The sequence below is a fragment of the Vigna unguiculata genome, chromosome 8 (assembly GCF_037176805.1).
Source record: "Vigna unguiculata cultivar grain cowpea cultivar isolate G323 ecotype 2 chromosome 8, ASM3717680v1, whole genome shotgun sequence".
NCBI classification, from domain to species: Eukaryota; Viridiplantae; Streptophyta; class Magnoliopsida; order Fabales; family Fabaceae; genus Vigna; species Vigna unguiculata.
The window spans coordinates 3,215,244-3,276,191 of record NC_140799.1 but is presented as its reverse complement, the minus strand read 5'-3'; the positions used below and the strand labels follow the sequence as shown (position 1 = coordinate 3,276,191).

The 60,948-nt window shown below is 29.0% G+C and overlaps 6 protein-coding genes across 7 annotated transcripts in view; 2 read left to right on the top strand and 4 right to left on the bottom strand.

Moving 5' to 3' along the window:
* Window positions 1-5,486: 5,486 nt before the first annotated feature.
* LOC114194766 (squalene monooxygenase SE1-like) lies at window positions 5,487-9,452 on the bottom strand. The gene is made up of 8 exons (XM_028085165.2): window positions 8,969-9,452; window positions 7,986-8,097; window positions 7,730-7,904; window positions 7,307-7,475; window positions 6,859-7,077; window positions 6,462-6,737; window positions 5,938-6,216; window positions 5,487-5,806 (listed from the first exon to the last, which is right to left on the bottom strand). Exons 1-8 carry the CDS (start codon window positions 9,218-9,220, stop codon window positions 5,699-5,701), a joined length of 1,590 nt encoding a protein of 529 aa, XP_027940966.1. The 5' UTR covers window positions 9,221-9,452; the 3' UTR covers window positions 5,487-5,698.
* Window positions 9,453-21,597: 12,145 nt separating this feature from the next.
* Window positions 21,598-23,721, top strand: LOC114193394 (DNA binding protein). Its single transcript, XM_028083168.2, has 4 exons — window positions 21,598-21,893; window positions 21,988-22,183; window positions 22,855-22,941; window positions 23,443-23,721. The coding sequence occupies exons 1-4, from the start codon at window positions 21,664-21,666 to the stop codon at window positions 23,590-23,592; spliced, it is 663 nt and encodes a 220-aa protein (XP_027938969.1). The 5' UTR covers window positions 21,598-21,663; the 3' UTR covers window positions 23,593-23,721.
* A 269-nt stretch (window positions 23,722-23,990) lies between these two features.
* LOC114193395 (uncharacterized) lies at window positions 23,991-27,852 on the top strand. The gene is made up of 3 exons (XM_028083169.2): window positions 23,991-24,942; window positions 25,492-25,584; window positions 27,333-27,852. Exons 1-3 carry the CDS (start codon window positions 24,636-24,638, stop codon window positions 27,368-27,370), a joined length of 438 nt encoding a protein of 145 aa, XP_027938970.1. The 5' UTR covers window positions 23,991-24,635; the 3' UTR covers window positions 27,371-27,852.
* Window positions 27,853-29,392: 1,540 nt separating this feature from the next.
* On the bottom strand, window positions 29,393-31,869 carry LOC114195520 (uncharacterized). Its single transcript, XM_028086018.2, has one exon. The coding sequence runs from the start codon at window positions 31,796-31,798 to the stop codon at window positions 29,774-29,776; it is 2,025 nt and encodes a 674-aa protein (XP_027941819.2). The 5' UTR covers window positions 31,799-31,869; the 3' UTR covers window positions 29,393-29,773.
* A 1,470-nt stretch (window positions 31,870-33,339) lies between these two features.
* On the bottom strand, window positions 33,340-37,741 carry LOC114194107 (basic helix-loop-helix (bHLH) DNA-binding superfamily protein). 2 transcript variants are annotated; one of them, XM_028084170.2, is made up of 9 exons: window positions 37,511-37,741; window positions 35,774-36,399; window positions 35,219-35,452; window positions 35,057-35,122; window positions 34,875-34,943; window positions 34,637-34,708; window positions 34,412-34,552; window positions 34,088-34,169; window positions 33,340-33,994 (listed from the first exon to the last, which is right to left on the bottom strand). In XM_028084170.2, exons 2-9 carry the CDS (start codon window positions 36,377-36,379, stop codon window positions 33,972-33,974), a joined length of 1,293 nt encoding a protein of 430 aa, XP_027939971.1. In that variant the 5' UTR covers window positions 36,380-36,399; window positions 37,511-37,741; the 3' UTR covers window positions 33,340-33,971. The 2 variants fall into 2 exon arrangements, with proteins under 2 accessions (XP_027939971.1, XP_027939970.1); XM_028084169.2 differs by lacking the exon at window positions 37,511-37,741 and adding an exon at window positions 36,718-36,958.
* Window positions 37,742-58,560: 20,819 nt separating this feature from the next.
* LOC114194631 (AP2-like ethylene-responsive transcription factor ANT) overlaps window positions 58,561-60,948 on the bottom strand; it is a 4,565-nt gene continuing 2,177 nt past the window's right edge. Inside the window, exons 4-9 of the mRNA XM_028084979.2 lie at window positions 60,827-60,835; window positions 60,632-60,720; window positions 60,480-60,553; window positions 60,343-60,393; window positions 60,165-60,241; window positions 58,561-59,727 (exon numbers count right to left, since the gene is read on the bottom strand). Coding sequence (XP_027940780.1) covers window positions 59,045-59,727; window positions 60,165-60,241; window positions 60,343-60,393; window positions 60,480-60,553; window positions 60,632-60,720; window positions 60,827-60,835 — 983 coding nt within the window. The 3' untranslated portion in view covers window positions 58,561-59,044. The remainder of the gene's footprint in view (window positions 59,728-60,164; window positions 60,242-60,342; window positions 60,394-60,479; window positions 60,554-60,631; window positions 60,721-60,826; window positions 60,836-60,948) is intronic.

The following is a 60,948-nucleotide window of genomic DNA, read 5'->3' as shown; positions in this document are numbered from 1 at the left end:
ATTCTTAAAAGGCTCTTCAATAACAATGTTACAACTAAATATAATTATTATTTTGTAAGAATGTGACGATGAAAACGTTAAGTTTGTGGAAGATTAAGAACAATGACGATTTTTTTCAGAAAAGACAATTAATTCTGTAAATATAAAAGTAATTGTACATAAAATAACAATATGGAAAAAAAAACTGTTAAAAATAAAATAGGTGTATTAAAATAAATCATTTTATTCATTTTTATGATTTTATTTCAAAAAAAAAATAAAGTTAATTATGTTTAAAAAGGAGAAAAAATAAAAATCTATATAGATAAATAATATAATAAGAAATTGTGTCAATAAATAATGTAACAACAAACATAATTTCCTTTATTATTGGTATACATTATTGGAATGGATATAAGTAGAAAGATATTACTAAAATTTTATATTAAAATTATGAAAGATGTGTGTAACAAATATATATATATATATATATATATAAAATTAATTTTATACATAATAAAATTAATAAAATAAAGTTAATTGAGTTTGGACGAGAAAATGGTAAAAATACAAACAAAAAGTAATTACTAAGTGAAAAAAAATGATAAAAGGTTGCCTACATTAAAAATTATAAACCAGTTAAAAGAAATTCATTTTGCTGTTGACAGTATGAATAAAGATTAAATGAGTTTAATTTAAAAAACTGTTGTAAAATTAAAAGAATTTGTGAATAAAATTATAAGAAATTGAAGGGAGGACTTAAAACCTGGTAGAGAGATAAGAGGGGTGGAAGTAACCATTCTTTGGCAAGTGGACTATTTTCATTTTATGTGGGGTACAAAAAGTAAAAGTTTATATTTGTGTTTTCGAAAATCTCTTACTCTTCTTATCATATATTTCTGAAGGTTTTAGTACCAGACCAGAAAAGAAAAAACAACTTTATTTATATTTTTTTATAATAAAAAACAAAATAAATAAAATATTATCTGTTTATTTTTATTTATTTTTATAATAATAATTATTTTATTATTATGTTTTGTTATAGTAAATAATAATATATATTAAAATTAAGTTAAAAATAAAATAAATATAATTAACATATTATTTTTAAGTTGTTACCGCTAAAAATAACTGATTTGACCTATTCCGGTGGGTAAGATGAACAGAAACCGGAGAAGGAGGAGGATGAAAAGATGGCAATAGCTGCTGAGAGAGAAGAACGGTGATTGGTGATTGGAATTGTTGAATAGATATTGTTGAGTTTGATTCAGAGATGAACAAAGACGAAAACGAAAGCAATTGGAACCAAAAGAAAGCCGAAGATATCAAGCTAATAGGAGTGTTCCTCTTCGGATTACTCGGCGCCGCCGGAGCCACCGCCACTGCCTTCTCCGTTAGTTCCCCGCATTACTTCGCTTGTTTCCTTTTCAAATAGTTCTTCGAATCGTATGCATCTTCCTTTTTTTTTAGAAAAATTTACATGCAGTTCCTTAACTGCTGTTACCACTGTTTTTCAATTACAGTTGAAACTTCACTTCGATGATGTGTAATATATGTTAATTTTCATTCAAACTTTTGTCAAAGATTAGGTGAAACTTTCATTAATATATTTTTATTATTTTTTGATCCACAAAATAATAATCTTAGTGTTACTCTCAAATGTACTTGGTGTCATTCTCACACGAACCTTGTTTTTGGTGAAATTATTATATGTTCCGGTGTACCTCCTGCTTATCATTCTAACCAATAGTTAAGTGGGTGATAAAACTCGATTACGATTACAAAGAAAGTGGAAGGAACTGTGATATTGTGAAATAATTTTCTGTTTCCGTGATTTTGCCTTTGGCATCGTGCGAAGAAGTTGATCCAATGAGTCATTCACCTGAATTTCTTTGATTTTGGGTGGCAGATCTTTTTTAGTAATGTTATTATTCTATGAACATATGTTTTTTGTGTCCGAACTGTAAACTAGAGATACACATGATATTAGTAATCTAAGTATGAATTTAAGTTTAATGAGAAATTAGGATGTTATACAATGATGTTAATAATTTAAGTATGAGTCTAAGTATCATGGAAAATTAGAATGATATATTAAGATGAAAATCCATAAATTCATTATTGGATTGAGAGTGATATCATTACTTTATGATATTAAATTCAGGTCTAATTGGTATTGTATTTCTCCGATTAATCTCCTCTTCTCCTCTTCTGTCGTCCTAATACGTGAATCATAGTGAAACCTATGGTTCATGTTATAGCTCAACTCTTTGTTGCTGTCCAGGTTTGATCGAGACTAATGATTCACAGTTATTTTCGATCATTTGAAAAAGAAGCGCAGAGGAACTATAAACGACTTCCAAAAGAGTACGAGGAGGATGTGAAGAGGGTGGTGAGTTTTCTAGTAGAGTCTAATTTTTATGTATGGTCGCTTTTAAAATGTCATAAATCATGGTTCTGTGATTCTGAAAATAGTAAAAGTCATCAAATTTGGCATAACAGAAATTGTCATTGGATGTGTCTCTGCATACGCTATTTATTTCTCTGGTGGTATCAATTCCTTCCGTTCTTGTTTTGTTCTTGTTTTATAATTATTATAGTTAAATTGCCTTTTAAAATCAGATGGGAGATGTAGAAGAGTCGAAGAGGTACTTCAAACGAACGCGAAAGGAGTACATGGGAGATGTAGAAGAGTCAAACAGCTACTTTAACCGAATGCGAAAGGAATACATGGAGGATGTGAAGAGGGGTGAGTTTTCTAGAAGAGTTTAACTTTTACCCTAGTTTTACACATCTTAACATAATTTCCTTATTCTGTTATATATATTGTGCTCTATTACGTCTTAGTTTCATTTTATAAAATTTATCTTTTCTCTTTCATAAACAGCATTCAGAACCAAGATGATGCAGTAGCATCCGATCAGAACAGCATAATAGAGGTATGCTTTTACTAGTCATTAACAACAGGATCTTGTTAATTCCAACCATGGCATTATTGATTCTTGGATGTGAAAATATGCTAGAGGCTTCTGATGCTAAGTTCAAAGAAGTAATTTGTTCATATGAAACCATACAAAAGGAAATGAAGAACTAGAATCCGTAACTTTCCAACTCTGCAAAACAACTCTTTAAATAGAATTATCATCCAGTTAAATTATGATTCTGCTGGTAAATTTTTGGTAACTATCGCATCATAAATAAATAATGATGGTGTTGATCTGTTTTATTGTAAAATGAATTGAATTTTTTTTTCTGTGAAATTGATTGTCAAGGGACATATTTAATTGATAAGCATTGCAATCAGCTGTCAATGGCCGCTTTAAAATCTTTTAAATTATTTTTTACCCAATCTATTCATTTACTGAACACTGTTGGGACTTCTGGGACAAATTCTGCTGCAAATTTGTTCAAGGCTTCGCAAACATTTTTATTAATATATATATCAAAGAACGTTATAAGATAAAGTATGTATCTTGAAATAAATGTATAAGAGATGTTTTATAAAGGTATGTCTACTACATTATAGGTGATAATAATAAGTTTATTGTGCTTACTTCAAGTCTCTCACAAACGAGACATAAATACTCAACAAACATGTCAGAATATTTAGAAGAAATTAAATATATATATATATATATATATATATATATATATATAATATTTATCTTGGTTCTCTTCCACCTTTATAGCAAATAAGTCCATAGTTATATACGCGGAAGAATGTGTACAACATGACATAATTTAAGTTGGTTGGTCCAAAAACGAATGTAAAGTATTCACAGAGATATTTTCAAAAATTTCATTTTTATTTTGGGTGTAAATCTATATCTGAAATGAAAACAAAAAAACAAATACTGAAAATCATTTTTTCAAATTTAACTTTAACAATTTAAAATAAATAAAGGGAAGTTGCATTTAGATATACAAATTTCAATTTTTTATATGAAAAAAAAAACAAAGAATTAAAAGTTGTATAAAATTTTATGACTTCTGTGGTTCAGAAAAAAAACAAATTTTGCAACATATAAATGTTATATAGTTTTAACCGTAATATTGAATGACTTATCATTCTGTTAAATTATCTATATTAGGTTTTTTATTAAGAGTTCTTTTTCTAATAAGATTTACTTTTCTTGTAATTTTATTTAACAAGATTATATAAAATCATAAATATATTAGCTTAAAAAAAAGTATAGATTTGTTCAGCTGATGGTTAAGCTCAGTTGAACAAACTTTGCTTGCAAATAAGCTTAAGTGTACCGAGCAACATTAAAAGGAACAAATATGTATGCATGTATATTTAAAATTCTAAATCAAAATTATTGTACATTTAACCCAGAAACACTAAGTAGAGATTGTAAGGCGAAAAGTTTGAACCAAATATTATAAATTTAGAGTTTAAGATCCATCAAATTACCGGAAAAAATACAAAAACATTGAAACTACATTGAGAATATAAAATTATGTTTAATGTTTGTTTTGGATTTGGATACAATAGTAGACTCATCAAACCTTGGTTATATAATTTTAACTAAAACACAACATTTAAATCAGAATAAGTAAAAAACTAATAAATTGTCAAAAAAGAATATCTTCCTTTAGTAATACAATATCTTTTTATTTATTTGAATTAATCTACCTTTGTCATTACTTTTTAACTATATATCTATTTTCATTATATTTATCTTTTATTATTTAAATCAACGTTATACATGTATTTTAGGTTCTAAATTCTAGAAATCTCTTGTTGTATTTATATTTATATTAAATAACTATACTACAAGTATCTGAATTTGATTATTTAGGACAAATTAATAAGTTTGCCAATAAGTCATTAAAACACGGATTCCTACGTTTGTTTATAGGCGTGATTACTCTTTTATCTTCGGTAAGATTAGAAGAAAAAATATACACCAATTATATAAATTTAAGCATAACGTGTTTCGCCCTCTAGTTAGACCAATCACAACTCAGCTAAACAGTATGTCACCATCAATACCAACCAAACCAACCAAACAGATTGAAGTTATGCATGGATGATATAAAATTTTTTAGAATTTAATAACACTAAAAATATTTCTTTACTTTGCTGCTCAATTGTTTTATCTGGCTTCTACATTCGTCATTATATTATCATAAGAAAAAAAAAGATAATAAGTTATTATAATAAAAAAATTATATACCAAAAGAAACGTCTAAAAATATTTAAAAATTACTTAAAAATTAACATAATAGAAAAGATAAAATATGAATAAATATTATTTTTGAAAAAATATGTAAAATCTATAAATATTTCAAGCACTAAAAGTTAAGAAAAAGTTTGTCATGTATGAACGATATAAAATTCTTGAAAATGTTAGAGACCAAATACATATTTAAATGTATTTAGATTTAAATGTAAATGATGATATCAGAATGAAGATTATAATTAAAATCATTTTCTTTAAAAAACAGTTTGGATGGTTTTAGTTGAAGATGAATGAAGGATTTAATTTCTAAGTGCCGTGGAAAGGGAAAAAGAGATATCATACATGCACTTAAACAGTGTATGAGTAACAACAGACTACAAAGAATACACACGGAAGAAACCAAAATGCTTAAAGAACTAGGAACGAACTTCAACCTTCCCTCATATTCCGAAAAAATGGAAGATAAAGAAAGCTAACTTGTTCATCTAGAGAGCACCTTGATTTTCTTTGATGCATCAAAAACATATTCTCTATTGTCCAACCGGGGGAGCTCTGTAATAAGCTGGAACAGTCGCAGGGAAAAACATTTGCCGAATCCCTTCAGCCTTAATTATGGGGAAGATGATTCCAGATGCACCCTAACAAAACAAAATTTCAGAAAATTACAAATTCAGTAGTAGAATTCACCCACAATTTTGTAATTTTTTTCTTGAAATTTTAATAGTAGAGAATGCGTTAAAGGGCGTGTAAAGTAGCTTTTAAAACTTACAGAGATTAGTCGGGCCCCAATCCATATTCTCTTAGGTGAAGGAAACGGTAACAATAAACGGCCAACACCATATATTGCAACAGCAAAGAAATGGAGAACCAAACTCAAAGGACGAGGGTTTAATCCAGAAAGTAAAGAAACTGGTCCTTCCGAGAATAGGCCTCCAAGGCTTAGATAATCAAAGCAAGCTTGCCGCATTTCCTTCCTTGCCTGATCAGGGGATGCACAAAAAACTTTGTAAAGCGCACCTGCCAATGTATTTATGGTGGATGCCACAGGCTGCAAATTAAAAAGTAAACATCAGATTTATAAATGGAAATATAAGATTGGCTTAGTGGTAAAGTTAGAAGAAGATAAGTTATGTTTGCTAAGAGTAGAAGAGATTGAGTTTAACTCTCCCGCAATCACTTAATTGTTATAAGGTTAGTTTGAAAAGAAAGATAGGAGAGATAGTGGATTCAATTTTTTGACTAACAAATACTAATGACTAATATTTCGATGAGTTTGGGTAATGCTAAGATTACCTTACGCAAGGTATAAAAGGATTCGAGGTACTTGCAGAGTGTGGGTGCATCATTGAGGTCAGGCAAGGGCCTTAGAAGATTTCTCAGCACAACAATATCAGACAATGCGACAGTCATTCCGCCTCCTGTTAGTGGATGCCGCATGTTGAATGCATCTCCCATCAGAAGGGCTCCAGGTGTAGGAAGAGGATCTGCCGGCATGCTTCTGTTTGGCATTGTCCTTATGTTGCCCTTGTCCACAGCAGCTATGAAGGCATCATAAAGTTCAGGGGGAATCTGCAACAGTTTGTCACTTCATCGTCAAAAACAGACCAGTAAAATTAAAAGTTAACAAGATTCTACACAGTGAAAAGTTAATCACATACATTCAAAGAATAAAACACAATTTAAACAGTACCTGTGGAGCTACTGTTGTCTTCAAATACTTTTCCATTTCACCGTTTGAAATAGAAGGAACCTTCTTACCAGGTACATCGACCAGACACCGAATCTCTGTACTACTTATACGATAGAATAGAATGGGTGAAGGGTCTCCCAGTATAACGTGGCCATGATTTGCGCATGGAAGCTCGCAGTTCTCTAAAAGTAAACCAACAAAACAAGAGGGAACATCCACCTGCAAATACAGCATTATAAAATATTAGTAAGGACAATGGTAGTTTGACATCCTTACACTCATTTGACTTGTTTTTTGTAATGAGAAATAATGTGTCAAATGTAAAAACGTGTCAAAGTATTTTTTTTCCTATTAGTAATTCAGAATTCTGCGTATTTCCCTCTTACTTGGTGAGTTTATAGGAAGCTGATGAATTTGATATTAGAATTAAGGCGAAAGGCATTCACACCTTAGGATTACAGAGAGAACGGCGTAAGTTTGAGAAGCAGCCATCACAAACAATGGTAAGAGGTGCAAATGTTGTCAATTCCTGACCATCTTTGTTCTTATATTGCACACCTTTAATTGTCCCTTTCTCTTCAACTAGGGAAGTCACTGTTCCTTGCTCTAATCGCACGCTGCAGAACATTTAAAAAGAAAAACACCATGTAAATACCTGTACCTCAATTGAATAACAAAAATCACATTTTAGTTCACATATCATTTCTGAGTTCTGTTCTGATATAATTACTGATTCATATAACATGATTAGATAACACTATAGGAACCACAAGATTCTAATCTTTTTTAATATATTAGAAAAAGAAGTATTAAAGGAAGGATATAGAAGCATATGGTATAAAGTATAATCGAGAAAGGAAGAAATGAATACTTGGGAAGGGTGGAAGCCTTTTCCCGCATCCTCTGAATAAAGCGACCATTGTGAAAGCTCCTGCCAGAGACATCTGAGTGAAACTTCTCTAAGGGGTAAGAGAGACGAGTATGTTTCCCATCCTTGAAAAGGGCATAGCCAAATACTTGCTGAGCATCAATTTTGTCTACACAGTCTGCAATTAAACACAGCACAAAAAACCTCAGAAAAATTCTAGAGCAATAAACGGCATGTATAAAATTAATACTTAGATTACCTTCAAGCCCCAGCTCAACCAATTTGAGATAGCCACCTGGTTGTAGCAACTCTCCAACAATACGGTCAGGCTCACTCAGATCTCTTTCAATCACGTGTACTCGACGCCCATCCTATAAAATAATATTTCTGTAGTCAATACCCATATCTATCTGTATGTCCAGAATCTCACTGATAAACAACACAACACACAATACAAATTACCCATACGAAGTTCAAATTTCCAGTGGTCTTGGCATACTGTATACTTAAAAGGTATGAGGATAACAACCAAGCCAGACACGAAAAGGGTGCCCAACAGGATCATCAATAGTAGAAATTCCCTTAAACCGTGATCTGCTGGCCTAACCTCATTTTTATATCCAAAACACATAAAATAACAACAGAAATCATAGATCGGGATCCTCAAAAGTGAGCTAACACAATAACAGAAGAAAATGTATGATCTCATATTTTGAAAAAAAAAAATAATCAAACATGCATAATTAATACACACTCAATGTGAGATTTCAAATTCTAGAAACAGGTCAATAAATTAATTAATATATAAAGATAAATATTTTATATAGAAGTATTGATTTCAAAGTTCTCCAACTATAACTACAACATGGAACTACGCACTATTACGCATAGATATTAACGAGATAAAATTCCACATCAATTTTGAATGTGTCCTCTGATATATTATTTCCAAAAAAAAATAATAAACCACAAAACATCTTATCTGTTCTAAATTAGAAAACGTTATATCTTCGTCCTTCTGATGCTTAGCAAAGAAAAACTCAAAAACTCCCCAACTTGGTGAAACAGGTTCTGTCTTCTCAAATAAATACAAAATTTTAAAAAACACCAAGAAAAACAATAACAAATAATTTGTCCAGATAATACATGTCGTATCTGTATGCATATTCGTTATTAATCAACAACATGTCCAGATACATGTCCAAATAGTACATGCAAGAGTAACGGATCAACAACATCTACCTTTCCGAGAGTGTGCGCCAGAGCTGCGCCGGCTACACCAGCTCCGACAATAATGACGTCAGCGTCGCCATCGCGTTTATCCGATCTGCATTCACTAGTGGAGGTGGTCACGGTTTCCGATAACTCGATTCTGTTCACCGGCTTCGGCAGAGAAGCGCGACGCCGGCTCTCTCCGCCGAAGGCGAGGCTGTAGAGCGCGAAGAGACTCAGAACGGAACACAGAATCCAGCCAAGAACATACGGATCCACCATTTCGGAAAAACAAATCGGAGAAACCTCCTCAGAAGAGAACGACGGCGACGCTAACGCTAACCGGACGGTGGAAGAAGAATATGTGTTGTTCTGTTCGCTCTAAGTTTCTCTCTCTGCCTCGCTGGCAGAGAAAATTTGGGACCGTTTCAGTTAGGGAAAACGGAGCTCGAACGAGAGGTCCGGGTTTTATAGGGCCATGCGAGGCCCGAGACTCGTTGTTTACAACGGCCACGGTACCGTCACATTAGCTGTATTTCTGAACAAAACAACTATAAAAGAAAAATAATAAATTTATATAAATAAATAATGAAAAGGGATGAAGAAAACAATGAAAAATAAAATTAGAATGTTTTCGACTAATTTGCGCCGTGTGGGCATGTTCCACCTTCCATTGCGCAATCACGTGTGATGTGTGAGTCCTTAAAAGTTAAGATAAAATTTCAGTAGTCAAAAAAGTAAACTCCTTTAAGTTTTAAATATGTATTTAATTTCTCTAGTGGTAAATAATAACTTCAATCCTTTAATTTTATAAGATTATTTTTTGGTTCTTCAATATAGAAATATAGAATTTATTCTTTTATATAATATAATTTTTTTATTTTTTAAATGTAAAAGTTAGATTTTAAGAGAAGTATTGTTTGTTTATACATTTATTTAATTGATATTGTTGTACAAAAAAAAACTGATAACGTGTCCCTAAGTGTCATTTATAACTAATTGTTTGCATGAAAAGACGGATAACAATTCACGAATTGTCATTTATGACTAATAAATTCATTGAAAATTTATTTATGTATCATTACACCACTTTTTAATTATTATTTATTATTAAAAAATTTATTAAATGTATAATGTTAGGGAAAAAAGAACAAAAAATTTGACAGCTAATGGTTGGATGAATGTGAAGGTCGTGTTTTGTATTAGCTAAATTGTATTCGCTTAAGAAATCATTAGTTTTTTACTCGAGAGTGAAAATAGTTTAATGAATGAGAGCATGGACTTTTTTCTTTTCTGATTTTATTTAAAAATATATATAAATAGTACTTGTTTCAAATCATATTTTAATCTCAATAAACGGTCATGTTTTTTGTTTATAAACTTATCATATGATAATAGGAACTAAAACAATGAAATCATTATTTTTTAATATAAATTCATCTTCATAACTCGGTCAAATCAAACGTAAAAGTCAGTTATTTACTCTCTTATTGGCTTATACAGGACATTCATGGAAGCAAACACAATATTAAACAATATTAAGCAGTGTAAACTCAAATGTTAATATGTTATCGCTTCAATAATAAATTATATAAACAATTCACAAATATAAACATGAAATAACGTCAAAAAATTTACATAATTAAGTTAAAATAATTATTTACTCATTTTTAAACTTTAAAAATCAAAATTTTGATTAAAAAAAATATATTTCACATTAAAATTTAAAAACTAAAAACATATTTAACACGTAAAATACATTACAAACATGTAATAATCTCTCACATTTTTAATCGGTTACATTCCTGCATGTATAAAAAAACAAAAGATCTGTGAAATAACAATAATTTAATACTAATCACAAGAAATGCTAATACTTTAAAAAATACATACTCGCTAAATAATCTTTATTAAACACACCAAACATTATAATTAGATAATGATCCATTAGATAAAAAAAAAAAAAACTAAATACATTAAATAACCTAGCATCATTTTTCATTAATAAAATAATTCAATAAAGACCATATGAAAATATTTTATAGAATACTTTTATTGACTTTTGTGAAGCATACCATAATCTATTATTCTGACTTGAGTATTATTTACTTTTTTCACTTTTATAGATTAAGTTAATTTATATTCTAAGTGAAGACTTTGATATGACGTTATTTGTGAATTTTTTTTAGTCTAATTCAATTTTACGAAATCAAATTTGAAAGGAGAGATTTGTATTAATTTGTATACTATAAAATTATTTTATTTATAGTTAAGACTTCTAAAAAATTTACTATTAAAAAAATCACATGTCAATTTTGTTTTAAATTTTTTTTATAGAAAATATTTATAATTTTTGTTGTGAAAAAAAATTTGCAGGACAATGCTGTCAATTTTTTTGTAAAATATTTTGTATAAAACATTTTTCGCAACAAATTTTGTAAAAAATATTTGCGAATTTTATAATTTTGTAGAAAATAATTATTCACGAAAAAATTATCTATCAATTAAAATTTAAAAAAAAAATAACAGGAAAAAGTATTTTCTTGTAAATTTTTTTAACAAATTTACATGAAAATTTTCATGTAATATGAGAATTTTCAATGATTGTAATATTTTATTCATAATAAAAATTATTTTTAATTAAAAAAATTTATAATTTATAAATTAATATCTAAATTCATATAATTAATTATTTTTAATCATTAAAATTAGTGATGGTTTTATTCTCTGAAATTTAGAAGAAAGGTTTATTTATTTTGTATGGAAGTGGAAGGTACTATAGCAGTAGCTTTCGTGTTTTTCTTCTAACAATTTGAAATAATGTCAGCTTCAAACATGAGAAGATTGATGTAAACACCATGACTTTGATTTTTGATTCGCAGCCATTCGCGTTGACTGTAGAAATAATTTTTATTTATTTTTTATCAGCAAAACGGTAGAAATAATTACTTTGGCATCACTATGATTTGCTTTCTCTATTCATTGTCTTCCACACCCAAAGATGGAACTGTTCATAGTCATAGAGCTTCCAACAATAAATAAATAAGTTTAGTATTAAAAAAAATGGAAATATTATGTTTTTTAAGGAAAAAATGTAATAAGTGATTAAATTACTTTGAAAAGGTAACTGATCTAATACGGTTCAACAACAAAATGAGTATAATTAATTTATTGTGTATAAAGACTTGAATGGAAAAATAACATCAAAAAAAAATAGTTTATTAAAAATATTTTTTAATTTAAAATGAAAATAATGTATAAAAAATAAAAATTACTAAATTAAAGTTTTTAAAAATATGCGTATGATAAGAACAATTTTCATTATATGTATAATTATACATATGGCTAAAATTAGAAGTTAACTAGTAATTATTTGACCTTAAATAAGCGATATGCATTTGTATTTTAACATTTACCGTAAATGAAAAAGTAATGATTGCTGTTTAAACAATGTGATGTTCAAAAACAATAAAATACATTTTCTAGCACACAATTGTATGAATTTTATAAAAAATTAATTAATTAAATTTAAGTTATGTTTAAAATCTTAATTTAAGTAAGGACATGTTTTGTATAATGCATGCTAAAAAATAATAATTTATTGAGATAATTAGTTCTTAGCGATTTGATAAAATAAAGTTATGTTAAAAAAATACTATTTGTAGTCAATTTATACTACAGAATATTTTAGTACGTGCCTTAATGCGTTTTCTTTCTTCCCATGACACTGTTAAATTCTTCTTCTTCTTTTGTCGATACATTATCATGATATATTATGATATGCTATTGCAATTACAGAAGAGTTTTTTTTTTTTTTTAAGTTATCTTCTTTTCTTTATTTTGAAATTATCTGTTTTTTTATACACAGATAATTCAAAGTGAATTACGTATTTGTATTAGACAAGTATCAAATATTTTATGATATTTTATTAATATTAATTTAATAATAACGTATTTTATCTATAGATCATAATAATTTATAAAAGAATTTTAACAATGTTTAATAGATATAATTTTAATTTTGATTCACACAATAATAATCATATAATTATTATGATTTAAAAAAATTTAATATATTTTTTAATATATATATATTACATACTGTATTATATTATTTTCAAAATTAACATATATCAAATATGTGCAGTATTTGATACATGTATCATATTTATACATCATAAAAATTCATCAACAAAATAAAATTTATAATAAATTTTACTGATAAATTTTAAAATACAAATTACCTTCCGAAAGTTAAATTTGTCGTAAATATTCGTTAACAAATTAAAAGTTGTATCATTGAAATATGTTGTGATAAAATTTGTTAATAATTTAATATTTTTAAATTCATTAGTAATAATTTTTTTAAAAGAATTATTAATAAATTTATCGGTAAATTGTGTATAATTTTAATTTATTAATGATATTTGATGATTATCGACAAATATTTTTTTACAGTGTTAAAGTCAACTCTCTCTTTTGTTTTCGTAAAAGTAAAGTAGAATATACAAGTTGTTTTTTCTTCCCAAGTTATTTTTCTCTGTCAGTCATTTTCAAATTATTCTATTTTTCTTTTGAAATTTCAACTTGTTATAAATCTCGAAGAAAATTAGGAAAAAATATTATGATTTTCTTTTTAGAAAAAAACACCTTATATTTACAAATAGAGAAAATATAACACAATGTTAAACATTAGTGTGTTTGAGACGGAATTAAAATTCACTGTGTAGTGAAAGAATCCGTGAGAAATATTCGTAGATAAAATAAAATAAATTAAAAAAACATTATTTGTACCTATATCGCAAGAACATAAATATTGTTGAGGCTGGTTCTTTGACAATGCTCAAATTGTTCACGTCTCTTCAACCCTTAACATACGTTACTTTTCCTCTTTTGTTATCATGTGAGTTTTATATATTCTAAAATAATGCGACGAATAAAATATATTGCAGAATTATGCAATTAAATATAAAAACATAAGTCAAACATTTTTTTAATTTTCAATCACAAAATTATGCAAGAAACATTTTTGCATTTTGTCGTATTAAAACCACACAGTAGATTATGTGTTTCAAATTATTTTTGTTGAATAAGAAGTTAAGATTTTTATGCAGTCTATACTACCAATAAAGGAAATATTACTTTTGTGGTATCCGCAATTTTCTTTTGACTATTTTTCTTCCGATTCTTACAAGATAAGTTACGAAATGCATTTCTTTCAATTATTAATAATAATACTATAATAATAATAATGTTTCTATTGCATATTGACGTGTATATTAATTTTAAACTCTGATTTTTTTTTTCATCCGTTTGCATTTTTAAATAGCCAAGAGAAATTTTTTTTTATTACTTTATTTCCTGATAGAGGTTACTAAAATAAAAGTGTTAAGATTATTCTTTCAAGCATTACATCACTTTCAACTATATGCTTTTATCTTTTAGAATATTAAAAGTATCTTTCAGTTACTGATCATAGAGTAACTCCTTCGATAAATCACTAAATAGGTTTTATCTTTATCTAAAAAATTTTGATACTCAAAATCAAAAAGGTCAAATCCTACTCAACATATTTCGGAAACATAGCATGTTCTTACGTAGTTAGTTGTTGTAATTGTTAATGTACTTTCGAAAGAGTTACGTTAAAGCAAACGACAAGGAGAGCTTATAATACAAATGGGGTTTCCATTGGATCTATTGATAATAATAAATTATACTCTTAATATATGGAATAAATTTGATTTGGACCATTCAAATACATATTAATATATATAGTATGAAAATTCTTAATAATTTTTTTAAGGTATGTACAACGTCAACATAGATATTATAGTGATTTGTTTTACATTAGATACTATTATATATTTAAAGACAAGAACGATTAACTCTTATGTTAAAGCTTTTAGCTCCATAAATAAGGTGATTTTATATCCACACAAAAAAATGATTATTTGATTATATCCTATAATTTCAGCTATTTTCGTTGTATTATAATTTAATCGGAATCTATTAATCTTCATGGAGATAAGATAAGAAGATGCAGGAGATGTCTAAATAGTATTCACATATTTATTTATTTTAATCATATTCTTATAATGATGATAGAAAAACATGGAAATAGAAAAACATATTTATTATTTGATGTTTAATTATTTAAAAATACTACATATTCAAGAGGGTTTTCTTTCTTTTGGGGGCTATCCCTCGTGAGAATGGTCACTAATTTTTTCCTGATCTTGCGATATGCGTGCAAAGCATGGCTTATTTTTTATTTTTTATTTTTTGTCTGTAATTTCTTCCATGCGTTTAGATGTTTTAGTTGTTGAATTTAATAAATACATAATAACGATAACGAATAATAAATTTTAAAAGGAAAACCAAACAGAGGCTGCAAATCAAGGGGCTTCGTGTACCACCACAACATAGTGAAACCAAGGGGCTGCATATGAATCCAGCTAATTTATCTTTACCAGGTACAAAAAAAAAACAATAAATAATAAATAGTATATATTTTTTTTTCATTATGAGGATTTTAAAACAAAGACAAAATTGAAACCATAGGGAATATTTATCATTTTCATATGTTCTTGGCATCTTTAAACATAATGTAAAGTAATATGTAAAATATAATAACTTCTTCATGTTTATGTGAAAAAGTATAAATAAAAAGGGTGGTTAAATATGTTTTTAGTCTTTTAACTTTCAGTAAATTTTGAAATTAGTTTATTTTGAAATTTTGGATCAATTTAGTCCTTCATCTTTCGAAATACGTGGATTTAATTCTTTTAATCAAATTTTGTTAAATTTATTACGCATTTCAGGATTCTATTTGAGTTGTTTATATTATTTGACACATTTTTGTTTTAATATTAAGTCAAATACTATTATAAAACACGTTTGAAATGTCAAATAAACTTAAAAAAATTGATTAAAAAAATTAAATCCACGTATTTTAAAATATGAATGATTAAATTGATCCAAAATTTCAAAATTAACTAATTTTAAAATTTACTGAAAAGTAAGAAAAAATACATATTTAATCCTAAAATACAGAGATTCCTCTATAATTATTATAAATTTCTCAAATAAAATTATTTCCAGCTGGCAAAACCTAACATGCCTACGTTCTGATAACTCCAAACAAAAGCAATTAATAATGATAAACAAAACTGAACCATATCTCTATTCGTCTTTATATCATGAATGATAAAACTCTTTCAAGTTTTTAATGCAACTATACTAGAGACGTAAACTTACCAAAGAAAAATGATTGAGAGATAAATATTTTTCCATCAACTAATTCGTGAGTTTAGGGTTTACTTATCTAATTTTGTGTTATTCAAACTGATAATTTCTTGGTCTTCTTTTTTCATTAAATACGCCAACTAGTTAGTATAATTTTCAAATATTTGATGTAAACATTTAAGAAAAATGACATTGAAATTTAGTTTATTTAAAAAAGGATTCATCAATGACAACCAACAAGGTATTGGATTTTTTACATGATTCTAACTAATGTTTTTGTTGGCAAAATTTATGGCTTACATCATTCATTCATGGTGACCACTGAGAGGGTCCATTTTTATTGAAATATATGCAACATTATTGCTAAGTTCAAAGTGTGGTCCTTATTCATATGTTAATAGAAAAAGTTATGGTTCATTTTTCTTTGAATTTATAACATTTATGTCTAAGGGTATAAATTGTGGTCCTTACTCTGTGTTAATACATAAAGTTAGGGTTGGGAGGGGACCACATTTACCGATGGGAATGAAAAATTAAAATCTAAATAATTGGCCGTTAAATACTCAAATGACAATGTTAAGATATATCAATTTTAAATTAGTGTGTTAATTTTGTCTTTAAATTTGGTGCACATATGTCAACAGTGTGATAGGATATGGGTAGTAATTCCTTGTATCTTACCCGTTGGAAAAATATCTGCTCTGTATCCATATTTGTGTCGAAATTCATTATGCGGATATCCACATATTTATAAAGAAAAAATTTAATATTTGATAACATGTTTTAACTATAAATTCAAATAAAAATATAATCCATAACATTCATAAATTTCGAACAAAATACAAATAATTTATTTAAACAGTGTTGAATAACAACTTACAAAAAAATGAAGATTTTTTTAAATCAATTTATAAAAAATAACACATCAAAAATTGATGTATTAATGTTTTAATTATTTTTTTTTTAATTTAAATTAGATTATAGCGAGTATGGATATCTACGGGTACGGATACTATGTATCCGTCCCGTTAAGATATAAAAATTAACCGTACTCGTCATCCATGAATATTCATTTATAGTATTCATTTCCTACTCATTACGAATGTTATTCGCGGATACCCGTGATATGAATTTTTTTTACTTCCATATTTTCGCATCGCATCCAGTTCTAACTACAGTAAAATAAAGTTTAACCTATCTTCTGATTAAGTATATTTAAAACAAAATATTGTTTTTTTTAGGATTAAGTTGACGTAATTATTTAATGTGTATAAAATAGATTTTAAAAGCTAATTTAATCACATTCCTTTAAAAATATATTGGTGATATATGTGGATTTTTGTCAAATTAATATTAATGATATAAATGAGAGATGTAAGACATTTTTAATTTTTTTTATCTTATTACATTAAAATACTCCAATAAGAATTTCTTACAATATCTATATTTTAAATTCAAGATTTTTATATCGAAATACTCTAAAGCACGAAAAGTTCACTACACAAAAAGACATTAAGAAACAAATTTCACTCTCCATTCTTTCTGTTTTCCTTTTCTTTCTTTCGTTTTCAAAACTTTTTCTACTTGTTTTATTTTGTTGTGCGTATCATTTTCAAAAGTTCTATTTTTGTGTATCATTTTCTGTTTTGGGGGTATTTCAAATGTTCACAACACAGATAATTTAACAATTATATTATTTATTTGTACTGTTTATATTCTAAATGGGTACCTCAAAAAGACATTTTCACGTGTTAATATGTTAAAATTTAGCAACTAAAGTACTAGAATGAACTCTAGTGTTTGAGAAATCTGCACTATGACATAATCATTTTCAAGCAGGAAAAAAAAAAAAAAAACTCCAATTTGTTGTGAAAGTGTTACAAATCCAAGTTTCAGAAAACACAATATTTACACGTGAGAAAGAAATAAAGCATACAATAAAATTTAGGACAAATGTCAATTACTATTCAATTAAGGAAATTGAGATAATGAATTTTTTACTAATTACTCAAAATTATCTCCTTGTGGTAAGTCCACTCTATCAAACGAAATTTCTAAGAGTTGAATACTAATATAATATAGTGAAAACTTGAAGTTTTTTTTAGTGGAATCCTAATCTTGAAATTATGCAAAATGCATGATGAATAAAAATGAAATATGATTTGTTTGGTATGAAGCACTATTCTTTAATGTCTTTGGCTGTACAAGGTGTTGATTTTGACTTCTTCAGTCAATTTATATATTAAATAATTTCATTTCTATATTGAAGACTTGAATATCATGGTTATTAGTGTATTCTACCACTTAAATATCACAGTCGAGTTTGAGAAATTGTCATCTTTTCTCACTTAAATTCCACCACTTTTGTTTAATTTTTGTTAATGAAAAATCCAAAATCTTTTTCATTCTTCTTACTAAATAAATTCTTCAAACAAATTTTGTATTTTAAATATTAATGAAATGAGTTGACCCACAATCTCTCATTTTTCTCGTAATTTTTACTGCTTTCATTCTTAACTTTTATTTTACGGAAAATCCAGAGTGTTTCAGTCAATGAGTCTTTTGTTAGTTTCTTTAGATTTAGATTGTCTCATGTTTTGATTTATTGGACATGTGTTTTTAGAAGGTCAATGATATTTTAATAATTTTCATTTAAAATACGAAGAGATATTCTTTAAGTGATTTTGAAATATTGAATATTATAAAATAAAAAAAATAAAAAATTATTTATAAAATAACACCTAAAATTATAAGAAAAAATTATTAAAATTTAATAATTAAAAAATTAGTTTATTGTATTATTCACTTATATATGCCTATTATAAATAATTATTATAATTTTCTTAAAATTATGATAGTTCAAAAGCAGAGATATTTTTATGATTTTGACAAGTGAAGATAAAAATGATTTTTATGACTTTCAGGATTTGTAAGGAAGGTATGACAACTGGTTTCTCTTGCGCGAAAAATGTGACATGCTAAGAAAGGGAGAAAGGACAGTGTCCAATAAAGAATGAGAAGACACCAACTAATTTTCCAAGCCCCACTGTTTAAATGAAGAAAAAGTTAGTTCTTTTGAAGTCTTAATGGTCCTATAAAGAAAAAAAAGGTAGAAAACAAAAACTACATAAAAATAAGGCTTTTATGTGTTCAATACTTTTATTATTGAGAAAACACTTTCTTCAAAAATACTTTTCATTGTTATATGATATCCTTTTCCTTCATGTGTTAGCTAAACTAGAAAAGAGCTAAATAGTTGTATCCATTTTTTAATATGCTTAATATAAGAATAGTGAGTAATTTATTGTAATATTTACATTTTAAATATTTTTTTATATATTTGAAATTATTGCCAAACACTTATTATTATTATTATTATTATTATTATTATTATAATAATAATAATAATAATAATAGTAATAATAGTAATAGTAGTGCAAGTAATTTGAGAATCAATATTAAAGATAATTTAAATATTTTTTTTTCAATTTTATAGTGTATGATAAAATTGTGATATAGTTATTGATTATAAAATAGATAACATCTCGAATATAATAACTTATCCTAAGAGTTTATTTCAATTAACTTGAAATTAAAATTAAGTTGTAAATGACTTAATTTTATTTGAAAGAATAGTTTTCTTTTGTTAAGTTTAAAGAACAATGCATAATAACACATATAGTGTTAATTTTAGAGGAGCTTGTTAAAGAATAATTACGCAAAAAAATTAGACAAGTTACTATAAAAAGCACTCACCATGTAAATTTATGCAAGTAATTTATAATTTGTGTACAATAAAAAAAAAAACATTGTTCATGTACAATTTTTCTCGTAATAATTTATTTATATGATGATGTTGTTAATGTTTCTAATATTTATAAAAAATTCTTTGTCGATGGAAGAATGGTTAAAGATTGTTTTGATATAACTAGGTTGATAATTTATTGACATGAAATTGAAAAAAAAAAGAGTTGAGTCACAAAAATAGATAATGAAAATTGTTATATAAATAATAGTTAAACTATAAAATTACAAAGTTATAAAATTACAAAAATTAAAAAATTAAAAAATCATAAAATTATGACAAAATTATAGTAAAATTATAAACTTACACGTGTGGAAACTAAAGAAGGTAATAAAGCTATATAAAAACTACATCATCTAATTGACAACACACTTAGTGAACAAGAAATTATGACTTAATCTAAAGTTCCCCATTGTTGTGGAGTTAAAACTTAATTAAATATTTATAATATATATATATATATATATATAAATTTAATTTTTCTATATTAATGCTCTCAACTATTTATACTCTTTTATTTGTTGTCTTTAATTTTTCTAGTTTTTTTAATTATTAATAATAAAACAACATTGTATTACAGTTTTCCATGATAGAAAAATTAATAGAGTTACAAAAATTTTCCGGAGAGATTTAAATATAAACGATTTAAAATATAAGATAAAATTAGAGGACTTTTTTAAATAAAAATACAGTTAAGAAAGAAATCCAATTAAAACTTACGTACTCTAAATCGAATTCATAATTTGTTTTTAACTCATATTCCTCTTATCTCAAATTGTTCTAGAATATAAGTGAAGCTCTCAATTTCACCACACAAAACTTTATCGTAATATATGTATGGTTATAAAAGAATAATGTTTACTAGCACATAATAATTTGAGACAATTTGTGTGAAATTGTATTTGACAATTTACGATGATAACACGTAAAATGCACATCAAATGATTGAACTCAAAAAATATTAGCAATCTCAAGTTGAGATAGATAGCAAAGATAGTGAATCTAAATTATAGATTTTAATTTATAACATAATAGTGAGTTATAGTGAATATACAGTTTATTTATACTTAAAAGAAATTAGAGTACTCGAAGTCATGTCACAAATGAAGACATATAATAAAATGTACTCTTTTAGTTTCTTTCATATGATATGTTAAAACTGATGGGCAGAGTCCAATTACCAAATCTGAAACCCTGCACAGAAGGCTATTTCTTCCTGCACCAGTCAAATTTCTTCTTACACCCTGTCACGGAAATAAATAAATAAATAAATAAATAAATATATATATATATATATATATATATATATATATATATATATATATATATATATATATATATATATATATATATATATATGGATTACATCTAAAAGAAAATAAAATATTTTTTCAATTTTATGCCTGAAATAAGGGTGAGTGTTTTTTAATGAAGATATTCGACATTACAATTTAATGTTACAAATATTATAACTTAACAATAAAATAATTTTGCACAAACTTAAGAATAACAAGTAATTATTTAATTTTTTACACATTCAAAAATGAAAGAATAATTTTAAAAAACAATTAATTGTATTATTTTATTTTTGCAAAAATGGTAAAGAACAACAGTAACAGAGGAATCAAATCTAGGTTGAGCGGGAAGTAGCTATTGAGTGAGGGTTTTGGTGGGAATGGATTTTGGATGTTCAGAAGTGAGTGTGTGGAAGGAAGCACTCTCTGCATACCAATCTCGAATTCAAACACTCTCTCTCGCCAAAAACAAACCCAATCTGGTTTCTCTCGATGAATTCTACTGCAACCACCTACCTTCCCTCCTTCGCCAACGAAACCCTAACCCCTTTCTCACCACTTCAGAGCTCTCCAGTCTCATGCAATGGAAGCTCACGCGCGGCAAGTGGAGGTCACTACACTCTCTCTAACTTTCTCTCACTTTTTTCTGTATGATACCTTAGTGATTGTTTGGGTACGTTTTTGTTTTGGTTGAATTTTTTCAGGCCGCGTCTGTTGGATTTCGTTTCGTCCCTAGACGACGCCGTTGTGAAATCCGCTTCTGAGAAGGCATTTCAGAGCCTTCCCGATGTTTCCAAAGCCGTCGATGAACTCACTGTATTGAAAGGCGTCGGTCCCGCCACCGCCTCTGCCGTTTTGGCGGCTTTCTCTCCGCACTTAACCCCTTTCATGTCTGATGAGGTCCATTACTCTGTTAACTTGTTCACTCAACAACAATTTTCGTTCAAATTATCAAAATATCAAATAAATAATTAATCTCTCACATCTACTGCTTCTGTAATTCTAATCCATTCTATAACTTACTCTTATAATTATTTGATATTTTTATTTTACTTTTTTGACATTTTTTATAATTTTAGGGACACTTAATTAGTGTTATTATTATTTGAGTAACTAATCCATGCATCAAATTAAGTTTATAGCAATAATAATAATATTATTATTATTATTATTATTATTATTATTTTAGCTAACCCTGTGTCAGATCGGAACATTAACAAAAAGGAGAGTTCAAAAGTTAAGACTCCTATTAATAATTATTGACTGGGGAACTTATTTTGGGACACTCAAGTTTCGAATTTTTTTAGGAGTTGAGCTGAAGAGTAATTTATATACACTTTCTCCCTAAACTCATTGATATACTTCTTCAAGGGTAAAACTAAGTTCCACTATAACAGACATTAATAATTTACTCCAACAATATTATATGAGCGGGTGGACTTTAGTTCGGAACTAATAATACTAATTTATATTCTTACAATTATGATTGGTTAATGTGTAAAATTATATGGACAATATATAAAAAATAAGTTCTTATTTTTATTTGAGATTACTAATGGAGTGCATTGCAGGCTATGGAGGCAGCTCTTGGAAACTCAAAAGATTATTCTCTGAAGCAATATCTAAAGTTCGTAGATAAGTTGCAGATGAAAGCGAAGGTATTATTCTGTGCCTTTCAATGTGAGGATTCATGCTTTTTGTTTAACGTTTTAATGTAGGAAAATGGGAATAGGTTGATTGTAAAGTATTTGTTGATTGTAAAAGAAGGGAATGTTATGCTGATGTAAATAATTTTATCGAATTGAAAAAGTACTCCTTGTTCCAAAGGAGGCTGTGATTACCAACATATTGTCCTAGGTTTTAGTTGAAGTTGTGTCGTGTTTCTTGAAAGTGTAAAAAATTATAAACAAGCGTTGTTGATGCAACCATGATTGTAGCCGTAATGCAGTTGTGGAGACTCCAAAAACTTCCATGCCGCAACTGCAATTCAGACCATTTTTAGACACTTGATATTATCTCTCTTTTGCGTTTGATTTTGGCATGAATTTGGTGCCGAGGGACAATCATGATTTTTTTTAACGTGAAAATCTTGTCATAAGGTGTGGACTGGAACTATAGATGAACTTACATCCTAGGAATTTGGTTGTGGTAATTTGCAGGAACTAAGTTCAGAAGGGGACTCCTTTACCCCATCTGATGTAGAAAGGGCATTGTGGAGTTATGCTGTGGGGCAGTCATCATCACCCGATTCAAATCAGGAACCTAAGACCAAACCAAGCAGGAGCTCTAAAAGGAAGAGAAAAAATTGACACTAGTAGCAGAGCAACAATGTATCTTCTTATTAGAGTATAATAGTTATTGCCTTGCTATATTGGGGTTTGTTCTTCTACATTAGACAGTACTGATCACTAATCATTATCAGGTATTTTCGTTTTAAATTATGGCCAAATTAAAGTTTCATGTTTTTTGTTGACATTCTCTTCTCGCAAATATCAGGTAGAGATGGCGTGCGTTTTGGTTAGTGTATGTAGATTGATATTAAAACTTATAAGTGTATATCCAAATTTGCTTGAACTCAATTAATTTTAGAATTAAAGATCAATTCTCAACACGAAATGATATTTCATCATAATTTGATTGATTAAATGTTAATCCAAACACGCTCACCAGTTTATAGCCCCTGTTGTTAGTTAATATGCTTGGTTCTCTCGTAATTTGACTTCATAAATTCCATAACATCTTAAGAGCACCCTGCAATATTGTAGGTGGTACTTTTATTGAAATGTAGGATGCACAATAAAGACAGTATTAAGTTTCATGTTAATGATTTATTATTATTGTTATTGATATTATTATTAGTAATTTAGCATGAATTCTTTATTAAACTTTTCTTTGATATATCCCAAATTTATCTTCTCCAAATTTCTGTACAAATCAAATCTCAGTCATGTCACATTAAGACTTTGTTAATATTGGAACCTCCTAAAACAAGATAGCCAACAATCAGCGGCTATGTATTGCACCATAACAGAGAAAAACTATCTATCATCTTTTTATTTAGAGTAGCCATGTATGTATTTGATAATAGAGTGAACAAATTCCATTTTATTTTCGTTAGCACTGTAACTAAATATGAGAAAAGTTCCTGCATATAAAGCAGCTTTGTTTACATGGTAAACCATGTATGAAATGATGATCAGTCAAAACTGATTCATATCCATTGAGCAAAAAGTGCATTCAAGTACTCCTTACTCATTGGTCATTGTTACCAAAATGAAATTATGGTGCCTCAAGTAAAAGGCCAAAACCCCATACATAAGAATCTTTAGTTTGTAGTTCTCTCTCTCTGGCTATGTACTTTACATACACAAAGTTGATAAACATAAACATTACCACGACCATCACACTTTCCCTCTTTGACCGTGAGTTTGGCGAAGCCCCAAAGCCCACCACATCCACCCACTTTCATGGAAACATGACGACATCGAAGGCAGCTTTGGCTCGTTATCTGGCGCTGTGCTCAACCTATCCCCCACCGTTGTTGGTGCTGGTATGCTTGTGCTGTACACAGGCGTATGGTGGCCTTGGTCGGAACCTCTTGTTGCTTTGCTTCATCATAAACAACGTTGCAATGCTGGTCGTGGACATGGTTATCATAGGTATTATATTATCATATTTCATTATCATCATAGTTTTAATTCTCATTGTCTTTTGCTTCATTGTTTCGTGGAAGGAATCAAATCATGTATTGAATCATTTGAATTTTTCTTTCATTTGAAAAGTTGATTTGAGAAACATTTGAAACTTCAACTATTTACATTTAATGGTTAAGCGGCCTTTCCCAACACAAAAAGAGTTTCATTTTCCAAGGTTTTGATAGAGAAAAAAAATTGGGTCAGAGTTGACTTTAAGTAGGTATGCCCACCCTAAAGTTAGAAAGGGGGATAAAATTAAATTGATGTACGAAAGGATAAGGACATATTATGAAACATGAATTCTGAAATATATATATATATATATATATATATATATATATATATATATATATATATATATATTTTAAAAAAGTTATTTAAGAAGAGCAATTATTTATGTTTGAGCTTTGGTTTATCCGAGGTTATATGTTAATTGGGGTAGTTTTAAGTGTTTGAAGATTGATGCAAAAAATGTTGTAACTAAAATGGTTTGTGACTACTGTCTTTTGACAGGTGATGTGTTCTCAAGATCATGTTCAGGAGTGCACAACTCAGGGGTTGTGGAAGAATGGTTTGATCAATGCTGGTGTCTCTTGCATCATTCAGGTGTGTGAGTACGTCTCTCCCCTCCTTTTACTTTTACAACATTGATTTTTTTTTTTTTTTTTATATATATATACAAAATACATGTTTTTTAATTGAACTTTTCTTTTTGGTTGTGCCCATGACGCATACACCTAATAATAGTTAACATTCATGAAATAGACATTGATTAGCCCTTCCCTTACCTCAACTGTATGATTTTCACTTAGATACACCTTAGCATTGCCTGTGGGTTGGCTATTGTATTTGTGGTGATAACAGCAGGTATAACAATTGTTAAGTTTAACGATGGAAGTATTGAGATGCCATGATTAATGCCAAAGTTCACTGGATTTGAATTTTTTTTTAAGCTTTTCACTACTATACCTATATTAGTCTCTGCTTTCATCTGTCATCATAATGGTAAGGGTCGTGTAGGGTGGTAGGTTATCCTCTTTGTTGCTAATTATTCTCTTATTCACTAAATAATTATCAATAATTGCATTGCAATAACAAATTTTGTATTACACTATTTTCCTTCCAAATTTGTTCTAGTTCTTGGATTTATGTTGGGTATTATAATGTTGAGTTGAACGTCCAATTATGTGTGTAAAACTCCAAATTAATAAAGCTCAATTTGTCTCACTTAACTTAAGTGGAGAGGGGCTTTTAGGTTATTTTCCCAAACTTTGGAAGAGAGAAATGAGAGAAAAAATTGGTTGGCATATTCACCAATCCACTTCAGTACAATTGTGAATACTGTTTTCTGCATCCTTGTATCGAGCTGAAATTTTGACAATATTAACTCCTTGGTAAGTGTACTAAGCTTTACAAATAGTAAACTGTAAGACCGTGTATAGTTTTTTCAAGGGACTTGTGTAATACTAGTCAACTATACAATTAATAACTTATCTCGACTAGAGAATATTTTCATAATTTTGGTGTCATGTGTATGCATAATTGATTAAAATCAACTTCAGAAGTTTATCACGCTTAGAAGATGGAAAGGTTAAAAATGATATGGAATGATATTGTTGGAGTTAGATTTTATCGACCTCACTCTCATGCACTTAATCGTTCAACTCCTCTCCATTATAATGTCAATGTTAACTTACAACTTTACTCGAACTCTAATCTTGTAATAGATTGAGTGTCGATTTCCTTGTTAAGAGTCAATTTCTTGAGCCTGGGGAGTTGGCCACTGGCTGATTTCCTCTGAAATGAGCGGGCCCACATTCAAAGATCTTCCAATCAAGACGAGGAAGACATCTTTCAATACAAACATTCATTCCAAAGCAAAACCCCTTAGATCAGTATCAACAAATGGAGAATATCCAATAAAAAGCATTTATATAGGTTTATGAAAGCTGGAAAAAATTGCAGAGAAAATGTAAAAACTTAAACACAAAATAGGGCCATCGTCCATCAAAATGGCGCTCAGCCTGCCAGAGCTAGTGACCACTAGAACGCTGGTACTGGGCGCCCAAAATCTCTTCCATTGAGCTTAACATATTTAAGTGATTAGGTGATGACTGCTAATTAACTCCTAATCTTAACTATTTATATATAGTTGTATCACGTATGATCTAAATTAATAATTTTCATTTCTCACAATATATGTAGTTGTACTAATTTAGTACATAGTTATCAATCATTGTATTGCGATAAAAAAACTTTCATTTGCTGCTTTACTTCCCTAAAATGTATAGCATGACATGATTCAGTTTACCATCGACATAAATCTTATACCTTTTTTCTGAATTCTAATGCAGTTCATACTATAATGAATTCAAAGATCCTTCCCAAATGAAGGCCATAGTCCGAACATTACTGTGCTCATCTGTGTACACAGTAATCAATCACCCTTTTTGGTTTCTTATGTGGGGACAGAACAATGGGTGATATATACCAGCGAACTTTGAAGGAGATCTTGGAGTAGGAAGCAATACCCATAAAATTCTCAGGGACAAAAACGGAATTGAATAAAATGATAGGATGCGAGAAGCAATTGCTAAATTAGTTTGAAGGTGTTGGGTGTAGTAGATGTGTGGTGCTTGCGTTTAACAGAAGCAAATTTTTATGCAAATTCAACCCTTCTGATTACTCACTAAATAAAATTTTGCTGTAGAGTATAGATTTACTACTTATTTTAAATATATTTTCAAATGTGTTCGTGATTATTAGATAAGAAAAAATTAGTATTTTAGCTGAGATGACACAAGCTGGATAAAAAGGGTATAGACACGATTTGCCCATTTTTAATAAAACGGGATCGGCAGTGCTTCGATAACAGATCTGGGTGACATATTAAATTGCTTAAATGCTTTAATTGTGAAGTGTTTATTGTGATGCAAACAAATTAACTCAAATTGACACTTATTGTGATTTATCAAAATAAAAATATTTCATTCTTTTTATACTTAAATACTTTCTTTGTTCAACAAATTTGAACTACTTTTCTTTCTTTCTAAATTTAAAATTAGTTAGCTTTGTCCGATTTTAATGATATTTCATTTTCATCTTTAAGGTTATTTTTTATCATTTTTAATTATCGTAAAGACAAAATATGGGTCATTTCTAAACTACGAGACGAAAATAATAATTCTTAATCTTGGGGAAAACTAGATCTAAATTTAATATAAAAAACAATGTAAGTCTTGCGCTTATAAATAAATAAATATATTAAATTGAGATATAATGTTATTTTAAACAATAAAAATTTAAAAAGGAATCAATTTCGATATAAAGATAAAAGAAAGACGTGTTCAAATGGTTGATAGAAACTTTTCGTTAGTTGCAAGTGTATAAAATCTATAGTACTGAAAATATTTAATTTAGATATTGAGTTTTGAGTTATAAAATAAGAGTAGATCTTATATTTTTTATTCTTTGAAATACTATTTCTTGATTCAATATTTACTTTTAATTTGATTTTATTTTTTAATAATTATCAGCCATGTTAAATTTGATTAATCTTAATTTAAATTTTAAAATTTGACATTACGATGAGATTAGTACAAGTTTTTGTTTTTGTTTTTCATATAATTATCTCTTTATTTTAATATTGTCAATATGGAGTTATTCTTTCCTTCTATCATAAAAGTTTACTTGAGAGTTAATAAAGTTTTGATTTTTATGTATGATATTTTTGTAGGTTGAATACATTTTTACAAGGAACATTGAGGTGGGATTGAAATTTGTTTTTATTTCAATATAGTTTGATTTTTAAATTTTAAAACCAAATAAATATAGTTATCTAAACTTAATTCTATTAATTTTTCTTGATGTGTTAAATAGGGTTTATAACATATGATTAGCGTTTGAATTGTTTACATGTTTCACTTTAAGTGTCAATTTGAAACATTATTTAATATGTAAAGAAAATTAACATCGTTGGATTAAGAAGAATATATCTATTTATTTTTAATGTTTGAAAATCAAAATGTATTAAAATTTAAAACATGAATTTCAATTTCGCGTTCAAATTTATTGATTACAAACATGTTTATTTTTTATTTTTTATCTTTATGGATCATGAAAATCAATATCAATCTTTGTCTTGATGTGATAAAGCTTTTTGTATTTTCAAGAATGGCGAATCAAACACCAATCACTTTGGTTGTATGGTATATCCTATTTCTATTAATAACTTCAAACTTGCTATAAAGTTTTAAATACACATTGTATTTATAATAGATGTGCATAATTTAAAAGTTTGAAATGTCTAATCACCATATTTATAGCTTAATTTGGAGTTGTATATTTTGTTAAAACAAGAAGAAGAAGAAAAAGCTTAACGGCTGAAACTAAAGGGGAAACATACATATGGAAGTAATATCAAGCAAATACAATCGTATTAAATTCCCAACAATTAACACATGAAGATATGTATATCACTATGTTGTAGTATATGTAAAGAACTTCACACCGGATATAACTTACATAGAAAGGTTCAAAACACGAATAAACCAAAACACACTCAACTCTCAACCAGCTATAACATATTATACACAACCGAAATTTCATAAGAATCTCATCACATCCATGAAGCAGAAAGAACTAGGCACCGGAATGCATCCAGTTATCAACTAAGGACAAGACGACAAATGGCATGATTCGAACTCCAGGATTGGTGCATGAAAATGTTACAGGAACTCTAGGCTTCTTAGATATTGAAGACAACTTGTACTTGACAATTCAGAATCTTAGGCATTTAAGGAATTTCTTGCTTTGGTAGTTCTGAAACTTTAGGCAACTTCGGTTTCATCGACTCAGGAATTTTAGGAAATTCTGGTTTAGGTAATTTAGGGATTGTAGGTAACTCTGACTTAGGCAATTCGAAAACTTTAGGTAACTCTGGTTTAGACAATTTAGGAATTTTAGGCAACTCCGGCTTAGGCAACTCAAACTTTGGTAATTCAGGAACTTTGGACAACTCAGGAACTCCAGATAACTCGGGCTTAGGCAATTCAGGGGTCTTAGGCATCTCAGGTACTTTAGGCAACTCTGGTTTAGGTAGTTCGGAAACTTTAGGCAACTCGGGTTTAGGCAATTCAGGGATTTGAGGTAACTTGGACTTAGGCACTTCAGGGACTTTAGGCGACTCTAAATTTGACAATTCAGAAACTTTAGATAACTCGGGTTTAGGCATCTCAGGTACTTTAGGCAACTCTGGCTTAGGCAATTCGGGAACTTTAGGCAACTCTGGTTTAGGCAATTCAGGAACTTTAGGCAACTCTGGTTTAGGCAATTCAGAAACTTTAGGTAACTCTGGTTTAGGCAATTCAGGAACTTTAGGCAACTCGGGTTTAGGAAATTCAGGAATTTTAGGCAATTCTGGCTTAGGCAACTCGAACTTAGGTAATTCAGGAACTTTGGGCAACTCAGACTTAGGCACTTCAGGGACTTTAGGCGACTCTAACTTTGACAATTCTGAAACCTTAGATAACTCAGGTTTAGGCAATTTAGGGATCTTAGGCATCTCAGGTACTTTAGGCAACTCTGGCTTAGGCAATTCGGGAACTTTAGGTAACTCTGGTTTAGACAATTCAGGAACTTTAGGCAACTCTGGTACTTTAGGTAACTCTGGTTTAGGTAGTTCGGGAACTTTAGGCGACTCTGGTTTAGGCAATTCAGGAACTTTAGGCAACTCTGATTTAGACAATTCAGGAACTTTAGGTAGCTCTGGTTTAGGCAATTCAGGAACTTTAGGCAACTCGGGTTTAGGAAATTCAGGGATTTTAGGCAATTCTGGCTTAGGCAACTCAGACTTAGGTAATTCAGGAACTTTGGGCAACTCAGACTTAGGCACTTCAGGGACTTTAGGCGACTCTAACTTTGACAATTCTGAAACCTTAGATAACTCGGGTTTAGGCAATTCAGGGATCTTAGGCATCTCAGGTACTTTAGGCAACTCTGGCTTAGACAATTCCGGAACTTTAGGTAACTCTGGTTTAGGCAATTCAGGAACTTTAGGCAACTCTGGTTTAGGCAATTCAGGTACTTTAGGTAACTCTGGTTTAGGTAGTTCGGGAACTTTAAGCAACTCTGGTTTAGGCAATTCAGGAACTTTAGGCAACTCTGATTTAGACAATTCAGGAACTTTAGGTAGCTCTGGTTTAGGCAATTCAGGAACTTTAGGCAACTCGGGTTTAGGAAATTCAGGGATTTTAGGCAATTCTGGCTTAGGCAACTCGAACTTAGGTAATTCAGGAACTTTGGGCAACTCAGACTTAGGCACTTCAAGGACTTTAGGCGACTCTAACTTTGAAAATTCTGAAACCTTAGATAACTCGGGTTTAGGCAATTCAGGGATCTTAGGCATCTCAGGTACTTTAGGCAACTCTGGCTTAGACAATTCAGGAACTTTAGGCAACTCTGGTTTAGACAATTCAGGAACTTTAGGCCACTCTGGTTTAGACAATTCAGGAACTTTAGATAACTCTGGCTTAGATAATTCAGTAACCTTTGGAAATTCGAGTTTAGGCAATTCAGGAATCTTCAAAGGTGGTATTTCAGCTATATTGGGCAACTCAGGAACCTTAGGGAGCTCAAGCTTTGGGAATGCAGGGATATTTGATGCTGAAAACTGGGGTTTAGGAAGTTGTGACACTTCTGGTTTTGACAATGTTGGTTCCAAAAGAACACGTGCTCCAGCAACCATCGTGTGGCTGCTTGCTGAGAACAACATCAGAAACACAAACGAGAAAATCACGTTAGACAAACTACACGTACCCATGATTGAATACAAGAACTTCAGAAGAATGAATAGCAGAAGAAGATTTTGACAACAGTTTAGAAATGCTCTGTGAATGCACACTGCTGATTTCCATTGCATTGCATAAAGAGTCTTTTATAGAAGAAACTATGGAGCATGCAACGTGAGTTGGTGTTAGCTCAACTTCTTACCCACATAGTAACCTTCAATCTCACACCAAACTTTAATCAGAACCGTTGTTGTTCACCTAATCTATCATTGGAAGCAGACGAAGACACATTTTGGTCACCTTTGTTTTGAAGCGTTAAACAACAAAAGTCAATGTTGTAACCTCACAAAGATACCACAAAACCAAGTATCAACACTGATTTTTGGCAATATAATAGTTTCTTGCAAGCTTTCTTTGTGTTTGTTTCGTCAACAAAACCAGACTCTATTTCAACCCCCAATAAACTGTGATAATTAAGAAGCCATTATTATCTTTGAAACGTGCAGAAGTGAATCACAGGTCCGCAGCAGAAAAAGCAACCTCGTAACATTAAAAACTTAGATGACCAACATTTAACCATTTCGGTACACGTTTCACATTTATAAACCTTATATTTACTTACATATTTGGTCGCTGTTCTTCTTCCAATATTTGTGATGTAAATGATGTCACCGAATTATAAATTGCTGTATGATCAAACATTGTAAATTTCGTATTAAATATTTTAAAATTATATCTTATGCTGTTGAAAAATGAATTAATACGCAGTTTCACTTGCAATGTATTGATATTCAATTAAGAGTAATTTTCTTAAATGCAGATGTTACATATTTTATAACCTTTATTTTTTTTAGAGTACGTATTTTTAATTGATTAATTGTATAAATCTTATTTATTTCACATTTTAATTTTGTGTTGTTATGTAAGAGGCAAGTATTTTAGAATTTCTTTTAAAAATAAGTTACATATATGTTTACTACAATAACAAAGTTTGTTTTATGAGAACATTTTTAGTATAAAAATAAATAAATGAATAATGAAAAATATTAACTTATTACAAGTATAAATTTTAAAATTTAAATACAGTAAATATCATTATATTTAAAATGCAAGAGATAACAAGTGTAAATATTGTTTAAAAATACCTCAAAAGATGTGATTGTAATTTTCTCCAATTCATACATTGGATTCTAATCAATTTTGGTCAGTTTTGACAGATATAAAATATTTCAACATTTAACAAAGATTAATGAGTACAACAACCGTACCAGTTTTTTTTATACTATGAATTAATTAGAAATCAAGTTTATCTTTCTTTATTCATAGGACTTGATGACATTTAAGAGAGTTTAAAACAATTCATGTAAGATGTTCAACCAACTATACCAGAGAACTTGAACATTACAAATGAAGTTTGATTTTGTATTTGAGAATAAAAAACATCAAACTTATCATGTCTGTGAATAAATATGACAGTATAAAACCATTTAGATTTTCAGTAATTATCCCATTTTCTCTCTAACAAGTTGGATCAGTGAAGAACACATCATGTTATGTAAAGAACACCATAAAATGAAAAAAAGAAACACCAATACTTGAAGCACTGATCTACATAAACAATCTCTCACCACCATCATACAAGTTGCAACATTTTCACCCTTGTAGATAGATGCATGCACTAAGAAGCTTCTCTCATTAGTTACATTTTCTTTTGAAAAGAAAAACATAAGAACAACCATAAATCCTTGCACAAGTACACACACTATCAAATCTGCAACACTGTTGAAACTTGAAAACAATGTGCTTCAAAAATCTGAACCTGGCAACTCTATACATAATAATAATAATAATGATTCAACAAAAGTAATGATAGTTGCACACACTTTACTCGCATGCTCCACAAAATACTGCTCTCCATGCCATTAAACAAGACCATTGCAACTTGTTCTACATCATCATCATCTAGATTTCACACATTATAATGTGTAACTCATTTTCCAATTCATAAATCTAACAAGTCATCTTCTGCTAAAACTTCGAAGAGCCAACAGTTAGGTATTAAGGACCCTATACAGCTAAACCCTTTATTTTCTTTCTCTCTATTGTTCCCCCATTTTCAACCTTCAGTTAAATTGTGCAGTCAACAAGAAAATTCCAAAGTCTTTGTTGTTGTTGTTGTAACATGGCTATATAAGAATCCACACACTATAACTCTGTTTTCAACCGCCCTGTTCAATTTAACAATAAACTACAAAGAATCAAGCACTTGATATTGATTGTGCAGACAACCAAAATTAAACTGAGATTCTGTCTACTATTACCATTTGGTCCCAAGTTGTCAAGTGCTGTATTAGAATCGTATCCAATTCCATAGAAGCTTTGGAACTCATGGTCCAAAACATTCTGCATGTAAGAGTATCAGTATTTTTCAAAATTCAGAACTAAAGGGTGTTGATTACAACAGTGTAAATAGAATATGCACCTAAACTGTAAAGGGTTTTTACACTATCTTTCATTTACAAAACAGTCATGTAAAGTTAAGTTTTATTTACATTAGCAATTTTTATTTTTTTTACTTTGATAACAATGCATAGAAATTAAACTCATCAGAGTGTAACATGTTCAGAGATGTTTAGTCTTTTTACCTGGGGCAAAGGAGGGAATTGTGATGATGTACTAGGCATGCCAGCCAATGTTCCATGGAAATTTCCACTGGGGAATGTGTGAGAGGAATTGATACCAGGACCATATGCACTAATTCCATGTCCTATGCGTGATTGAAGAATCTGAATGAAGAGAAATGAAATCATCTTTAATTCAATCTGTTAAAAAATAGAAAATGGACCAAGAAGGTTAAGGCCTTCACTCACATCCTTGGATAGAATCCTGTCTACATCAAAGTTTAGTTCTGGGTTCACTGTGGCAAGTTTCATGGACAAAAACTGCAAAATATCTCTTTCATAAGTTCACTGACCAAATCACAAAAACCATAATAACTGAACAGACAAAGAAGTTTTCATATTGAGTTATCATGAAATATCTCTTACTATGCTCAATTCAATTTTCAATGGTAAATTGAAATCATCAAGTATGGCACTACTTTCATACCTCAACCTGTTGCTGAAGTGATTGCACATAGTTTATTATCTCATCCAGCATTACTGCTTTGCCAGTTATCTAACAGAAACCAAAGACACCATCATGGTTTATCCAAAGAGAAAAGTAGTATGCAGAGACATGATCATAGTTTCAAGAGAAACCATTTAACAGAATCATAATATTTAAATCACCTTGTTGCAACCAGGAACAAGTTCTTGAAGCAGCCTCATTCGCTCACTAATCTTTTCTCTTCTCACCTGCAAGAAAAAAAGTTGTATAATTAGACAATGAAAAATACATAAAGGGTCTCAAACTTTTTCATGACAAATATTGTGGTGAGACAGGGATGGTACTCTTTCTGCAAGACTGTGGCTGTTAGTGGCTTGTCCTCTTCTAGCTCTCACGTGAATGAAATTTTCTTTAGGAGCTTCTCCACTTTGAGAACTGTTGTCCTTAGCTTGCTTCGCTGATTGCTTGCCACGCAAATCTGCACTATTGTTCTGCTCAACTTTTGGCTTCTTTTCATGTTCTTTTGGACCATCACAGGCCCTCCCCGGAGAATCTTTCACAGTTTCACTCTCAGCATTCTAATCCAACCTCGTAAAGCGTTTCGATCATTAGCTCTCACAACCACACAAAACAACACCAATGAAACATTCCAAAAATCCTAAACGAGGTAGTATATATATAGGACAAAACATATATACACTTGCTTAGATACTTCTGCTATTGTTCTCTAATCAAAATTAGAATCTCACTCTCTTTGTGTGTGACCTTAATACAAAACTTTTTTTGTGTGGATAGTAGAAATAAAACTCCAATTTAGATGGGAAAACAACACACAAGAAATACTTAAGAAAGTGCATCTGAGTTTTATCCTTGGAGATATCACATTCAACTGAACAAACCTTATTTGGGCTGAAGGTAGAATTATGATCAAGCCCTCTCTTTCTTCTATTCCCACTAGGACCAGATCCTGGTGCTTCCTCTTCAGGAATTGAATCCTCAACCTGAGATTGTTCACCATTAATCTGAGCCTCCTTGATCGGATTATAATGTGGTGGGTACCCTGAGTTAGCCACATCACCAGACCCATGCTGGCCAAAAGGGGCAGCAGCACCAACCATTTCTGAGAAGCCCCTGCTTGCATAGGAATGAACCTTGGGAACCATGCCCCCTAGATTTGAGTCAGACATGTATTGAACAAGGTGGGAAGTGTTGCTCATTCCTTGGTTTTCCAGAACAAGAGGGTAAGAAGAGTTGGCATTCGCAAACTCAGCATGAGAAACCATTGAGGAGCCTCCAAAAGTTTGAGCCTGACTCAAGGAAACAAGTGGATCCCAAGCCGAAGAAGCAAGAAAAGGGTTAGCTACATCAGAAGGTTTGGCCATAGACACGGAACTAATAGCCATATCTGAAACATTAACATTGGCACCACTGAGAGCTGAAGATGGACAAGTCAGAATGTTCTCATTTCCGTGTTGAAATCCCATGGCATTTTCCTGACCCCCCATCTGAACAAACTCAACAGTCCCTAAACAGTCACAACCGAGAAAGTAACCTATTTATATATAATTCACCAATCAATCAGACTCAAAGAGTTTCATCACATCAGAGCTGCATCTAGAAATAAACAAGAGCATATGATTAAAGGGTAAAGTGAATTTTGACTAAGTTGGCTCGAGAGATATCTTGCAGGACTAAACAAGGAACAAATAACTTGGCAGCTTTATAGGACTGAGAGGAAGTTAAAGTAAAAGAAAACCCTCATTGTAGCCTTAGATAAATGAAAAACAAAAGAAAAGGTAAACGGAATATAATCTCCTAGTCAGTCACCAGCTTCGTTTTTTACCTGTTCCTTCAAAAACCCTAAACCAAGATCAAATCTACTGCTTCAATGCTCAGTAAAAGGGGGAAAAAAATGGTTCCCCTCAGACAAGAAAGTGAACCTTTCAGTCTTCAGAGCATAAAGCGGACATAGACAGTGAGATTAGCTAACAGCTCATCAAACTACAAGTAAAGCAGATTCCCTTTTCTCCTCTGTCCTCACAACAACATCTAAAACCCCCCATTCCATCATGTTAAGCAAGATTAGCACTGAGTTCTGTGTTGTTGGTGTTGTTGGTGCCGGTGTTTTCTTGCTTGGTTGAAAGTGGAAACACTCTTCTAATTAAGAAGCTCCAACACGAGTGAAGAAAAGAAGGGGTATCTATCTTTTTTTTTTTTTTTTATTTGTTTGATTTAAAAGATAGGACAGGAGGGGTTGTTGAAACTCTTGCAATTAAATTCTGGGATGAGAATCCAAGAACAAGGCACGACCAAGGGCATCAAATTCTACTCAAATCCTGCGATGACTGAAAGAGACAGAATTTAGCAGAGTTCCCTTTACTGGGGTGTCTCTGACGGGAGCATCAAATGCTAGCTAGACCAATTTCACCAATTGGGTACTAAGCATAAACATCAAAATGTAGCATAAATATCTAACTTTAATAGATCACAACAAAACACAACACCACCACCACCATCCCCCAGAAGCTACTGCTACTATCACCAAGCTAGAAAGATAAAGACACACACAGAAGAGAGAGAGAGAGAAAGAAAGAAAATTTGTGAGAAAGAGAGAGTCTTTGCTGCTTTGTGTGTACCTGCCCAAGCTATGAGGTGACATGTATCATTTTAAAAGACACACTAACTACTGCCAACTGCTCCTGTTGGTAAATTATTGCAGAAGCACAACCTAATCACTCTTTTCTCTTCCCACACTTGTAATCATTTTCAGTTTCAGTTTACCCTAAAAATTAATAACCATTCTCATTAACCAATGTATGTTTTTTTTTTTTTAAATATTCCAACCATCTTCATCATCACAACACAACACAACAAAACAATTTCACTTCAACTCCACACAAAACCTCACTATTCTCATCAAGATCTCCTTCTCCTTATCTTAAAATATCTAATATTTAAAGCATAAATCTTCCTTTTTAGGGCGTGTGAGATTTGTTTGCAAAGTGTGAAAAGATGGAGTGGGAGAGGTTCTTCTCTTGAAGGCCAAGCTTGCCCCCTGTGTATTCATTAACAAACATACTTCTTTAGTATTTTTATTCATTTCTCTTTTTTTTTTACTGACACATTTGCCAACTGTTCTAAGTAACATAACACATACATATGTATATAAAAAACCTTGTATGTGTCTTTCTCTCTCTCTCTTTGCTGTTACACACTCATTTTACTCAGTGCCAACTAACCTCTTTCATTTCTTTTTAGAATCCTCAATTATATGCACCTAACCTCCATCATCCTCCATCAACCTCAGCCACGGTTCCTCAACTGTGGACCCCACCAAATCTTCCTTCCAAACCATCCAGGGGGACCACAGGGGACACGTGTAGGGCTTTGATTGAGATGGGTGAGAGAACAGGGTGTGGAGGCAGTGCAGGGTATGATATCTTGATATCTTGTGTTGTTGTGTGTCTGCTTTAAGAAAGATCATTTTTTTAAGTAATAATAATAGTGTAATAAATAAAAATGGTGAAGCAGAAAGCTTTTGTTTATTTATATTATTATTATTGTTAATTGTATTTATATTTTAACTTTGTGGGGGTGTGGAACATAGGGAATAATGGAATCTAATGATCAATTTTACCTTGTTGTCCTGCTCCTACGTTTTCCAGCTGTAGCCTCTGAAGCCTTTGTCCTTCAACCAATCCAGTCAAACCAAAATTTTGTAGTCAACTATTGGCATCCTTGTGTTGTGATCTTGCTGGAAAACCCTCCAAAATAGTAATAATAATAAATAAAAATGCGAAATCAACGGCTTATTTTCTCGACACTCATCATCAGATCAAGAATGAGACCCTGCACAGTGTCAAATAAAATTATATAATTGCGTATACCTGAAAATAAATAATATATAATATGCATGGGACCGAGTGTTTTTCTTTTCTTTATCATTTGTTTTGGTTGTAGGAATATAGGATTGGTAGGAGTGTGTGTGTGATCTATGGACATGGGATCTGTATTTTTGTTTATGCTTTTCTTTCATCATACAAGATTTTGAAAGGAAAACAAGAGTACAAACAAGATAGATATGAGAGAATCAATGAATTACTGAGTTTTGCATTAAAGTCCTTGTTATAAAATTTCATAACTTTATTATGTTTGAATGCTGTTAAATAAATATTCATTATTTGTTCCTAACATTACTTTTGTAAATTTTTCCAATCCACACAAATACATATGAAGAAATGAAAAATGAGTAATATATTAATACCCCAAATATTGATCAAATTATTATTTATGTATTAGCCAAAAGACTTTGTGAAATAAGCTCATATATAACAAGCAACGTACTTAATGGGAAATAAATAAGATCAATATATTTGAAAAAATGGTTTTCATCTATGAATTTCACAACTGTAACGACTTTTTATCGTTGTTATAAAAGTAAAATAAAACATACAAAAACATTCAAATATGTCTATTAATACCTCGTTATCACGTGTGAACAAATACAATATTACCTATACATATGAATTTATAAAATTATATTTTTTAAAAGATGAAATTTTAAAATTCTAACATATAGAACTTGTGTTTGTTAGTAATGTGGCTCTTTTAAGTCTATTATAGATATGCACATTATATACTCACCTTCAATAAATGACTTTCATAGTTAATATATATACAATCACAAACAAAACATCTTAAGCCAGTGTTCTTATATCCAAGTGTATATGGTCATAAGCTATGATACATAGATACGATACGTATATCGGATACGACACGTATCTGATACGTCAATATATTTATTTTTAAAATAATAGGATACGATACGTGATAGATACGTGATATATGAATATTGAAAAGTGTACAATAATTTTTACAAATAAATAAATATATAATTGTTAATGTGTGAATCCAAATTTCTAATTAGAGACCAATTATCAATTTAGAGACCAATTATAATTTTTTTGAACTATTTTAATTCTCAATTTGGTCATTATATAGTGACTAATTATTTTTTTACTAAAATTGGTCACTATTCAAAGATTTTATTGTATTGTATTACGACTTTATAAATTAGATACTTCATTGAGAAGTATCGGTAAAATATTGGACACAATACATGTCGAACACAGATACATGACCCAAATTGAAGTATCAGTGCATCATAAGTCGTAAGTCATAAATTGTCTCTCAATTTTGATACCGTTAATAACTCAAATAAGATGGTACTTGATGCATAGACACTTAACTTGATGAATCTTCCCTGGAGGTGATAATATAGACACGTTCATTTATTTGATTCAAGTTATTAATAAAATTTTGAATATTACATTGTATATTTTATAATAATCTCAAATACTATAAGACCTAGGAAAGAATTAAGAGTATAAGTGATTTTTTAATTGAAACTTTAGTATTTTATTATTACATCGCCGATCTTATAAACAAAAAAAAAATTGATTATTCAAGTTTATTTTAAAAAATATTTTTTTTCTCTAAAACTATTTCTTTTACATTCTTTAACTTTTTTTTAAGATTCTAAATATTTGTTCACCCTTTAGAAGATTAATTAGAGTCTGACACAAAAATCAAAGATGATTGGTCGTTGAATCAGTGAAGTCATATTGGTCAAGTTTCTCCTAGTGGTTGGATTGTTGAGTGAACTAATTTGCTTGTTGGATGAACTATTTTATAAGAACTTTTAAGAGATTGCTCACTGGGTGAGCAAGTGATATCGTCCGGAAGCAAGACCTCTGGCTAAGCCAAACAATGTTTCAAAACTTTTTGATAAATATATTTTAAATGCTTCTAAAATGTCAAAAATTATTGGTTTTTCATGGTATTATTCTCTTTCGATAAATGACTGGGATTGATGATCTTATTTGAGACCGAGTAAAGTCATGGGGTTGTGCATATAATTTACTATTGTCGATGTTAGGCTAAATAAAACTAGGAGGCGATAGTCATAATTTGCTGCGATCTATTACTGTGATATATGTGAGATGTGAACGTAGTTATTTTTAAGAAAAAATATTATATTAAAAGGTTGTAAGTTGTGCAATGAATGATAGTTTGAAAAGAGATTATCCTGATTCTACTAATATTTGATTCACAAAAAGAAAAAAGATTAGATAGTAAGATTTAATTGAGGTTTTTATGACTTAAAGTACAGCGTGAAAAAAATATATTTAGTAACTTGTAAAGAATTTACTTTGTTGTAGAAAAAGACTTTGTTCTTGGCATGTATGTAACTTTGTGTCAATGAAATTAGTATTATGGGTACAAAATCTCTGAGTGTACTCAACACACAAATCTTTCATTTTAGAGTCAAATGTTTGTGATGATGTAATGTTGGTAGTTAATGACATGAAAGATAGTTACTTGGGCTAGTATGTACAACACTTGATTATTGTGAATGTGATATGATTAATGAATGAATTTATAAAAGTGTTTGGTTGCGTGAGTGGAGTTACTTTTGTAAATCATACTAGCTTTTGCGTTGTTTTAATTGTGATGATCTTTGTTATAAAATGATTTAGATAGAGATGCTTAATAGTAATTGGTTAGGTCGAGAAAAATTAGAAAAATATTTTATTTTCTTTTAGATGTAATCTATATATATATATAATTTTCTTTGGAAACAGAATACTTATAATAAAAGAAATATTTGAAGAAGCTTATAAATATTTATATATATTAAGCTGTTGTGATGAATGTTTAACTACTAATGTAACTTTTAGATGAAACGTTACATATATCACAGAGATATTACATTACTTATAAATATTTTAAATTTATTTATTAAATCTTAATTAAATCTACAACATATTTTGTTTTTCTGAAAAACAATTGAAACTATAAAATATAACATTTATAAATATGTTCATGTAAACATTAAAACAATTTAAGATTTTTCACATCTTTTAAATCACACTACTTAATAAATAAACTAATTTAAGTTCTTTTAAGGATTCTGTTGGCCAGAATAAAAAATTGCATTTTCAAATAAATATTTATATCTCAATGTCTTCGTATCGTATGAAATCATTTTTGTTGTAGTTTCTATTTCGCTTATTGAAATTCAAACTCTAGACGAAATTTATATAAGTAGAAACCAAGACTATAAAAGAACGAAAAAGTACATATTCATGTCATATTCAAATTTAGTACACGATTATAAATTAAATAAATATGATGTAACAAATTATTGTTTAAGTGGTTTAAAATGCAAATCGTTACCATTTATGATAAATAGTCTTTTTACATAATAATTCATTATATTTTTAAAATGATTTAAAATAGTTGAAATTTTATGTTTTAAAATTATATATATATATATATATATATATATATATATATATATATATATATATATATATATATATATATATATATATATATATATATATATATATATTCCAAATTTGAACTCACGCACAAACTTGAGACTAATCAAATTTAGAAGCTATTTGGAGTGCAAGTTTAGCAAAAACGAATTTCAATTGCTGCTTTTACAAAGGGTGAGGTTTTGCAAGGACACAAAAATTATTTAATGCATATAATATTATAAAAATAAATAAATAACAATTTGAAGTGAGCATGGGAATAAGTCATGGACCTACTTGAAAATGTAGCACATGCATATTAATGTGTTCGTACTTCATATTAGTGAACCAATAAGGGATTGATTGAGATTTAACATACACTAATTTTAAAATATAATATATATCATCGTTCTTACTTTGGTTTATAGATTATATTGTTATTATTTTTTTAATTATTGATTAGTTTTTAGTTACATAAGAGTTTATCTCATCTTAATCATGCATCTCCAATGTCTCTATTCTTGGTAGCATAAGAGTTTATGTATGTTAAAAAGAAAAAGGTAATACTTAGGTAAACAAAATTAGTTTCTCAAACGGAAGTAAATTTAATTTTTTTAATTAAATTTTATTAAATTTATTTAACGGATACATTTCATGACAACATTTGAATTATTTACATGATTTGATATATTTTCAAGTCAAACTTAACTAAGAAACTATCGTAAAACAACTTCAAAATATAAAAAATATTTAACAAAATTTGGTTAAAAAAAGACTAAATTTATACATTTTTAAAATTTTAAGATTAAATTGAACCAAAATTTAAAAAAAAAAAAAATTTAATTTTTACTAAAAATTAAGAAACCAAAAATATATTTAACCTCTTTATTCTATAACATCACTATCTATTACATAACCAACAAAATCATATAATTTTACACAACATTCATCTACATCATATTCCCATAATCTCATGTTTATTATTTAATGCAAGATTGCACAAGGTCGTGCACTGTCTTCAATATTTCACCTACATATAAAAAATTACCTATATGTAATTTTTTAGGAGATAAACTAGGTTTTTTTAATTGTAATCGATCCTGTATATTATTATCTTTGTATTGGCTATCCGAGTAAGTTTAATATATTATTTTTGGGTCGTAAATTTTTTTATATACTCAATAAAGAAAATATGCTTCCGGTGAGATTCAACACAGTGGATAAAAAAAAAAATCATAATTTAGTATGATCTTAGTTCAACTTACCAAAATTAAATGTGTGGGCCATTTTATTACGATCGTTCATTCGATAATCTCCTTTTCTGGACAGACAACTAGATACATTGGAAAACGACTACAATAAAAGTTAGAGACAATCAAATAGAGACAGAAGAAGAAAAAAAAAAATACTAGTGATGTCACTGAATATATAATTTAAATTATAATCTTAACTTTTAATAAAAAATTTATATAACCAAAACTCTTTAAAATATCTAAGATATGTCTACATTTTAGAACTCGAATTACCTTTCCTTTACTTTACACTAATGTATGTGTTTATGCATTTATAAATATGCATAATATTATATAAAATAAAATTATATTTATTAAAAATAAAGTAAAATATATCAGAAAAATGAGAAAATATATAAGAAAAATGAGAGAATAATTGTTGATAATTAGAAAAAAAAAAAGAAGTAGAAATAGATGATTTTATAAAAAAACTTATAAAAATAATGGTTAATTTTCTAAAATTTAATAAATAATTATATTTTAAAAAGTAAAATTGGTATTTTAAAATATGGACACAGAAAATACTCTCTGTATATTGTTATTGATAAAGTCTTTAACTCTTTTATGCTATTATTTTGGCTAAAAGTTTAGTCAAATGGAAAATTAGGGAGAGTTAAGAGGAAGTTGTAGGATCATTTTTCTTACCACTTTCAATTCTTTTAAATATGGCTCCAATTTTTTTTAGCAATGGTAACGAGTACCTTAAATCTTTCTTTACTATATTCATGCGTAAAAAAAAGAAGATAATAATATTGAATATTACACATTATTAAAAATCAATTATACCTATAAATCAAGATAAAATTTAAGTATAAAAAAATGATGTTTCTTAATCATAATTTATAAATGTTTTATAATTTAAACTCTTGTTTAATATCATTACAAGTTATTTACAAAGAGAGAAAGTCTATTTATAATTCAAAATGGTGTAACTAAACCTATGATGCACAGATACGATACGTGTATCGGATATAACACGTATCTGATAAGTTGATATGTTTATTTTCAAAATAATAGGATACGATACGTGATAGATACGTTATATATGAACATTTAAAAGTGTACAATAATTCTTACAAACATAATAAATATATATGGTTGTTAAGGAGTGAATCCAAATTTTATAATTATAGACCAATTATTTTGGTAGCCAAAATCTAGTAGTTAATGTTAGTGGCCAATTTAAAAACCAATTCATAATTGAAACGATTTTAATTATCAATTTAGAGACCAATTATAATTTTTTGGAACTACTTTAGTTGTCAATCTTGTCACTATATAGTGACTACTTATTTTTTGTCACTAAAATAAGTCATTATTCAAATATTTTATTATAGTGTACTACGACTTATAACTTAGATACTTCATTGATAAGTATTATTGAAGTATCCTAAAGTATCAGACACGATACGTGTCCGACACGGATACGTGATCCAAATTGAAGTATCAGTGCATCATAAAACTAAACCTAATTGTACCATTGTTAAAAGAGATTTAAACTCATGAGGTAATTTAACTCATTACAATTTCAAGCGACAATGAATTGAAAAAAATATAATTTGTTTTAAACGTATCAAATTAAATTTGTCTCACTTAATTTATGAATTAAACGAGTTATAATTGGGTTAAAAGTGACAAATGACTCGAAATATACTGATAATAACTTTTTATCATTTTTCCATTATAATTTATTATTTTTAATTATGTAAATTACCATTTTTTTTAAGACTATAAAACATTATTGAATAGTCTTTGAATAATTTAAATATTTAATTTATTTGTTTCTTCAATTTTATCCGTTAACACATAAATTTTTATTAACTATCTTTATAATGTCATTTTCTAATTGTGGTTAATGCTCATTTAAATAAGCTAACACCCCTATTATAATGTTATAAAAAGGTGAGTTGAGTTGTTTCACTCTCACCTAAATGTTATAAATACGTAAAACAAGTTTAAAAAACAAAATATTTTTAAATAATTAAACTCACTTAACTCAATAACCTTGGTGTGTAGGTTATAAAATTTATGAGTTGAACTTATTTATTTTAGTTTAACTTGTGGTGTGATTCATGCAAGTCAACTTAATTCACTTTGACATGATTACCTAAGTGAAACTTAAATAAAACTAAAATGAAATGGAGATCTAACCCAGTAGTTTTGTAAAACTTGCAAAAAAAATTATAATATACATGGAGGAAAATTTTAAATTTCAAAATAAAAAAAATAAAACAAAAAAAATCTCCAATTGATCCAAAATTAGAAAATATGTTTTTGACATTTTGTCATATACTTATTTCTTCCTTCACGATTAGAAACAAGATCCTTTAATTTGTGCATTCAATATTACCTTTTAATATTGTCAATGTTGCATCGTAGTTTTATTTTCTTTCTTTGGATGTTACAAATGTCATTTATTGTTCTTATTTTTAAAAGATTCTCGTATCACTAGTGCAAAATGATGATATTAGAACATGATATAAGATCGGTTGAAGCGGAACCGATTTAATTTAAAACGCAGTGGCAATTTTGTAAATACTGGAAAGTATTTTAAATCGGTTATAGGGAGAATCGATCTAACATATTAGATCGGTTAAAAAAACAACCAATTTAATATGTTTTCTGCACTACAAATTGTGAAAACCCTTTTCATTTTTCAAACTTCGTATTCTCTCTCGTGCCTCCTTTGGTCTTCTCTCTTGCGCCTCCGCTGCTGCTTCTTCTTCTCTTCCAAGCACCATTGACCACCGTCACCATGCCCTACCACCGTCGTATCGTGCTTCAACAAGCTTCTTCTTCTCTTCCATGCCACTCCTCAACAACCAATGCAACAAGTTAGTATTTTTTTCCCTCATTTTCTCATGCCTAGAGTTTTTGTTTGTGGAGAAAGCTTTCTTTGTACTTGTCTTTCTCGGTGCTTGGTGCTTTCCTATCTCCTTTGCAAATGAAACAAATTTGTGATGACGCTGCTTTACCGAATGTGTGTAGCTGGTCCCCATGGTGTTTCATGAAGTCTCTTGGTCAAGTTTGCGGTTGGGGTGCGATGTTCTCCATGGTTGTTCGTTGGTGGTTCACTTGGTGGTTCGTTGGTGTTGGTCTGTGGTGGTTTGTTGGTGGTCTTTGGTGGTTCGTTCTCCTTTGCCCCTTCGCATGGTCACTTTTAAAAATATTTTGTTTTTCTTTTCAGTAAAAGATATTAGATCGGTTGTTTCAGAACCGATCTAATATGTCTTTGACATATTACATCAGTGTGTATTAGATCGGTTGCGGAACCAATCTAATATGCGCTTCAGAACCGATCTAATATACTTATTTTGCACTAGTGTATATTTTGTTAGCGAAACATTAATCTTTCAATTACTCATCAAACTATAATTTTACATTGTTCCCTTCAACCACCTTTTAGCTCACATTTTTTCAGAATCCATTAAATTATAATTGGATCTCATTATTTTAAAATTCAATCACCTTTAAAACATGATTCTTTTAGTTCTTCACACTATTTATGAGAATTACATAAAAACTATATAATCCATTAATAACACATCAAACTTTTGTTAAATATTTAACCCAAAATGATAAAGAAACTAAAATCAAACCATGAAAAAAAGAAAGGGCCAAGACTAAAATCGTTTTACGGAAAATCACACATGTAAATGAATTTGGAGACAATTTAGAGAAAATGCCACAAAAATTGAAACCTGATAATAAATAATTAATAATGGAAATCAATGGTGAAGGATTAAAATAGTAGCAATTTTTAAAATTAAAATAAATTAGTCCAAATACATTGAGCATTAATCATTAATTCTGCTGTCATTTGCCATTACAGTTCAGATTTTGTCTCCACATATCACAATTATTACAATAATATTATTTTTAATTTCAGAAGTTAAAGGAAAATTGACAAATATGAGGGGAGGTATTTATTGTTCGCTGTTTAGTGTTTTCTAAAACTATCTTATCTCTCTCACTAATAAGACGGTGTAAATATTATAATAAAGGAGAGAAAAAATTAATAGAAAGTTAACAACAAAGTGATAAAATTACAAATATATAAAATTAAAAAAATAAAAATAATTCAAATATTAAAAATTTAATTTTAGTTTTAGTTTAATTTTATAAAATTATTTTGTTATGGATTTTATTTATATACTTATATTAATATATTTAATTAATGTAGAATTTTCAATATTAATTTTTAATCTTGTTCCATGTAAACCAATGCAATGCAATGAGTTGCAAGTTTCCTATCCTAAGTTTAGGAGAAGTGTGTGGTGTGTGTGAGTTTTAGTTTTTTTTTTTTTTAATGAAAGAGAAATATTATAATTGAGCAATGGATTTGGAAGAGAAAAAATAAAAAAAGAAATTGAAAAGAAAAGATCACGCGTGCGTATGCATCTTGTATGGTCCACAAAGTGTGGTCCTGCCTAATTAGCAATGATGGGTTTATGCCTAATTAAGACAACAAATCATTTCTAATTTAACATTTTCCTTATTACCTTTACTTCCTAAAACCTAATATCTTAATAGTTTTTTGTTAATTATTTAATATTTTGGTTGTGTATTTCTTTTTAAACTTACCTGTACATTAAATTAATTTAGCCTATCATTTTTATAGATATATGAATTTAGTTATTTTATTAAAATTTTGTTAAATTTATTGCTATTTTAAACGCATTTTCTTAGTTATCATTGAAACGAGATATGTTAAATAGTGTAAAACATTAAATCAACTTGATAAAATTTAGATAAAATGACTAAATTTATGTATCTATAAAATTAGAAGGCTAGATTGATCAATAGTTTCAAGAATGAATTAATTTCAATTTTCAATTAAATCTAAGAGGTCAAATACATATTTAATTCTATATAATTATATAATATCTTATTTATATAGAATAAAATGGATATAACATATATTTTTCAAAAATACTAAAACATTACTTTGTTGTTATAGTTTAATTATAATAAAATTTTACAAGAATAATTGTATGAAGCCATAATCTAATCGTTAACAAAATTAACTTTTTCTATAAATTATTAATAATGTAATATATATTAATTACACGTCATAACTGTATATGATAACTAATATTAAAAGTTTCTAAAAATGAAATGATAGGCTAAAAATTGAGATTTTTTTATTTAATAATTACTTATATACATTTTTTTCTAATACAATGTGTTATTCAAGTTTTTTTAGGTATAATTAAAAATATTCTTAAATAATAATTAATTTTAATAACTAAAAATAAATAATTATTATAGTATTCAACTTAAATACTAATTTATAAATTAAAAATTAATAGTAATTAAAATAGTTTCTATTATAAATAAAACATTATAATTAATTTTTAAATTAATAACTAAAATAAATTTTATTATGAATTGATATCTAAATTCGACACTAACATTAATTATCAAAATTTTGATTATATTAATTAGAAGTTTTCTTATAATGCATCCCCACTAATTTGTATTTGTTGAGTTTATAAATTTTTCGTATATGAGTCATAATTAGTGAGAGTTTGCGGTTTTATAAATTAAATTTATACATATAAATCATTTGAGGTCACTTTTATCTCAAAACAATAAAATTATAAAACAATAAAATTATAAGTTTTTCATCTTATATTATGTTTAACTTTATTTTTTCTATTTCATACGAGACTTTAATTAATAATTAAATTATTTTCAACATAATTTATTCAATTTAAAAATTTGAAACTTGATCGATCTATTTCATTCTTCTAATATTACATGTTTTCAAATTTGATTTTATGTTAATTTTTGCAGGCATAATTATTAGAATATCACGTGATTTAACACACCGTCTGTGATTAAAATTTTGACTAAATCACTATGTTAAGTTTACAGTTTTGATCACTTTTAAGTTTTATTTATTTTTTAATTCTTAGTCAGTTTCTAATTTGTAGAGGCTTTTCTACACTAGTTTTCAATGTGAGCACAAAAGTTAAATAAGAATAAAAAAATATTTTACTCCTATCTTTCTTTTAATAAACATGATCGAGATCTCCATACTTCTACGTGATGAATTTAGTTTTTGAAGTTAAAAAAAACACAGATTTTTCCTCAAAGGATTTATATACACCACATTTATATAAATTTATACATTCTTAAAAATTTAAGAACCAAAATTTTCAATACAAAAGAATACACCACATTTGATGAAAATAAAAACATAGAACTAAAAATATAACTATTTTTTCTATACTAATTTAACAAAATTGTTTTAATAATTTTTTTTCTCTTCTTATTCTTTTATTTCATTTTCTTATTTCTTCCTTCTATTGAAGCATTAAGTATACACTTTATTATTGTTATCCTTAATAATGAAAGTGAAATGTTTTAACTCGATCCAAGTTGTTTGTAGCATTGTTAAAAATAACTATTACGTTCTCGAGATATTATCCGTTTAAGAGTATGAAACTCCATTATAGTTTTATTTTTAAAAGACATCTCATAAAATTAAGAGAAAAAATATTTAAATTAGGTTTGATCTCGACTCTTACATAATATATAACTTATTAAAAGTACCATAACGTAGAGAATGTTGAGAGTGTTAGAAGAAGAAGATATTGTTAGTGTTTTAATGGGAGCAAAACCATTTGTGAATTCTTCTTGAAAAGAAGCTTTTATCTTCTTTTCTATCTTTTCTTTACATAAAGTTATGAAATGCCATAGCTCAGTCACTTTTGGTATCAGACAAGAGTTCTGGTGGATATAACCCATCAATGAATATAATAATAGTAATATAAAAGTGAATTAGAGAATCTAATGAGAGCAAACATAGTACATCTCTTAATTAAGTGAGATTACAGAATTAATTAATAAAGTTATGTGTTGTGATTATGGAAAAGATTTAGAAGGAAGCATGCGATGAAGGGTTGGTTGGTTGGAGAAGATGCAATGAATGATGATGATGATTGAAACATAGGGTTTGGTTTCAAAGTTAATCTCAAAAGGCTGCTATTATTGTTTATTAAGAAACTCACCAAAGTATCAAACCAATCACTCCTCTTCACAAAATACCAATCATTTCAACCCATTCATATATTTTCACTTAACAATCTACAGTTAGTTGCAACCATTTATGTATCTTCCTATATCAACAATACTTCAATAATGTAAATAACTTTACATTATTTTTATTATAAACATGTCATATTTTTTAAATTTAAATTTAAAGTAATCTCATTTTTCTTCAAAATTTAACTAACTAATATTTTTCAATTTAAATTCAAATCTAATAAATTCTATTGCCTTTAATTGATTGTTGTCATAATTATAATATTATCTAAATTTTAAAAAATTAAATTTTATCGTTCTTTTAATTTGTATACTTAAACTATTGTATATAAAATGTATTCATTAATTCTATAAAAAAACGAACACAACACAAACAAGTTATCCGAGTAAAAATTTATTTGAATTAATAATATTAAAAATAAAATTTTGTAAATAAAAAAAAATTGTGGCAAAAGATCTTTTTACAAAAATGATTATCTAAGTCTTCTTATTAAATAATTGTTATCGTCACATTAGTAACCTGATTAAAATAACACTATCATATTTTATTTTCTCGCGGTCAATACCATCATTTTTTTTATTCTTTCTTGGGAAAATAGTTTTCACAAGAATTGCTTTTTGCACCCCTATATTTTCTTATTACACCCATCAACAAGGTAACAAGTCTAGTTTACCCTCCTCTTCTTCTTTCCTCCTCCCCCACAACACTTGCATACTTTCCTTACCTCCACCTCATCTTCTTCTTCTTCCACTTCCCTTCACCTCCACCCTATTTTTTTTCCACCTCTTACTCCACCTTAGCTTCTCCCACCTCCATTTTCATCTCCATCTTCAACTTCACCTTATCTTCTTCCACCTTCACCTCCATCCTATCTTCTTCCACCGCCTCCACCCTCAATAAGATATCTGTTAAAACAAATAAAAATATCATAATAATATAAAATATACATAAAAAAGATAAGAATCAATTATGAAAGACATGGAATATAAGTTTCAAATTCCACGATCCAGGTGCATTCTGAATTGTACAATCCGAAACATGATTTTACATCACAGATTGTACAATCCATAATATCTACACCGAAACTATAATTATAACAACAGTATAATTGGAATTTTAAAAATATGAGAATGAGGAACAAAATATGGGGGCAGCACGAACAAATTCCCTATTACCACCATCATAGATGAAGGTATAATGGGCCGTTGATCCATCAACTTAGATTCCAAGCCCCGTCTCACTTGTACACTTTGGGCTCTAAATTATTTTAGGGCGGACGTGAATTTTATGGGCCTTATTTCTTAGTCTGAAAAACTCATGGCTCACTATTAATTCAAAATGGTTGTTGCTTCCTGCATTCTTACTATTATTAACTGCACTCCACACACATATCAATGAAAAAGACCAAACTATCTTTTATCACTGCACTACAACACCCCACTATTACTGTTGCTGCTTCCACTATCGTTTCCATCGTCATTGATATGGATTATATGTGTTCCTAAAAGCTATTTCTCGAACACAATTCATGTTTAGTGTTCAGAAAACTCGTTTTGAAAAATATTATATGTATTTCGTTTTTTTTCGTGAAATATAATTTCAAAAATTTTTCTCCAAAAATCTTATTTTGAAAATTTTGGAAAGTCTCTTTCAGAAAAAATTCAAAACATGTAATTTACAAATCACTTTTAGAAAGTGTAAAATGGTCATTTTGAAAATTTGAGAAATGAGGCTGCGCAAAGAAATTTGAAGTGAGAATGAAGAAAATAAAAGCCTTCAAAATAGGTGTTTTAAAATGTCAAAAAGTAAAAATCTTGCTAATTCAGAGATAGCCCAATAGTTTTAATGAAGTATAGTTTTTTTGGGTCATGAAACGGACCATGTTTACTGAACGGAACTCTTTTTATATATGAACGGGCCAGCAAAACCATTCAGGCCCAGCAAGAACATTATACACACTTCGTATTGTTTGAAAAAAATGTAACTTTCTTAAAAAGTAATGTAATTTATTATATGCTTTAGTTAATTCATATTTATATGTTAAATATAAGACAATATTCTTCGTTAACATGAAGAGTGATCCCTTTATTTTTATAAATCCATGGTTCTTTCTTATGTTGTGACTTTTTATATTTCAATAATTAAATTAATAAAAATGTATAAAGGATAGTTTGATAATTTCATTAATCAATATGATAAACACACACAAACACATTTGAGTTTATTAATCGATTTCATTTTAATTTTATTCAAAACTCATAAAATTTTACTAAATATTACGAAGTAAAGTCAATCCAATTTCAAATTCAAATCTTGCATTACATTAAATCTTTCAAACTTCACCAAAAAAGTTCAACTAATATGTTAAGTTCGTCATAAATACCTACACATTGATATAGAAAATAGCACACGAGAGTTTCAGATATAAAAAATGAAAATCGATTTTAAATATAAAATTAAGTGACCAAATTTTGTTAAACATATAAAAAGGATGTAGTTATACTTATATTCAGTTTCAATAGCCAAACAAAACTTACCTTTTAGGTTTTATGTTTAAAAATCATCAAGAGACCATTTTAAAAACATTTTTTAGTTCATATGAAAAACTAAAGAGAAAACCAAATACATGGACAAAACAAGTACAATAATATATGAAAAGAAAGTTAAAAACATGAAATATTTGAAAGATGGTACCATTTTGAAATGAAGAAGGAACAGTTTTAGTGACACTATTAGCAGTTGAAGGACATTTTTGAAGTTCATGCATGGGCCACTATTGTCCTTTCTCTTCCTTATCTTCATCCACAGTAAATTCAACAAAAACTTCTTACAAAATAAACATGATTATAGAGGGTGGACATAATGCATTCTCAAATTTCAAATATCCTAACTTTATATTTGGAATATTGTTAACCTTTCTAGGTTAAACATTTCTTAAAGTTATTTCATAGAATTGGTGGTATTTAAAACAAATTTAAAAGTTTCCTTGTCTTTTTATGTACAAGCGGTTATAATAATTTTTTACAAAGGCAAAATTTTAAAACCAGGTAGTTGGTCTTAAAAATTGGGGTTCAACTTTTATGAATAATGACTACTCTATATGTTTATATTTTTTTATAACTATATATACAATGAACAATAGTAAACACAAAAACTGTAACCTATAACATTTTTTTATGGAGTAAGTTTATTTCTAAAATTTCTTTCAAGTCTTTTATGATTATCACTTCAAGTATTTGATTTCCCGAAGTTTTGTGAGAAGATGATACGATGCTTTACAAAAAAAATGGATCTTGATATTTTAGTGTTTTAGATGTTTTTTAGGAGATTGAAGCTCTCATTAGAAATATTTTACTTCTTTTTTTCTTTAAACTTGGAAGACAAGCTCTTATTAGGTAAGAATAATATTATATTTTAGACTTGTTTATGAATGAGATAACTATTAGAATGACATATTGTATTAGAGATGTATTCAAGTTGATCAATTTGTTTATGTAGAAATTAGATCTTGAATGTGTGTTATTGATTTCCTAATCTTATATTATATTTTTAGATTTAACATGTCCAAATCTAGTAAAACTAGTTATAACATATCATTGCTTATATGGTTATTTGAAACAATGTTAGACTTGTAAGAATAAGACAATTGGTTAAAATTATGATTTCAATCAATTAGTGACTTTGATTATTGTTATATATATAGTGAATGAGAATATATATATATATATATATATATATATATATATATATATATAATAAATTTTTTCTAAACTATAACTTTTTTTTAACTTGGAATACTCGTACAAGATAATTATAGATAACATTTTTCTCACAGTCATGCATGATGTGATTATACATACATTAATTTTAGAATGACCTACTTAAACTTTACAATGATTTCTCTTGATGAGTAAAAATACATGATCATGATCTGTAATATAAAATTGGTTGAAAAAAGATTGTTTGATAACTGTAGCAGTAAAATAATAATAAAAAAATAATTTTTTTATATTTATAAAAGAAAAATATAATTTAAAAACAATACAAAATAGGTATATATAAAAAATTGAGTGCAAAAGATATAGTTTTTTGAGATGAATTTGTTGAGTGGATAAGTATGAGTAGAAATGGGAGTGAAAGAAGTAGTGGAAGACACAGGAGGTGGTTCAAATTGCATAGAGAAGTAAGATTCGATTTTACATTTTAAGCGGACATTTTCAGAGATGGACCTTAGTACATCCACTGAGAACGACCTCACCTCACCAAATTCAATAAATGACAACATTTACTATTCCATTTTTAAATCTTTTCTTTTCCACCTGCATTTGCATTTCAAAAATATTTACAAAATTAGTATACTGTATCAACATTTTTTTTTTTGTATTAAATTCACCATTTCTCCTTAAGTTTTTAATAAAAAGTTGACTAAAATTTGAGTTTTTAGTAAGTATTATCATTTTTTTTAAATAGGATAAATCTCCAACAATACAAGCTTGCATATAAATATCTCATACACAATATCATGAAAAATGTTGGTATTATTTTTAACTAAACTTAGGGTTTTACTATTATATGTAAAAACATTTAATAAAAGTATTCATCATATAGATCATTGAAGTAAAAACTCTTAAACCAATCCATGATATAAAATATTTTTTGGATATATACATATATATATAAATATAAAATAAGGTGAAGGCCACCCAGGGTGAAACATGGCTGGTGTATAGGGAACACCCATTATTCTCTATTCATTAACAGAACCAAACATTCACAACGTTTTCTTTTGGTCCCCATTTTGTGTACTATATATAATTCACAACCAAAAAAGTACGAATATGTCACAATTTATTTCCAGTTTCAATCAACTTGTAAGATGATACCAACATATTTTCGGGACCATTTCCATGCATCACCCTGCTCGTGTGTGTGTGTGGGGACCTTTCGGAATCAATTATGTAACCATGTACCACAATTGTTAGAACCAGTAAATATGTCGAATTTCAAATGCAAGGAATAATAAAAATTACACTCACAACTAATGAAATATATATATTTTCAGGGGGCTTTATTTATTTCGTGTTGGTACTTATTCCTCTGATAAGAATAGTTAGATGTGGATGCATTAAAAACATTAAATGTGAGCACCAATTTTTAAACAAGTCTTTTCACTTTGATTCTCAATGTATTTTTTAATAAATTATTCAGAAAGAATTAAGCTATGTATGAGAGAACAGAACCCACCTACCCTATTAACATTTGAATTAATTTCATATCCGAATGTCAATACGTAACTCTGAAATTTTCTTCACCAAGTTTTCAACAGATGATGAAGACGATGATCCAGCTCATGCGCAACTATGGTGGTTTTGGAAAGCTGTCCTTTGCAAACTTTTGATGCTTAGGATCGATTTGTAATCATATTTGTTGACTAAAACAAAAACCCTACAATTGAAATATATGGATCTTACTTTATTTTCTGTTAAAAGACTCATGCACATCTTTCACTTTCCTATTTTTTCCACCACACTTGCTACTTTTTTGACCATAAATCATTTTTTGCTTCAACCTTTTCTTATACTCATGCAATTCACTGCTTCTTGCATTTTACTTTAGATATTCTCTCTTTTCCTTTGTCAAAAACAAAGCCTTTTTTTACATATGTACCACACTTATAACTCACTTTCTTTCTCAAAATTTAAAGAGAGAGAGAATAAGAACAAGAAAAGAAGAAAATGTTTCTTCCCATTTGAACAAAGAGGTATATTTTGTTGAAACATAATACTTTACTAAGGAAAAATATGCAAAATCAAAGAATATGCTGTCTTTTTTCTGATTATAAGTCTCTTTCTACACTTTTGGAGAAAAATAATAAGAGGAGGAAATGGACATTAAACTAAACCAATGTGTGTACTTTTAACATTAAAAAAAACAAAATTTTCATGGACTTTTTTGCTACATGTTGTTTTATGTATGAATATATATCTCTTTTAGGTATTTTGCATATGAGAACCGTACAGGTTTATTTATCTCGGTAGAAATATATAAAATGGAGACATGTATGATAAGTAATTTACATTTCTCATTTTTTGTACAATATAAAAAATAGCAAATATAGAAAATGTTTTTTATGGAAGAAAATCTCCTCTTATAAGAAACCTTCTCTATTTTTGTTGTCTCTAAGCAATACTCGCTATCCTTCAGGTTTAAAAGATGTTTCATGACTCAGTTATTCTTAAATCAAACACATCTACCATAATTATTTGTAGAATTGATAAGAAAATAATGAACAAAACTTAATACAGTTTCTCAAATATTTTTCAGTTTTATTCATTTTCTAAAAATGAAGTTATAGATTAGTTCCAAGTCCAATCACAAGTGTAATAAAAACAACACCACCATAAATAATTTATGTATCTCCTTTTTTATTTTTATTCAAATGATATATTTTAACAATAGATTAACATTTTTTTTATCCTTAAACTATTTTATTTTCGTTTCATTTTTCAAAACTTTGATCATTATATGCATGAATACAATTTTTTTCGCGTTAACTGTATCTTGATATGACATAATAAATCACATCGTTGGATAAAAAAGATCGTCTTCATACATTTCTTAAATTTAAAGACATAACAAAATCAAAATTTAAAATAAAATCAAATTATAATTTAGAAACAAATACATAATTAACCATTTAACCATTTTTTATTTGATTTCTTTTTGTCCCTATATTGTTTAAGAGAAATATAGTAATAACACAATGAGTGACACACCTTTCACTTTTTTCAAAGACACCCTTTGTTCATGTTGGAAAACTTTTAAAATACAAAAAGTAATGATCTCACAACTTACTTAATGCATTTATTTTTGACTTTTACAGTTTTTAATAAATTTTAATTAATAATGAAATATATATATATATTTTTAATTTTTTATCTACGTGCACGGTTCATACACAGCATCACCAAAAGTTAAAAGTTACATTCAGTATATTATTTGTCTGTGGAATGTGTGACTAACATTAAATAGAATTGTAGAATGTAAATACTCAAACATTTATATATGACAAAGTCTGATGGGAGGAAGGCATTAATTGAACATTGGTATAACAGTATTCTTTAAGAAAAGAACAAATTACTGCAGAAAACGTAGCTGGATTCCTCAAGCCGATTACTCACTCACTCACTCACTCACCATTATTGTTGAATCGCTAGAACCTGTCCTTTTCACCTATGGTTGAATAGCTCTAACAATGTTTCAAATTATTTGGACTATTTCCACGTTATTGTTCCATGCAGAAAAGAAAACAGCTATTCCCGACACAACTTAGGAACCATTTTCCAGCTTTGACGGCACTAATTCCTCCTTGTCGTCCCATGTTTACGGTCAAGAATTTCAAGACTGCGCAATCAAGCACAAAACACAACTCATTACAACACGAGGGGCACACACGTGGGAGTGAAACCAAACCAAACCAAACACACATGCACACACACTCGATACATATAATGAAGGAACTCCATTTATATATATATATATATATATATATATATATATATATATATTTGTGTTAAGGGTCTAATCATGATTCCACCACACCAAGACATGGAACAACTTTTAAGTGTCTCTTTGGAATTTGGATTTGTCAAGAAGGAGTAAAGTTACACGAGATTTTAACCACATAATGTGTGTGCTATGTATATATTTTTTTTGATAAAGTAAAATTATGGGTGGCTTGACTAATTATGACAGATGTGGCAGCCAGAAACTTTAGTGCAAGAATATCTACGACAAGGGTTTTCTTTTTGAATGAGTATTGTGTCTTTGGAGAAAGTTCAAGATAAGAAAGTTAGGTGCAATGATGGTATTATGCAGATTGAGGAACACAGAGACAAGAAATAGAGAGAATGTGATCAAAGGGGTGGTTCTTTTGCATTATTGAGAAACATGGAGTTGGTTTTGTACTTAGCTGGACCTAAGAAAAGGTGAAACTCCAAAAAAAGCAAACTCAATAATTTAAGGGCCACTTTCATTTCGTCAAACATCATTTCACTGAATTAATCATTAGTCCTCTTGTTAAATAAAACCACTTTCCCTCCTATTTCCACATTTCCTTCTCAAATTCGCAATATAGATCCAAAAGGCTACGGTTGGAAAGCTCTTGTTCCACTAAGATACACAAAGATGACAGATAAATGGCCCCCACATGCCCCTAATTAATCCCCAAAATTCCTGCACTAATGTCTTTTTGCAAAACAACATAATATTCTGAATCTTCAAACCCCAATATCTTTTCATTTTTCATTTTCCATTTTCCATTTTCCCCCACTCTACCTTTTTTTTTTTTTTTTGTTTCTTTTCTTTTCTCCCCTTCCCTTTCACATGCAAAATTTAACACATGACAGATGACATAGGCTATGGCGTGTTTGGTTTCACATCAGATACTTCCACTTCTTCTCAACCATCTTCCAAACCAAACCAAACCATGATCATGTTCTAGGTATCACTCCAAGCAGCAAAAACCGGCAAGTGAGACATTGAAACTGGCCTCATTTGAGAGGGAAACCATGCGCCAACACTCACACCATTAGCAATAGGGCTAGTGACAACCTTTGACCCCACCGGAGGCTTAGGAAAGAGCATGGTGGGACCCGTTTTGTCGGGGCTACCTTCCCTTGAGCTGCTTAAACTGGTGACCAGCGAGGAGGGGTTTGAAAAATGAGCACCTATCTTAGTAGACTCCTCTATCATGGCCTGGCTAGATCCTACTGAGTCAATCCCAATGAGATCTTGTAGGGACACAGAGAAACCAGAACCTCTATAATTTCCACACTTCATGTTTTTCATCTCACAGTTGTTGTTGTTTGACTGTTGTTGGTGTTGCTGATGATACAAACCCATCTTCCAATCCGATGATGATGATGATCCCTTCTCATTCTTCTCATTGTTGTTCACATTCTCAGCCTCTTGTTGTTGGCTTGACACACCGTTGTACTCCATGCCCTCAGTTCTTTGCTCACTTTCCTTGTTCCTTCTAGCTAACTCTCCTGCCAGAAGAGTGTTGCTGGCCATGATCCTCTCGACATCGTATCTTGAGATGTCGAAGTTCGTAACAGCATTCACCCCACGAAATTTGATCGCAGCTACGTCGTATGCTTCAGCTGCTTCTTCTTGAGTACCTAATTCAGTTCATAAAAAAAATACACTATCAACATCAATTGCGACTTTTGAAACAGTCTTACTATGCATGACCGTGAATGTAGTTGAAATATAAAATATAAAATCCAAAGGGTATTGGCATTTAGAAAAGAAAAAATGAACTTTCTGGAGATCGATATTACTATTTAGATACCACTTTTTTAATCTTTCAAGGGAGAACAACAGCTTTAAAAAAAAAGTGACCCGTTGCTGTTCAAAGTGACCATATCAACAGCCTTATAGAAAGCATTGCCAGACACCAGCATAATAGCATTAATAACAACGTCCTAAGAATATATACATATACATTAGTGTTACAGTTTCAGGTTTCGAATGCTAAAATAACCACCGCTATTGCAGTGAAAGATTTGCCAAGGTGTGGTACGAGGAAATGCAACAACTTTCTGGAAGGACTTACTGAATGTCCCAAGATAAAGGTCCTTATTTCCTGCAACTCTGCCTATCCTTGCTTGCCACCTGCCATGCTGGTGGTGCCTGTGCAACAAAAAAAAGTGGATTTAACCTACTTAACCACCATGTTTAATCTCTGTAATACATAAAAAAAAAAAAAAAGTGGCAGAGAAACAGCATTGAACCTTGTCACTCCTCTGTACATTGATGCACCCCTTGAAAACCCACTACTCTTTCTGCAAAGCAATCACCAACATCATCATTAAACAATAAAAATAATGGATAGCTTTTAGCATAATAATAATGATAATAATGTGTGCACCTTCTCAAGTGGGCCACATACTCCTGCCTGCTCATATTCTTCATTTCTTCAAGTTCAGTTTGGTAATTTTCTAGCTGCCAAATATAAAAAAGAAAATGAGACTCCTAGGAGTACAAGATTATGAGCCACAAATGCCAACTTTTAAAACATACCGGGAAGTTTATGTGTGTTGAAGGTCCCCAATACTTAAGAGCCGCAAGATCATAGGCTCTTGCAGCTTTCTCTTCCATATCATAACCACCTTCAGTTCAAAAAGAAAATACACCACTCAATAAATTGGCATTTAGAAAAAAAAAAAAAAAACAAGAACATTGAAAATGCAGACCCTTGGAAAAGTAGTAGCTTACCCAAATAAACTGTGACATGCAACGTTTTGGTCATCCACATTGTGAACACACAATAGGTGAAAGAGAGTTAGTGGGTGGGCACAGCTCAAAAACAACGAAAAATACTTCAAAACGAGAAAAAG

What these genes read in the sequence shown, in the direction of transcription:
- LOC114193395 (XM_028083169.2), top strand. Translation starts at nt 24,636, where the DNA reads ATGTACTTTACATACACAAAGTTGATAAACATAAACATTACCACGACC. An exon ending in CGTGGACATGGTTATCATAG is followed by an intron (nt 24,943 to 25,491) that starts GTATTATATTAT and finishes GTCTTTTGACAG; the next exon opens with GTGATGTGTTCTCAAGATCA. An exon ending in GTGTCTCTTGCATCATTCAG is followed by an intron (nt 25,585 to 27,332) that starts GTGTGTGAGTAC and finishes ATTCTAATGCAG; the next exon opens with TTCATACTATAATGAATTCA.
- LOC114193394 (XM_028083168.2), top strand. Translation starts at nt 21,664, where the DNA reads ATGGATTTTGGATGTTCAGAAGTGAGTGTGTGGAAGGAAGCACTCTCT. An exon ending in CTCACGCGCGGCAAGTGGAG is followed by an intron (nt 21,894 to 21,987) that starts GTCACTACACTC and finishes GAATTTTTTCAG; the next exon opens with GCCGCGTCTGTTGGATTTCG. An exon ending in CCCCTTTCATGTCTGATGAG is followed by an intron (nt 22,184 to 22,854) that starts GTCCATTACTCT and finishes AGTGCATTGCAG; the next exon opens with GCTATGGAGGCAGCTCTTGG.
- LOC114194766 (XM_028085165.2), bottom strand. Translation starts at nt 9,220, where the DNA reads ATGGTGGATCCGTATGTTCTTGGCTGGATTCTGTGTTCCGTTCTGAGT. An exon ending in GTTCTCTCTGTAATCCTAAG is followed by an intron (nt 7,078 to 7,306) that starts GTGTGAATGCCT and finishes CTGTATTTGCAG; the next exon opens with GTGGATGTTCCCTCTTGTTT. An exon ending in AGACAACAGTAGCTCCACAG is followed by an intron (nt 6,738 to 6,858) that starts GTACTGTTTAAA and finishes AAACTGTTGCAG; the next exon opens with ATTCCCCCTGAACTTTATGA.
- LOC114195520 (XM_028086018.2), bottom strand. Translation starts at nt 31,798, where the DNA reads ATGGGTACGTGTAGTTTGTCTAACGTGATTTTCTCGTTTGTGTTTCTG.
- LOC114194107 (XM_028084170.2), bottom strand. Translation starts at nt 36,379, where the DNA reads ATGGGGGGTCAGGAAAATGCCATGGGATTTCAACACGGAAATGAGAAC. An exon ending in CACTTCAGCAACAGGTTGAG is followed by an intron (nt 34,709 to 34,874) that starts GTATGAAAGTAG and finishes GATATTTTGCAG; the next exon opens with TTTTTGTCCATGAAACTTGC. An exon ending in TGACAACTTGGGACCAAATG is followed by an intron (nt 33,995 to 34,087) that starts GTAATAGTAGAC and finishes TAAATTGAACAG; the next exon opens with GGCGGTTGAAAACAGAGTTA.